This window comes from Capricornis sumatraensis, chromosome X, assembly GCF_032405125.1.
Source record: "Capricornis sumatraensis isolate serow.1 chromosome X, serow.2, whole genome shotgun sequence".
In the NCBI taxonomy this organism is placed as follows: Eukaryota; Metazoa; Chordata; class Mammalia; order Artiodactyla; family Bovidae; genus Capricornis; species Capricornis sumatraensis.
The window spans coordinates 92,543,729-92,615,817 of NC_091092.1; the positions used below are offsets into that span (position 1 = coordinate 92,543,729).

General features: G+C 42.5%; 1 protein-coding gene across 1 annotated transcript; it reads left to right on the forward strand.

Moving 5' to 3' along the window:
• The first annotated feature begins 3,119 nt into the window (after positions 1-3,119).
• On the forward strand, positions 3,120-31,320 carry GNL3L (G protein nucleolar 3 like). The gene is made up of 16 exons (XM_068962410.1): positions 3,120-3,284; positions 5,544-5,611; positions 12,890-12,930; positions 13,857-13,964; positions 15,110-15,226; positions 15,934-16,017; positions 16,180-16,315; positions 17,224-17,327; positions 19,125-19,269; positions 21,702-21,789; positions 22,290-22,464; positions 22,541-22,683; positions 23,326-23,462; positions 25,579-25,706; positions 29,233-29,452; positions 31,032-31,320. Exons 2-16 carry the CDS (start codon positions 5,593-5,595, stop codon positions 31,112-31,114), a joined length of 1,728 nt encoding a protein of 575 aa, XP_068818511.1. The 5' UTR covers positions 3,120-3,284; positions 5,544-5,592; the 3' UTR covers positions 31,115-31,320.
• The last annotated feature ends 40,769 nt before the right edge of the window (positions 31,321-72,089 follow it).

The following is a 72,089-nucleotide window of genomic DNA, read 5'->3' on the forward strand; positions in this document are numbered from 1 at the left end:
CGGGAGCAGAAGGGTACGACAGAGGATGAGATGGTTGGATGGCATGCTGACATGATGGACGTGAGTTTGAGTAGGCTCCAAGAGTTAGTGATGGACAGGGAGGCCTGGCATGCTGCAGTCCATGGGGTCACAAAGAGTTGGACACGACTGAGCGACTGAACTGAACTGAAGAACATTTTGGGCTTAACTGGAAAATCTGAATATAGGGTATCATTTATGATATTATGGAATTAGTAAGTTTTCTTAGGTGTGATAATGGTACTGCAGTTATGTAGGAAAATGTCCTTATTCTACAAGATATGTGCTGAAGTTTTTAGGGGTGAGGAGGTGTTATACTTCCTGCAAGAAAATGTACACATACACATATAAAGAAAAGTAGAGCAAATCTGGCAAAATATTAAGAGTATACTCTTTCATTGCACTACTTTTTCAACAGTTCTCAATTTTGAAAAATGGAAAAATGAAAACTTGGGGGAAATACATGCATGTAAAACAATATGCATTTTGCAAGAACACATAAAAAGAAAAAGATATGCATAAAAGACTTTAAAATGGTTGTCTATATGAGGGAAATAAGAGTGGGAAGTAGAGATGAAAAATAATGTAAAAAACAACAAAACCTCTCCCTAAAGTAACATATACTCATTGAATACATGGAAAACACAGAAAAGCACAATGAAGAAAACTAAATTCATTGATAACTTCATTTCCCCTGTCAGTTTTCAAAATGTGGTACCTGGGTTTGCAGCAGCAGCTCCATCATCATCATCATCATTGAGAACTTGTTAGAAATGTAAATTCCTGGGCTCTACTACAGACTTAACTAAAACACAATTCTGGGTGTGGGGCCCACCAACTGGTATTTTAATAAGCTTTCCCAAGTGATTCTGCTGCTGGCCAAATTTGAGAACCATTTAGACATCATTAATTTTGTTACAGATACAGTCTTTCTTAAAAAATATGAACTACTTCAGGCATACAAAGAAGTATGAAGAATAACACAACCCACACCCACGTACCTAGTACTCAGATAAAATATTAGAGAAACAGTTGCTAAGTCCCTGTCAATTTCTCTCTCATGTTTTTCCCTTGTTTTCTTCCCCAGAGGTAATCTCAGGGCTACTGAGATGCTGCCGCCTGGGCTGGGAGTACTAAACATCCTTACCAAATAAAACACTCTCTACTTTCAGGTTGTGACAAATTTTTTAGTCAACATAATCACCATTCTGCATTTGATGTTTAATTCCTTTGTTTTAAAAATATTGTTTATGTATCTATATAATAGATAATATAGTGAATTGTTTTCTAGCTTAAAAAATCCATATAAATGGTCTCAGACTTCATGCATCCTTTCACAACTTGCATTTTATCACAGCATTATGTTTTTGAGATTTATGTGTATTGGTATACCCAACTTTGCTTTGATTTTTTTCACTGCTGTATATAGTACTCTGTTGTGTGGCTGTACAACTATTTACTTATCCTCCTCTTGGTGAACTTTTAGATTGTTCAGTTTTTTTCTCTATTACTAACAGTTCTGCAATGAATACTCTTTTTTCTTTTTTACTGCTTAAAAATTTTTATTTTGCAATGAATATTCTTGCACATGCCTCCTTGTGTATATGTGTAAGAATTTCTCTAGGACTTAATGTATATATGTGCACATCTCTAACAGAATTGCTGGGTTCCAGGGCCATCTTCAACTATTTGGATTACTTCTTTTATTTTTTTCTGATTACTTGTTTTCTAAAGTAGTAGTACCAATTTTCATTCCTATCAAAGACTTCATACAGTTTTTCCCCATGGTTTGTGCATTTAGGACTTTGTTTAAAAAGTCCTCCCACCGTCCTAGGTCACAAAGATATTCTCTACCATCTCATGTGGAAATAAATAGGGATCCAGTTTACTCTTTCTTGTTACGATAAGCGAAATTTTCCAGTGCTATCTACTAAAATGTCCATTTCTCATTGATCTGTGGTATAGGCCTGTAAACTTACCCATTTAACAAATATTTGCTGAAGCCTGCCTTGTCTTGTGCTGGGTCTTGCAGAGGGCTCAAAGATATAGGCCTCTAGTCTCAGAGAATTTGCTCTCCTGTGGAGATACAGCAACATCAATGATTACCGTACTGAGATAAATGCAACAAGGTGCTCTGAGTTTTTAACCAAGCTGGGAAAGTTCAAAGAAGCGACAAGAGTTAAGTCTTAAAGAATTTGCTAATGCAAAGGGGAAGGTGAAAGTGGCCAGGGCTGGTTTGGGGTCCAGAGTTGTGTTTCTCTAGGGAAAAGAGTTTAGATGCCGTCCATGGATGTAGTGGCAATGAGTCCTGTGTATGTAAGGGGTAAAAATAGGCAGAGGGAGTCCAGGAACGTATCCTTGGGATAGAGAAGCTTGGCCTCACCCCAAAGTTTAGGCTAGAGGAAGAGCCGTCACTAGAACTAAATTATCAGGCAAAAGACATTTTCATACATAATTTTTTTTTTTTACAGGGAGACTTTATTCTCCAGCCAGGTCAGGAGTTCCTCGAGATGGTTTCTTAAGAAACCCTCACTTGCCATTACTCCAAAGATAAATCCATTCCCTCCAGCAGATGCCGCTCTGGAACCTGAGGGAAGGAGGGAGGAGGAGGAGGAAAAGAAAGCAAATGGATGGGAGAGACTTCCAGTTGTCCGGGTTCCCGGGCCTGGCCGTAGATCTTTGCTAATGCAGAAAGAGCTCCGAGTGGGTCCCTCAGGGTTTGTCTGGTACCCTGCATGCCGGGATGGTTGCTGGGAGTAGCTAGTCATTTCAGGTGGGTATACGCTGCAAAACATGTGACCCAGGCAGCCATTTTCTCACACCCTGCCCGTCGCCATCTTCCATTGTAGACAAAGACACCGACCCAAGACCCTTGTCTGATGCTGCCCTGGAGAAAGCTTGGTCACTAACATTCGAGAACACACGTATTTAGGCACAGGCTGAGGCCCGCAGACAAGAACTTGGCTTACAAGTAGGTTATATGGCCACACCAGCTGATGAACCGCTACCCCTCCCTCTTCCCCACCTCCCCCTCAGCTATAACCTTACCTTACTGCGCAGCCGGGAGGAGGAGCCAGCGGGGCCGCGGGGAAGGGACGGGCGGACGCGAACGGTCAATCCGAAGCTCCACCCCCGGGGACGCTCAAAGTACTGAACCGGCTCGGCGAGACCTGGATCCGGAAGTCGAAGACTAGCGGCGCGAGCGCAGTCCCTGGGCCAACAGTGTTGTGCTGTCTTCTTTTCTCAGAGCTCCGCCGGAAGTGGAGGTAAGAAACTACTCTCTTTTTTGTGTGATGAGAGCTCACTTAGCCGGCCGCGCGGAAAGGATCAACTGTTTGAGGTGAAACCAAAGGCTCCCTCAGCCCCGGAACAGAGAAGTAAAGAGTCAGATTACTTTCTGGGTAGAAGGGCCTGGATGAGAGACAGGGATTGCTCGGCACGTGGACATACGCCCAAACTCATTCTTGCGAGTAGAGGGGCATGGACCACCTTATCTAGATAGGCATAGACCCCTGTGTGTGTGTTAGTCGCTCAGTCGTGTCCGACTCTTTGCAATCCCATGGACTGTAGCCCACCAGGTTCCTCTGTCCATGGAATTTTCCAGGCAAGAAGACTGGAGTGGGTTGCTATTCCCTTCTCCAGTAGACCCCTGGACACCCATTATGGAGAGTTACAGACCCCGCTTATGTGGAGAAGCGTGGAGTGCCCTCCCCCTTTAGGGTAGTGAGGCTCCATTTCGCACTTTCCCAGTGTAGATGGGCGTGGGCACCCCAAAGGTGTGGCAACATCGACACTCCCCCATAAAGAGATATAGCTTCCCTTCTCACGAGGCTGAACCGCGCAGATTTCTACTGGCAGGTCCACTTCGGCTCACCTTTTCCCTTATGACAGAGGCTTTGATGTATTTACCCCCACCCCCGCCCGACCACTAGAACGGAAGAGCTAATAAACAGTTGAGTGAACCTCTTTCCCTTAGCGTCAAGACCTAGAGACCTCCCTGCCTTGCCCCTGTGTAAACTAATTGACTGATGCCCTGCGACCATTCCTGCAGAAGTGCTAGACCACCCCTCCCTAAGTGTTTCGAGGCACAAGCCTCAGCCCACAGAGAACCTGATCTTCCCAGGCGCTGGCTTACTGAATTTGTTAAGGCTTGACCCACCAAAAATGCCCTGCAGCAAACAGCAGCAGGCCTTGACCAATGAAGAGAGAGAACTGCCTCTTCTGGGTCCCCCGGGGAAGAGGGACACAGATTTATTCTTCTTTTTAGGTAGACGCAGATCATTCCTTCTCCCCTGCCCTTCCAAGGATTTAGAATCACCAACTGTAGGAAAGGAGAGACCCCAAAGGAGCAGAGAGGTGCCTTGCAATATTGAGCGGCACTGACATCACTGATCACCCCACAGTGCAGTGCATATGGGCTCCCCCTTATCCAAGGTAGAGGATTTCAGACCTTTTACTCTCCATCCAGGGGGGAAAAAAAACCCATAGGAAACCATCCCTCCCCACCCCCATGTAGAGAACCAGAGGTCCTTTTCCTTCAGTGTTACCACACTAAAGACTCAATAGGTATGCAAGATAAGCAGATGATGCCCCTCCCACCTCCCTGCAAAGGTCTAGAATAGTCCATTGCAGGCAGGGTGCAGGCCCTGTTCATGGAAAGCTGAATAATTCCCCCCTTTGTTAGCATGGCACTAATGAACTAATGTCATCTTGTAATGGAGGTAGGCATATCAGTCCCATCCCATGGCCCTCCCTAGGGTAAAGAGACTCAAGACACCCCCCCCCCCCCACACACACACAAATGTACAGACCTGTGCTCCTCTTGCATGCAACAGAGATGCACACAGCCACTGTGCCAATTTTTCCAGTTCCTCTGTATCCTGGAGTAGACTGACAAAAGGCATCTTGCTCTCCCTGCAATCAAGGAATCTGCCAAGGAACAGACCCCAGCTATATATACAGGCACAGATTATTTCCCCCCCCTCCACCAAGATTTTGCACTGATCTCAGTCCACATAGACATACAGAAAAAAAGCTCTATTCAGAGGTCCCTTATACCCTAGGATATGTCTCCCCCCTCACCTCACTCCCAGGATAGATGAGACATAGAACTCCCTATTTGGGGAAAAGAGATGTAGTAAGTACTGTGTGTAGAAGCAGATTGTCCTTGCATACCCCTCTGCCCTTAGAGTAGAGAAGTTTAGAGCTAGTCCCTTACCTAAGGTATATAACACTACAGGGTGGAGGATTGAGGACCCAGGATCCCATCTGATGCATTGAGGCACTGACTCCACCCAGGAAGAGAGGTTTATACCTACCTTCCCTATATTATTATTAATAATTATATTCAGCCATACCAGACACCAGCTCCAGTATAACCCCTTCACTCAAATTCCCCTAATTGTTAGGGCTTCCTTATCATGTTCTTTAACGTTTTATTTTGCCTTCAGGGGGCTTAGAAGGGAGCTTGTGGCATTGTGGTTCCCCGCTTTGTCTTCAAATTGGTTCTTCTCCCATTCCGACAGGAAACAAAAGCCTGCAGATTTGAATCTACCTGCTTTCAAGTTAGTCATCATGATGAAACTTAGACACAGTGAGTTTCTTTTACTGCTCCTTCCCAGTCCTAAGCTTTAATAAATATAGTATTTCAAGGCAGCTTTAAAAAATTGCCCAGTGTAAGCCAGATCATTCAGTCTGTCTTTTATGTATGGTATTATTGTTGTTTTCCCTCATGTTATCCCCCATACCCATTTTACAGATAAGGAAACCAAAGCTCAGCAAGGTTAAGTGACTTGATCAAGAGACTGTGGGTGAATAGTGGTAAATACCATATTACACTGTCTGTAACCCTAACACAGCTTAGCATTTTTCTTTATTATAAGTTGTACCTATAAGTTGGTATCATAGATTGTGCCAGTGGTTAAGAGCATGGACTGTGGAGCCAGACTGAGTTTGAATCTCAGTTCTTCCACTTGCATGTGTGTGGCCTTGGGCAAGTTACTTAACTTCATTCTCCTTATCTACAAAATGGGTGGGAGTGGGGTGGGGGAAGAGGAGAATAATAATAGTTCCTACTTAAGAAAGAAATAAAAATAAATAGTATTTGCCAAATAGTGTTGTGAAGATTTCAATCCAGTTCATTCGCTCATTCATGTCCAACTCTTTGTGACCCCATGGACTGCAGCATGCCAGGCCTCCCTGTCCATCACCAACTCCCAGAGTTTACTCAAACTCATGTCCATTGAGTCAGTGATGCCATCCAACCATCTCATCCTCTGTCATATCCTTCTCCTCCCGCCTTCAATCTTTCCCAGCATCAGGGTCTTTTCAAATGAGTCAGTTCTTCACATCAGGTAGCCAAAGTATTGGAGTTTCACCTTCAACATCAGTCCTTCCAATGAACACCCAGGACTGATCTCCCCCAGGATGGACTGGTTGTATCTCCTTGCAGTCCAAGGAACTCTCAAGAGTCTTCTTCAACACCGCAGTTCAAAAGCATAAATTCTTCAGTGCTCAGCTTTCTTTATACTCCAACTCTTGCATCCATACATGACTACTGCAGAAACCATAGCTTTGACTAGACGGACCTTTGTTGGCAAAGTAATGTCTCTGCTTTTTAATATGCTGTCTGCTGCTGCTGCTAAGTCTCTTCAGTCATGTCCAACTCTGTGCGACCCCATAGATGGCAGCCCACCAGGCTCCACCGTCCCTGGGATTCTCCAGGCAAGAACACTGGAGTGGGTTGCCATTTCCTCCTCCAATGCATGAAAGTGAAAGGTGAAAGTGAAGTCGCTCAGTCATGTCCGACTCGTAGCGACCCCATGGACTGTAGCCTACCAGGCTCCTCCATCCATGGGATTTTCCAAGCAAGAGTACTGGAGTGGAGTGCAATTGCCTTCTCCGAATATGCTGTCTAGGTTGGTCATAACTTTTCTTCCAAGGAGCAAGCATCTTTTAATTTCATGGCTCAGTCACCATCTGCAGTGATTTTGGAGCCCCCCAAAATAAAGTCTGTCACTGTTTCTGCTGTTTCCCCATCTATTTACCATGAAGCAATGGGACCAGATGCCATGATCTTAGTTTTCTGACTATTGAGCTTTAAGCCAACTTTTTCACTCTTCTCTTTCACTTTCATCAAGAGCCTCTTTAGTTCTTCTTCACTTTCTGCCATAAGGGTGGTGTCATCTGCATATCTGAGGTTATTGATATTTCTCCCAGCAATCTTGATTCCAGCCTGTGCTTCCTCCAGCCCAGCATTTCCCATGATGAACTCTGCATATAAGTTAAATAAGCAGGGTGACAATATACAGCCTTGATGTACTCCTTTTCCTATTTGGAACCAGTCTGTTGTTCCATGTCCAGTTCTGACTGTTGATTCCTGAGCTGCATACATGTTTCTCAAGAGGCAGGTCAGGTGGTCTGGTATTCCCTCTCTTTTAAGAATTTTCCAGAGTTTGCTGTGGTCCACACAATCAAAGGCTTTGGCATAGTCAGTAAAGCAGAGGTAGTTGTTTTTCTGGAACTCTCTTGCTTTTTTAATCATCCAGTGGATGTTGGCAATTTGACCTCTGGTTCCTCTGCCTTTTCTAAATCCCGCTTGAACATCTGGAAGTTCTTGGTTCATGTACTGTTGAAGCCTGGCTTGGAGAATTTTGAGCATTACTTTATTAGCGTGTGAGATGAGTGCAATTGTGCAGTAGTTTGAGCATTCTTTGGCATTGCCTTTCTTTGAGATTGGAATGAAAACTGACCTTTTCCAGTCCTGTGGCCACTGCTGAGTTTTCCAGATTTGCTGGCATATTGAGTGCAGCACTTTCACAGCATCATCTTTTAGGATCTGAAATAGCTCAACTGCAATTCCATCACCTCCACTAGCTTTGTTCGTAGTGATGCTTCCTAAGGCCCACTTGACTTTGTATTCCAGTATGTCTGGCTCTAGGGGAGTGATCATACCGTAGAGATTATCTGAGTTGTTATCTGGGTCGTGAAGATCTTTTTTGTGGGAATTTAATGCATTAAAATAGGAAGAACACTTAGAAGAGTGCCTGGCACATAATAAGCACTCTATTAAAAGATTCAGCCTTCATTTCTCTTTGGAATTTAACCCTTCAGAGGATGCATACAGTGTTCTGCCACTGAATTGTTGTCTGATATCTCTTGAGCTATGGATAACACAGTGTGGGTAAATTGCTATTGTTTTTGCCTTCAGGACTCCTTTTCCTTCTCATCCTTTAAGAGGATAACTCTTGCCTGTTTTTCAGATTTTAACTTATACATCACTTCCTCTGGAAATTCATCCTGTGTATCACTTTCTCTGGAAATTGCTGTTGTTAACCACCTCCGTTGGTTTCCACCTGTCTGTCCACCCATACGAACCAGGGCTATTAATTCTGTAGGTTAGGTCTGTCTCTTCTGCTGCTGCTAAGTCATTTCAGTCGTGTCCAACCCTTTGCAACCCCATGGACTATAGCCCACCAGGCTCCTCTCTCCATGGGATTCTCCAGGCAAGAATATTGGAGTGGGTTGCCATGCCCTCCTCCAGGGGATCTTCTGGACTCAGGGATCAAACCCTTGTCTCCTGTGGCTCCTGTATTGCAGGCAGATTCTTTACCACTGAGCCACCAGGGAAGTCCCTGTCTTTTCTACCATGCTGTTAACTTCTCACTGACGCCTGGTTTATGTTTTTGTCCCAAGGGCGCAGCATGACCAGGCATAGCTATTGGACACTTACTGTGTGTCAGGCACTAGAATGTCTCAGTAATGCTAACTTAATTCCCTCTCCTTCCACCATGATGTTTATAGTCTAGAAGGAGAAGACAAATGTGATACATGGACTCTTCCTTATAAGAGATAAGGCAAGAGTGGTAGGATAGATTTTGTGCTCCTCTGCCTTTATCCTGCCATAGCCCAAGGAGAAAATAGCATGTGGATAGCACACTGGATAGACTGGATGAAAATTGTGCAACCCAGTGGCCTTGTATTCTGTGTGAATGGTGGCCCTGTCTATGTAGGGCTTGGTTAAAGAAATTCACTTACTTTATATAGTGATAAAAATTTCATCAAGAGTCGGGCTTTGGTTATGTCAGTACCAAAAACAAATAATCATTTCTTCAAGCAACACAAGAAGAATGAACAAAATTAGTTTGTACTGTAAGAACATCAAATACAAGATAATAATAGAATTTCTATTTTTAAAATTAATTTTTATTGGTAACAATTATTGATAGTGATGAAAAAGACAATAATTAGCTGGTTAAATAGAGTATATGCATACAAAGGAACCCTGGCAATTAAAAGAAGTGAAGTAGTATGGAAAAACAGTTAAATGGAAAGATCTCCAGGATTTAAGTGAAAAAAGCAAGTTACTGACAGGAGTACATAGTATATTACCTTCCTTGGGAGAAAATGGGAAAATCAGAATATATATTTATATTTGCACAAAGAAACTGAATGATGTGTGACAAACTAATAAAGTGGTTTCTTGTGGTGAGAGGACTGCAGGGACTAGGGACAAGTATGGGAGGGAGACCTCTGAGAATACACGTTTTTATTTATTTTTCATAATTTTTATTAGAGTATAGTTGATTTACAATGTGTTAATTTCAGGTGTATAGCAAAGTGAATCAGTTATACATATATCTACTCTTTTTTAGATTCTTTTCTGATGTTACTACTGTTGTTGAGTAGCTCAGTCATGTCCAACTCTTGCGACCCCATAGAATGTAGCCCGCCAGGCTCCTCTGCCCATGGGATTTCCCAGGCAAAAATACTGCAGTGAGTTGCCATTTCTTTTTCCAGGGGATCTTCCCCACTCGGGGATCAAACCTGGGTCTCCTGCATTGCAGATAGATTCTTTACTGTCTGAGCCACCAGAGAAACCCCATTTTTTATAGTAGTGTGTATATGTCAGTCCCAATCTCCCAGTTTATCCCCCCACTTTCCTGCACTGGTGACTGTAAGTTTGTTTTCTACATCTGACATGGTTTTATTTTGGAACTGTATGACTGTATTACTTGTTAAAGACATTTAAAAGATTTACAGCCATCAGTGATTGGTTGCACAGCTGTGTAATCCATCATAATGGCAGACTGTGCAAGCTGCACAGGGAGGGAAATGGGGTGGCCACTGAATGAAGAACCAAGTGGCATCAGTGTTTTGGAAGTCTCTGGGAGGTTGAACAAATGTGCTTGAAGATGGTTGAGAGGAATGTCTGAGACTATTTTTCTTTCAAATAATAAAACACACTCTCCTTTTTAATGGCCATTCAAAAATGTACAACAGTTGAAATTGTATTTGAACACTCTTTCTAGGACTTCTGAGTAACCTTCCTAGATTTAATCATTATCATTACCATTTGGGTCCAGGGTATCTCTAGCCCAGGATATGGAGAGCTGTACCATGAAGCATCTCTCCTACCTTCTGCTGCTGAATATCAGTGAGAGTTGATAGATGGCGATATTGGTGCTCAGATTTAAGAAAATTCTTCAAGGTCATATAGGTAGGTAGTTATTGAACCAGAACAGAAGCCTAGCTCTGGCTGGCTAAAAAATGGTAGCTGTTTTCTCTCTGAAGCTATTAAAGAACAATAACAGGGGCTCCTGGGTGTTGCATTGTTGTGAGTGGTGAATGCACCCCTACCTTCTTCCCTGTTTCTCTTCCCCTTCCTTCTCTCTGAAGCAGATGTTTTTTTTCCCCTCAAAGTGATGTATTTTCTTTCATTGTGGCGCTCATTTTGCAGGGAAGTTAGGTTAATGAAAATTGTTGAGTAAAATGGCCAGACCTGGTTAATTCGAAGCCTCACATTCTTTTCATTGCAACGTGAATATTGTGGAAGAAAAGACTTGGGATCTGATTTTTTTGTTACAGGGAAATTCAGTCCATTTACTTTAGTTATGATAACTAATATGTTCGGTCTGATTTCTACTATCTTATTTTATATTTTTTGTTTGTTTCTTCTTATTCCCTTATTACTTCTAAAAAGTTTAACAAGTTAAATCCTCCACCAGTACTTAAAATTATGTTGGTAATTGCATTCATATTTAAATCAAGTGTAACTAAATTTCTGTATCACTTTATCATGTAACTAAATTTCTGTATAAGTTTATCAAAGTTAAATAATAACTATTTTTATCCTACTTCTCCAAAGTGAGACCTTTAGCATGGTTTTATGCTTATTTTTGCTGATATACTTCCTCAAGTCATTTTACCAGAAGGCGAATGCAGGTGGTAATCTTTCTACATCTGAAAATTTCCTTTACCTTCACATAAGAGTGATCTTATTGGTCAGTTGTAGAAATTTAACTTGGAATACTGTCCCTTGTCTCATTACTTTGTAATGATTATTCTTCTGTCTTAAGTGTTCAGAATTGTGGCTTTGAGAAGGCTGTCTGTTTCTCCTTTGCTGGGAATGCCTTCTATTTGGAAGTTTACAAGATTTTCTCTTTGTCTTTGGGGCTCGGAAATTTCATCAGTATATGTCCAGGGCATCATCTCAAGACTCATGAAGTCACTCAGTCGTGTCTGACTCTTTGCGACCCTGTGGACTGTAGCCCACCAGGCTCTTCTATCCATGGGATTCTCCAGGCAAGAATACTGGAGTGGGTTGCCATTTCCTTCTCCAGGGAATCGTCCCAACCCAGGGATTGAACCCAGGTCTCCCGCATTGCAGGCAGATGCTTTAACCTCTGAGCCATATGTGTCTTCTTTTGTTAATCTTGATGCGCCTGAATCCTGTTTTCAATTTAGAAAATGTTTATATAGTATTTTAAAAAAATAATTGCTTCTCCATTTGTATCCTTTCTCTTTCTGGAACTCTTCTTAATTTAGATACTAGCTCTCTTGAGTCCATTCTCCATTTTCTATATTATACTTTTCTTTGTATTTTTGTTCTGTTTTAAAGAAGCTTTTCCCTTGACCTTCTAGCTTATTAATTTGGTTGTTAGTGATATTCCTTCTGTTTTTCACTACATTGATTGAATTTTTATTCAATATCAAGTTTTGGGAATCTTTTTCTTATACAGTTCCTTTGAAGTATCTTCTTGAATCTCCTTAAGAATAAGTAGTATTTAAATCCTCTGTTTCCTACAGTAACGCTGCTTTGATGTGAACCACCTGATGTGATTGGAGCCTGTCCTCTGTCTGATAATCTCAAGCTGATCCTATATTTGTTTGTATATCCTGACCTTCTAGAACCTCTTCCTGTAGGAATTCCTTTAGCCCCTTTGCGAATGGTGAGAATTATGGGATGCCATTTTTTTCTGAGAGGCCAGTTGTGAAGGAGGTGACAGAAGGGACTTCTCATTGAAGTGGGGAGAGGCCTTTTACTTTCCTAGGCTTTGTTAAGGTGTGATTGTAGAAGGTGAGCTCTCTGCTCCTTAAATCAAAGGGAGACTGCAGTTTGGCTGAGTAGTGTAATTCCCTTGGGAGGCAATGGCATGAACAGGGTCAGCAGAAAAGGACAGTTCTCTCTCCAAGGGCTGAGGGCATCTACTCTGGTTTAGCTGGGTGGGACTCCTCAGATCACTTTTCATGCTGCCAGCCCTCCACTTCAGCCTGGTGCCAAAATTGTTGAGCTGCCTCAGCTAGAAGTTGTAAGAGAGAAGTTATAAGTGCATGTTCCTATTGCTCTCTTCACAGGATTCCCTTAAGAATTGTTTCAGTTTGCACTGGATATAATGTTTCAGGTATTCACTGAAACATTACATCCAGTACCTCTTCTGACACTGTAGCTGCCAGCTCTGTCTGTCTTGTGTGCTTAGAGAGACATGGTCTCTGAGGCTTCCTTAGATTCCCAGTATTGCTTGACTTCCATTAAGGTTCAAAGAATGTTGGGTAGGTGGATGATGGCTTTTTTTTTGTTCTTTTTTTTTAGAAAATAAAAAGCCAGGTAAAGGTTCCAAAGGCTGCAAGAAGGTAAGTTGGTACCACTCTCAGGTAAGGTATATCCATTGTTGGGGACAAGGTTGGGAACAGGTTGCCCACCCCAGAAGAGGCCCACAAAACCAAATAGATATTGGGTGACTCCAAATAGAGCACCACATTGGAATCAGCAGATTTGGCTTTCCCAAAAGCCATTTGGGTGGCTTCAGCAGAGAAGCAGCAACATTTATTAAGTTCCCACCACAAGCCATATACTGCTTTGTGCTTAGTTTACCTTGATAGGGATTGTCATAATCTCATTTTTTTTAGATGAAGAAACTGACCCTCAATGAGAAAGTTCCTAGGTTCAAGGTAGCTCAGCTGGGACTTGAGTCTTAATTCCCAAGTCTCTATTGCTCATGGAGAGGCAGGACTCAAACAGTCTTTGGCCCAGCTCCTGAATCTCCTGGTCAGGCTGGGAAAGTTGTGGACAAATAGGACTTGCATCAGAGCAGCAGTTCTTAAATTTTAGCATGGTTAAAGTTCTCAGACTTTAGCCCTCCAGAATCACCTGGAGTGTTGGTTAAAACACAGATTGCTTGAGTTTCTGATTTAGTGGGTCTGTCTCAGCATCTGATAAGTGCCCAGATGATGCTACTGCTGTTCCAAGGGCTGCACTTGGAGAGCTATTTAGTATTCCCTTGGCCTCTACTTGGGAAACCTTTCTACTTACTGCCCACCCCCCTCCCCCACCTTTCCTGATATTTCTTTACTTAGTCCCTGCCTAGCTAGGGGAAGAAGGGTCTCTCTGGTCATATGGACAGACTTCTGAGGACAGAGCCCTTTTTGTTTGCTTCTCTCCTCTTTCATCCCACAAATCTACTTATGAGCAGCTTTAAACCACCCCCCCCCCACCCTGGAACGGTGATTTCTATGGGTTCATTAACTCTTCATTTTTTTTTCTCTTGTTTGGTAATCAGCCTGCAAAGCAGAATGGGAAGAAAGCAGCCACCAAAGTGGCCTCCTTTCCCCAGTTTGTCCACTCCAATGATCATGCCAGTCGGGAGGCTGAGTTAAAGAAGAAGAGGGTAAGCCCTTTCCCTTGGGGGAGAGAGAGGACCTGACTTGACTGCCAGGTCCATGGAAATGTTGAAAGGCAAAGGCCAGAATTGTTAGGGTTGTTAAGGCTGTTTGTGGAAAGGAAAGAAAGGGCAGTTGCTTTGATACTTGATTTAGTGTCTCCATTTGCTCACCTCCCAGTTCATGGCTATCTGGGTTTTTGTTCTCACTGCTCCACTGGAATGACCCTGCCAGTCTCACCAGCATGTTCTCTGACATCAGACTCATGGATTGCTTTCTTCCCTCATCTTATTCAATTCTCAGCATTTGAGACCATGCTTTTTAAAAAAATTTATTTGTAATTGAAGGATAATTGCTTTACAGTATTGTGTTGGTTTCTGCCCACACATCAGCATGAATTAGCCATAGGTATACACATATCCCCTCTCTCTTGAACTTCCCTGCCACCTTCCTCCCCATCCCACCCCTCTAGAGCCCTGGTTTGAGTTCCTGAGTCAAACAGCAAATTCCCATTGGCTATCTATTTTACATATGCAGGCTTTTTTTTTTTTTTTTTTGAAACACTGTCACTTTGGTTTTCCTGTCATCTCTCTCTCCTGGATGTCCTTCTTCCTTTTCTCTAGTTTCTTTTGCTGTTCTTTATAGGACGGAATATCCCAGTCAATTCAGTTCAGTTCAGTTCAGTCACTCAATCGTGTCTGACTCTTTGCAACCCCATGGACTGCAGTATACCAGGCTTCCCTGTCCATCACCAACTCCTGGAGCTTGCTCAAGCTCATGTCCATCGAGTCGGTGATGCCATCCAACCATCTCATCCTCTGTCGTCCCAGGGCCTATTTTTCCCCGCCTCTCTGGTCCTAAGTGGTTCCCACTGCCTGGGACATGATCTCTCTCAGCTTTATATACTTTCCTTGTATTAGTGTCTGCCGTGCTTTCCCCTCCTTCATCTCTTTGTCTTTCTTTCCCTCAAACCCCTTATCTCTTTATCTCTTGCTGTCACGTCCTCTCCCTCCCCGTATCCCTGCTCCTACCACCTGTGCCAAGTCACACTGTTTTCTTTCTCTGTCACCTGCTCCCTATTACTCTTGATCTTCCATCCCTCTTAGATTGCAGACCTCATCAGCTTCAGCCCTTTTGTATGGTCACTTGTTAGGTTGGGGAGATGAGGGAGAAGCAGCAGGCTGCCCGGGAGCAAGAGAGACACCGACGCAGGACCATTGAAAGCTACTGCCAGGATGTCCTGCGACGCCAAGAGGAGTTTGAGCGCAAGGTGAGAGAGCAGTTTTTGCTCCTCAGTAGGACTGGTGTGGGCTTGCTCAAAAGCATCTTTTGCCATTGCTCTGTGAAAAGGGAAGAGGAAGGGTGTGAGATTTTTGGAGGGGGAGTAGGGAACCAGTTCAGAGAGGATGGGAAATGGTAGGGACATGGAGGGAGGGTGAGAAGGAGGTGAAGAGCTGTATCTGTGATTGGAGAGCCCTGATTAGGTTCTTTCTCCCAAGCTGAAACACAGACTGGGGATTGGGAGTGGGGAGGACTGGGGCACAGGGGAGAGAAAGATTGAAAGTGTGAAGTGAAAGTTAAGAGAGGAGTTGACTTCTTTCTAGGACTTCTTACTGTATTTCTGGCATATAATCTCATCTCACAGAATATACGCTTTCCAGTTCAAAGTTTCTTTTCTAGTATAAAGTACACATTTTACTTCCTCCATCGCATGTTCCCCATAGATTGTTTTTCTCACTTACACCTCCCTCTTAAATTCCTCCCTTATACACTCAGGTGCATACCTGGTCCTCTAGCTGGTACTCAAACACAAACTTACAAATAGGCACACACATGGACCATGTGGGTCTGTCCTTTCCTCTTCTTGATTTTGTTGCTCATGGTGGGCTGGGACTCACATGACTCTCCCAGCCTCCCATGGTTGCCAAAGACGGCTCTCACTCTCCTCCCTGGACCATCCTCTTTTTTTCCCTTTAGGGGGAAGTTTTGCAAGAATTAAATATGTTTCCTCAACTGGATGATGAGGCTACAAGGAAGGCTTATTACAAGGAGTTCCATAAGGTATGGGGGCCCATTTCTTAAGGCCCTTTAGGGAGGGCATCAATCCAGTCTTGTATCTTCTCTATTTCTGTTTTTCCTAAGAGGAAGACCTCTTCTTTCATGGGCCTTTTGATTCCTGCCCAGTTCTTTCCTTGCTTTCTTACCCTCTTCCCTGCCCTGCAGGTGGTGGAATACTCTGATGTGATTCTGGAAGTCCTGGATTCCAGGGACCCATTGGGTTGCCGCTGCTTCCAAATGGAGGAAACTGTCCTACAGGCAGAAGGGAACAAGAAGCTGGTCCTGGTCTTGAACAAGATTGGTAGGTGTTGGACAGGACTGGGTAAGGCAGGGCAGGGGCCAAGCCTTCTTAAAAGACTAGCTTGGACCAGGCCCTGAGACACAACAACTCAGTGGTATTCATAATAGTTGTGCAAGGTAGGAATTCTTGTTTGAGTTTTTAAAGCTAGGGATTTGAGAGGTAAAGTCACTTGTTGAAACATTCACACACACACCACACAGTATAACAGAAGTTGAGAATGGAGTTATAGCCTGTCTGCCTTTCAATTCCCTGTTTTTGCCATTTGGAGCTTTATTTGTGCCTGGCCAGTGCTAGTGAGTTCCTCTTCTCCCTCATGCTGGATTCCAGATGGGGCATAAGAGCACATGGATGCACTCAAGAGTCACTCTGGTCTGGGTTTCATCCCAGTTTTGATGTCTATTTTCTCTGGAATCTTGGACAAGTGATGTCACCGGAGAGCTTCCATTTTTCTAGGTGTAAAATGGGCTGTGATTGTCCCAATCTCATAGGATCATTGTGAGAATTAATGATAAAGTGCTTGGTACATACATGGTCAGTACTTCATAAATGGTAGCCATTCTTTTCAAGGTTATTTTTGACATTTGGCCCAACCTAGAATAATCCAGGGAGGGAATGGAAAGTCTTTGGGAGGCCTCTGGTACGAGGCCCCAGGTCTGGAAGGAAGGCATCTAGGAATATAGCTGGTTACCCATTGTCCTTGAGGAAACACGTCTACTTAGAGAGGGCCAACTTGTCCCCTAGACTAGACTGTCCTTTCTGACTAACCTGGGGACTGGACAGGAACTGGCAGGCTAGGGAGATATCTGTTGGCAGAAAGTGGGCCAAGCCTGGGTTGTGGGTGGCTGCATCTTTGGAGTGAGCCATGAGGTGATGTTCTTACCAGTCCTATCCATTCTTATTTTTCCTAGACCTGGTCCCTAAGGAGGTTGTGGAGAAGTGGCTGGAATACCTTCGGAATGAGCTGCCAACTGTGGCTTTCAAGGCCAGTACCCAGCATCAGGTCAAAAACCTGGTAAGCTGGGGCCAGAAACATCTAGCCTCTTACATAGTAGCCTGGGGCTACACTCTTTTCTAATTCTATTATTAACATAGAAATATGTTTTCAATGTCAGACTAAATTAAAGTGTACAGAAACATTTGTTGCTTCTAAGGAGAGAAAATGGGTCCTGGGGGACATTTTTTTCAGTTTTGTACGAAGTGTAAAACTTACTTATTAAAAAATAAAGTAGAAAAAGTAAAAACAATTACAGTTGACCCTTGAACTAAACAAGGGTTACGAACATCCACCTTCTGCACAGTGGAAAATCCATGTATAACTTCTAGTTGGACCTCAGTATCTGCGGTTCTGCATTTACAGATTCACCCAACTGCAAATCATGTAGTACTGTAGTATTTATTAGTGAAAAAAATTTGCATGTAAGTGGACCTGCACCATTCAAACCTATGTTGTTCAAGGGTCAACTGTATAGATGAGACTTGAATATCCTTTCACTATTACCCATTCAAGGGTCAACTGTATAGATGAGACTTGAATATCATTTCAGTGTTACCCCTAATCCCAATCTCCTTTATCCATATACCAGATTAACCACCATTGTTAGTTTGATGTGTATCCTTCTGGATGTTTTTCTGTGCTTTATATTATATGTGGATTTGTATATAGAGAAAATAGTTCTTGGGTGTATCATATATGTCATCCTGCGGTGTACTTTTGTTCCCTTGAAGATCTTTCTATAGAGTTCTACCTTTTTTACACTAAATAAAGATAGTTTTCAATTTTTTTTATCATTATAAGCAGTACTATAATGCATACCCTTACACGTCTTCTTGGCTAGTCAGCAAGTGATTGTGTAGGTTGGGTACTGAGAGGTAGAGTGGCTGGGTCATGGTTATTTTGCATTTTAGATTTTCCTAGGTACTGAAAAATTGCTCCCCAGCCCCACCTCCCTCCTCTACCCCAACTCAAGTGGCTATACCAATTTATCTTCCCACTACTGGGACAGATGAATGTGTGAGAGGGCCTATTTCCCTCCACCCTTGCCAATATTTGATATCATTAAACATGTAAATCTCTGTTCATCTGGGAGAAACATGGTAGTTCCTTTATAATTTTTTGCCTTTTAGATATCAAAAATGTGATAAGCATCCTTTTATAACAGGTTTTTCTTTGATCTGTATTCCACTTTAAGGATATAGCTCCTTAACCTATTTCTTATTAATGGATATTTAAGTCAATTTCTATTTTGCAGTACTATGGTAGGTAAGTAAGGACAGAGGAAGAGATGAAAGGGCATTCTGGGCAGAGGAGGTGGCAACAGTAATAAAGAGATGGAGGCTGAAATGGCCTTGTCTTGTGTGAGGAATCAAGGGAAGGTAGGCTCTATGTGGGCTGGACAGTATCTCTTCTTTCTCTGGACAGGGAGGCAAATGTTCTCATTGTGTAGACAGGGTTCACTGAAGCCCAGAGAATGGAATTAGAATTTGCTGGCCACATACCTGTGAGAAGCAGATTTGGAACTCAAACCTGGCCTGCTTAGAGGTGAGGAGGCTGTCTTGCTCCTATTGAGGGAGGCAAGCGATGTGTGTCTAGGCAGAGACTGAGACAGAGGACTGGAGATGGAAAAACTGGAAACAATAGGCCTTGTGGAAGCAGGGAAATGGCACGTGTTTGTTCAGGGCCTGTGTAAGAAGCCCTTCGCTTCATGCTGGGGATCTCGGTGATAACGGAGGCAGCCCTGAAATTTGGAAATCTTTGCTCAGACCACATCTCTCATCTGATGCCTTTTCTGTAATACCCCTCATTTTCCAGAATCGCTGCAGTGTGCCAGTGGATAAAGCCTCTGAGTCACTGCTGAAAAGCAAAGCCTGCTTTGGAGCTGAAAACCTCATGAGGGTTCTGGGGAACTATTGCCGCCTTGGTGAAGTGCGCACCCATATCCGTGTGGGCGTTGTGGGTAAGGCCTCAGGGAAGGTTATGGGGCCCAGGCTTCTTCCTTGTGTAGGGGCTTCACTGGGGGAAAGGATTCTGGGAACTTCATGTTACTTTTGGCTAGGGAGGAGAGGAGCTATTCAGGAAGGGTCCTTCTTTTTTTTTTTAAGGTATTTATTTATTTTGGCAGCACTGGGTTTTTGTTGCTGCATGGGCTTTCTCTTGTTGCTTCAAGTGGGGGCTACTCACTAGTTGCAGTGCTTGGGTTTCTCATTATGGTGGGTTCTCTTATTGTGGAGTATGGGCTCTAGGGTGCACAGGCTTCAGTAGTTGCAGCTCGCATGGGCTGAGTTGCCCTGAGGCATGTGGAATCTTCCTGGATCAGGGATTGAACCCCTGTCCCCTGCATTGGCAGGCAGATTCTTACCTGCTGTGCCACCAAGGAAGTCCCAGGAAGGCTCTTGTGATTTGTAATTTGGATTGGTGGACATGGGGAGGCAGACTCAGAATCACCACTGTAGTTGGAGTATTAAAACCATGGACTACATATGTGGGGCTGGGCTTAGAGTTGACCCATGTCATCTGACCACTCTGGGGAAGGGAATGGTTGCCTCATCCAGTATTCTTGCCTGGGAGAGCCCATGGACAGAGGACCCTGGTGGGCTACATTCCATGGGGTTGCAAAGAGTCAGACATGACTGAGCACGTATGTATGCATCCCACCAGAGCTGTGGGAGAGAGGGGTAAACATCTCCCTTTCATAGATAAGAATACTAGGGCTCAGAGAAAGGAAAGGGACTTGTAGGGTTCACCCCTGTGTTAGACAAAACAGAGCTGAGGCTCAAACCTGGAGCTCAGGGCACTGAAAGAAAGCTGTTGGGAAAGGAACCAGGAAGTTGAGAGAGGCAGAGATAAACCAGCAGGGAAAAGAAATGAAGCCAAGAGAAAAAAAACATTGGAGAAACAGCTGGAAACAGAAAAAGGTAAAATACCTGAATAGATACAGAAATATATCTGGAAAACCAAATGTGGGATTGGTGGGGAGTAGAGAAGGAAGACAGAGTTGAATGACAGAGGCATGTAGACAGAGGGAGATATGATCACAAAAATGTGTGCAGAGGCCTACAGAGAGAGATATGAGAGGGCCAGAGACCCTCTCATGTGAGTAGGGAGGGAGACATGTATACCCAAGGAAAGAATGAGTGAGTCAAACTCAGGGATAAAGAGATTCAGAGGGAGATGCACATAGAAAGAAGCAGGAACAAAGATGCAGACAGACACTGAAGAATATACACCCAGACCTATACACACATATGGATCCACAGACACATGTACAGATCCACACATATGAAGACACATACAGATCCAGAGCCAAGATACATGGAGACCAAGCCCTTCCCACACACTTAGCCAACTCCCCTCCAAGCAAACAGAGCCATAGAGAGACACGTGTGCCCAGATGCATTTGACCCTCAGACACAATCATGTTAGAGACACAGACACACATCTATGATAAGACAGATGTATATGTATATATAGAGAAATAGAGGCAGAGAGAGGACTAGGGAGACACAGAAAAAGAGACACAGTGATTCATGTAGAGAGACAAGCCCATTGAGAGAAGGACCAGGTACAGAAAGAGCTGAGAGGAGTTGGCATAGAGGGAATTAACAAAGAGGCAAAATTGCTGGGGTGGGGAGAATTTGAGAGAAAGGACAATGGCCATAAAGAGAGAAAGTGAGACAAACTGGCAGAGAAAGAGTTGCTTAGATACGCAGAGAGAAAGACAGAAATGGGAAAAGCAATGGTATTTAGAATGAGAACAGCCAAGAGAAGATACACAGAGACTTCTACACACAAGGGATATACACACAGGCACATCTATTGGAATAAATAGTACACATGTAAGTTCTAGCACACAGAGAAAGGGAATGGTAGGAATGAGAGACCCAATGAGTGAGAAATAGACAAGGACATCCATAGACCGAGAGGTGCTTACAGATGCCCAAACAGAAAAACATACCACAGACAGAAAGCTCAAAGACTGACATCTCAGAGAGGAGCCCCACCTCCCACTCCCTACCCCCTGCCAGGTGAATTATATACCACGATGGATGGTTCTGTTTTATGACACTTCCCAGTGCCCACCATCCATTGGATTGTGTCACAGAGGCCTTGCATCCAGTACCTTTCCCAGGCTGGTTGTAAGTGGGAGGTGAGTGTCATATCTAGTGAGAGGAACACATCTAGCCAGAGTGCTCACATGTAGAGGAAAGGGATAGAAAGGCCATGGAGGGGCTTGGTCAGGGCCTTGGACAGGAAGGCAGGAGGCCAGGCTCTGTTTTTGGCTTCCCATGGCCTGGTCACACTGCCCCTGCCTGGGCCTCCCACACACAGGCTGTCTCAAATAGTTCTGAGGACCCTTCCTGCCCTGAGCTATCTGCTGCTCCTTTGTAGGCCTTCCCAATGTTGGGAAGAGCAGCCTGATCAATAGTCTGAAGCGCAGCCGTGCGTGTAGTGTGGGAGCTGTTCCTGGGGTCACCAAGTAAGTACCTGCTTGCTCTCCTACTTCACAGGTCCTTCACCCTACCATTTCCCAACTCCCATGCCTTCAATCCCTGTCCCTTATGTTGGACCAGCTTCTGATACTGCCGTAAGCATGGGAGTTTCATTAATAGCCCTCATTTACCTGGCACATTCTGGGTTTGGGCCAGGCACCCAGCTGGGTGTCCACCCCCCGACCACCACCCACAGCTCCTTGAAGCCTCCTGACAATCATGCAAGATTGGGCTCTGAGTAAGCAGGTCTGCTTCCTTGATGAAGCAACAGGCTCAGAGAGTCAGAGGCTTGCCTGTGGTCCTGCAGCTTAGTCCCTGGTGGTGGAAGTGAATCAGACTAGAATCAGACCCCACATCTCTCCACCTTCATCTGTGTGCCATTTGTCACATTCCTTCTCTCCACTGGGTGCTTGGCTTAGAGGATGCCAGACACATCTGGGCTCATCACTGTCCTACGTCCTCTCTTATCTCCCCTCTCCTGACCCAGGTTCATGCAGGAGGTCTACCTGGACAAGTTCATCAGGCTGCTGGATGCTCCGGGCATCGTCCCAGGACCCAACTCAGAGGTGGGCACTATCCTGCGCAATTGCATTCACGTGCAGAAGCTGGCGGACCCTGTGACCCCGGTGGAGACCATCCTGCAACGCTGCAACCTGGAGGAGGTATGCAGGGCTCTGCTACCTGCCTTGCTGTAAGGGCCCTTCTTTCTTACTCATGATTTCTTCCTCTCTTTACCAGATTTCCAGCTATTATGGTGTCTCTGGGTTTCAGACCACTGAGCACTTTCTGACTGCAGTGGCCCACCGCTTGGGGAAGAAGAAGAAGGGGGGTGTATACAGTCAGGAGCAGGCAGCCAAAGCTGTCCTGGCTGACTGGGTGAGGTAAGTAGGGGTAAGGGTGAGGCCTTCTGGGAGTCAGGCTCCACAAGGGGGTTCATCTGTTTTCACTGCAGCAGCGGGGCAGCCTGACTTCCTGCATAGGGAAGGCCAAGGCATCAGGTCATATCCTGCTCGGCAACTCATGCCAGTGATTATCTAGCAATTCAGCCTCTTGTTCAGAAGTTACTGTCTGGACTTTCTAGTTGACCCTCACTGTTTCTGACTTGAAAACTCATCCTTTCTTTGACTGGTCATTAGCTTTTTTTAACAAACAATTAAAATTTTTATTTATTCATTTATTTATGTTTGGCCATGCTGGGTCTTTGTTGCTATGTGTGGGCTTTCTCTAGTTGTGGTGAGTGGGGGCTACTCTCTAGTTGCAGTGTGTGGGCTTCTCATTTCAGTATTTTATTGTGGAGCGCAGGCTCTAGAGTATATGGGCTTCAGTAGTTGCAGTGTGTGGGGCTCAGCAGGTGTGGCAATGAGCTTAGTTGCCCTGTGGCGTGTGGAATCTTCCTGGACCACGGATCGAACCCATGTCTGCTGAATTAGCAGGTGGATTCTTAACCACTGGATCACCAGCAAAGTCCTCATTTGTCATTTGTTGTCTTAATAACGTCAGTTTCTTCCCAACTCCCAATGCAGCGGGAAGATCAGCTTCTATACACTGCCACCCTCCACCCACACTCTGCCTACCCATCTCAGTGCTGAGATCGTTAAGGAGATGACTGAGGTCTTTGACATTGAGGATACCGAGCAAGCCAATGAAGACACCATGGAATGTAAGTAGGGTTGAGTGGGTTGGCCTGCCCAGCAACTGGTCCTGTCCTAGTGGAGCCACATACACCTGACAGCAGGTCCCATATTTGACCTCCCCATGCTCTGGCCCTAGTCTGGTTTGGGGAGAACTATTATAAACATCTTTAATGTATTTTCCCACAAAGTGAAGAATTGTAATTTGGGTCACAGGAAGATAGGGTGGTGGTGGAGTGGAGTGGAGGGGTGGCTGGCTGTGGGCTCTTAGTAGATAAAATCAACAAAGTACCTGGAACATGATAAGGTGTTTAGGAAGCGTGAGTTTCCTTTCCCCATCTCTTGAGGCCTGGAGTGGACTGAGATACTTCTTTCAAAAACCCTTTCTCTCCACAGACATAGAGAACAGACTGGTGGACATAATGGAGGGAAGGAGAGAGTGGGATGAATAGAGAGAGTAACACTGAAACATATACATTACCATATGTAAAATAGATAGCCAGTGGGAATTTGCTGTATGACACAGGGAGCTGAATCTGGTTGTCTGGGACAATCTAGAGGGGTGGGATGGGATGGGAAGTGGGAGGGAGATTCAAGAGGGAGGGGCATATATATATTCCTATGACTGATTCACATTGATGTATGGCAGAAACCATCACAACATTGTAAAGCAATTATCCTCAAATTAAGAAAGGAGACAAAAAAGAAAACCCTTCTCATTGCCCTAGGTTTTGTCACAGCCATTGACGTGGATATTGCATGTCCATTTCTGCATTTTTACCCTTGTCCCCATTGGTGGGTGAGGCATCTGAGACACAGAAAGGTGATATTTGCTAAATGGTACATGGTCAGTGACAGGCAGATGTGGCATTCAAACTAGCTCTCTTGTCCTATTGTTGAAGACTCTTCTAGCTCAGTGTATCTGAGTGGTTAGAAGAATGAACTGCCTGGATTAAAATCTGAGTTTTGTTAGCTGTGTAGTGCTGCACAAGTTTCTTAACCTCTCCATGACTGATGACATCATCTGTACAATGGGATGATAGCACGTACCTGATAAGATAGTTGTGGAGACTTATTTAATATGTAAAACCTAGTGCCTGGCATATAGCACATGCTTAGTAAATATTAGCTGTTATTAAGATGGTTATTTGTTGGAGTACAAAGGTATGACTTCCAGAAACTCCTGTGGGAAGTTTATTCTCTTCAGCTATTCTACCATCTGCAGCTCCTTCCTTTTCTACCCCACCCAAGAAAGGTGCCCGGTGCTCTCTGAGCCTGTCTGTGGACACTCTGGGGTAGTGGAGAAAGTCTTGGCTGGCCTGGCTTCCAGTTACTCTCTTTCTCTTGAGGGCCAGCTTTCCTTCTCTGGGCATTATAGTGTGCTTGGATTACAAATGAGGACAAGAGGCTTGCCTGCTTCAGAATATATTCCCCTTGAAGCTTTGGGCAAGTCAGCCCTCTTTCTGAACTTTACTTTTCTGTCAAGTGGGCATTTGGGAGGAATTAGAGCTCACATTTTTAGGGCTGTATGTGAGGGCAAGTTGGACTCTGGCAGTGAGAATGCACTTTAGCAAATGATTGAGGTCCCGGAAGTTGAGAAGAAGGAGTGGTTAATAATCAAGAGTTTCCTAGTTGCCCTAGTGTTGAATCTTAAAGCGTGATTAGTAATTAGAGGCCCAGGGAAGGAGATGGGGCAAAGTTTAGAAGAGGTGGCGAGGGTAGTATGGGCCCAGGGCAATGTGCACTTTTGTGGTCTGCAGTAGAGGCCAGCTCCAGACAAGGCACCAGCGAAATAGGGAGAGAGGCCTGGTCCTGGGGAGGGAATCCCAATAGCTGCCATTTATAGAGCAGTGTCTCAGGCCAGTGCATTTCAGGCACCCATTGCTGTGATTCACAGCAGCCCTGTGTTACAGGGCTTGTGGCTTTCTGCTTTTCAGATGAGGAAGCTGAGGTTTCAAGACTGGCAGGCGAGTGGAAAACCTACACCTTTAATCCTTTGTTATATGGCCTCCCAGCAGGAATAAAAGAGCCTTCCTTCTTTACTCCCCTGGGCAGTGTCCACATATCCTCTCCACTGAGGCCTGACCAGGGGGCTGGTAGCAGAAAGGAGCCAAGGCCCTGACACTGGTATTGATTGTGTTAAAGGCTTGGCCACTGGAGAATCGGATGAGCTGTTGGGTGACATGGACCCGCTCGAAATGGAGATCAAGTGGCTCCATTCTCCGATGGTGAAAATAGCAGATGCCATGGAAAATAAAACCACCGTGTATAAGGTATCTGTCTCTTTCTTTATGGCAACCCTCTCCTCTACCCAAGGGCTCTGGGAAATGGTCAATCCCTTCCACCTGGCTCCCATGAGGTCCACCTATAATAGTGGGGAGGTACGGGTCATTCATTCACTCCCTGTGGGCACCCTGGCTGTAGGCAGGGTATATCCTTTGCAAACCAATGGCAGATCCAAGGAGGAGATATGCTCTCAGGCAGCTTTCCCAGCCCAGCTTTAGCCCTAGAGAACAGGATCCCCATCTATCCACCCAGCTGTTCAAGTTACAAACCTGGACATCCCTGACTTGTCCTTCCCACTAACTGGTATCTTGGATCCTAAACATAGTCACCAAGTGTGTCTTCTCTCTCCTAAATCTTAATAGATGCTCTTGGTGTCTTTCTGGCCTACCATTCCTGTAACCCTAGCGTAATCTTCCAGTTGTCTTTGACCTGGACATATGTCTCATATCAGTTCAGTTCAGTTCAGTTGCTCAGTCGTGTCCAACTCTTTGCGACCCCATGAATCGCAGCACCCCAGGCCTCCTTGTCCATCACCAACTCCCGGAGTTCACTCAGACTCACGTCCATCGAGTCAGTGATGCCATCCAGCCATCTCATCCTCTGTAGTCCTCTTCTCCTCCTGCCCCCAATCCCTCCCAGCATCAGAGTCTTTTCCAATGAGTCAACTCTTCGCATGAGGTGGCCAAAGTATTGGAGTTTCAGCTTTAGCATCATTCCCTCCAAAGAAATCCCAGGGCTGATCTCCTTCAGAATGGACTGGTTGGATCTCCTTGCAGTCCAAGGGACTCTCGAGTCTTCTCCAACACCACAGTTCAAAAGCATCAATTCTTCGGTGCTCAGCTTTCTTCACAGTCCAACTCTCACATCCATACATGACCACTGGAAAAACCATAGCCTTGACTAGATGGACCTTTGTTGGCAAAGTAATGTCTCTGCTTTTGAATATGCTGTCTAGGTTGGTCATAACTTTGTTTCCAAGGAGTAAACGTCTTTTAATTTCATGGCTGCAATCACCATCTGCAGTGATTTTGGAGCCCCAAATATAAAGTCTGACACTGTTTCCACTGTTTCCCCATCTATATGGCAGGTCCCAAAGGTCACTTGCCCTTTCATGGCTCCCCAGCACCTACTGGATCAAGTTGATATGCTGTGCTGTACTGTGATCTCTGGAGGCTTTTTTAGCCTCTTCATCTGCCAGTCCCCCCTGTCTCTGCCCTTCGAGAGGTCACAGTTTAATGGTTTAAGCCATAGATATCTACACTGATGAGAGACACACAGGGATTCAGGGCAGAGGGTGGGAAAGCTTGAATCTGAGGGCCATAACCTATACTGCTGTGAGCCAGGGAAGTCTTCCCTCGGGACTCTGATACTTCTGCCACATCTTGAAATTTGAGGAATTTTCTGGGCAGGAGGGGCAGCAGCCCTGGGGCAGGGGCTCAGCCTGTGCATGTGCCAAGAACTGAAAGGGTGAGAGCATGGTATTTTGCAGAAATCACTAGTGGTCTGGGGTGGCTGGAGTCAGGTTAGAGGCAGGGAAGGGTGAATCTGGTGTCAGATCCCTGAAGGCCTTGAGTTTGACTTTAAACCATGGGTAATAGGTAAACACTGAAAGTTGGCTGTTTTGTGTGGGAGGAGGAAAGGCAAAGGGTTTAAATTTTTTCCCATTTTGTTTATTTAAGATATTTTGACTAGGTACATGGTAAAAAAACTGAAAAGGTAGGAAATTCCCTGGCAGTCCAGTGGTTAGGACTCTATGCTTTCACTGCCAAGGTCTGGATTCAATCCCTGGGGAACTAAGATCCCACAAGCCATGCAGGGTGCCCCCCATCCCCCCGCCGCCAAAAAAAGGTAAAGGGTATACAGTAAAAGTAAATCTCTCCTGCTTCTTTATTCCAGCCACCCTGCCCTCTCCTTGGAGGCAATCACTATTAGACTTGAATGTCCTTTCAGAGCTATTGCATCTTCACGCACATACCCATAAAAGCAGATAGCGAATCTATTTTAATCCATATAGTCATATGCTGTTTGTATTGTTCTACACATTCCTTATTTCACTTACAAATTCACAGTGTAGATTGTTCCATAAAATTACTTAACTGCCCTTCGTTTTTGATGGCTACATAATATCTGGAAGGGTTCCTTAGGCAGGGAAGTGACATGGTCAAGTTTATATAATAGAACTATCACTCCAGTGACTGCAGTAAGAATCAAGTTGGAAAGAAAGGAGCCAAAATAGAGGTAGGGAGTCTATGAAGGAAACTCTTGCCTGTGCTCTGTAAGAGATAAGACCTGCCTTAGGGTAGTGGTAGGAATTATGCCCATTCCCATTTTCACATAGTTTCAGAACTCTCCCTAGTGCTTACAGGAAAATCAGTTTAAAGTTGTGAGTTTAAGGCCATCCCCCAGTATTTCTTACTGAGCCCACAGGCACCTGGAACATACCATTTTTCTTCATGGACCAGCAGTAGTTCCCTACTCTGTATTATAAGTTCCAGGCTCAGGTTCAGGGCCATGAGTAGGGCCACTCCATTGTCCAACTCTGGGAGATACCATTAGGTGTGCTGTGTTGTAAATGGTGCCCACTCCCTGCAACCCCAGAGTTGTAGGGTTTATAGCATTGCTTTTCCCCTGCTGTAGTGTAGTAGGTAGTCATACATATAGAATTCTGATTGCTTGGGTTCTGATTTATTTCATTGCTTACTAGCTGTGTGACCTTAATTACCTTGTTTGTCAAAGACATTGTTGCCAGCATTAAATGAGTTAATATGTACATGTATGTGAGTACATGTATACATATTCATATGTATGTATATGACACACATACATGTATATGCTTAGAAATGTACCTGGCACATAGTGAGCTTTCTGTCAATATTATGTTTTACTGACCCTGTGTACCTTCTACTCCAGCCCAGTAGATACCCTTTCAGGTGCCCAGGTATGCGCTGTGCTTTCCAGTGTTCAGTCAGGAATGACCCTTCCACCAGCAGTATGTTGACCACCACCATGCCCTCAGCCTCTGTCACTTAGGTGGCATATCTTTGGTGGGCACTTACTATATTCTAACTTGTGGTGTGGTTGGGTTTTTTCCTCTTTAGCCTGGTTGCTTCCCAAAAATGGGTGTACATGCGAATCATTTCTCCAGCATTTCCCCATACAGAACTGGGCACAAGATAGATGTTGGAACATATTTATTAAATTGAGTAAGACCTTAAAAGGTCATTTGAACAAAGAATCATTGTAATGTCAATTGTCATTGACAAGTAGTTCTACTTTTTCATTTTATTCTTGTAAAAACCAGGCAAGCTACCCACTGCCCACCCTTATTTGACAGATGATCAAATTGTGGCTGAAAGAATAACTGAGCACCTGCCAATCTGTGGTAGAGCCAGACTTAGTTCTGTGTAACTCCAGACTCCTGTTCTTAATGCAAGCTTGTCCCTGCCTCCTTTGCAGAAGTCTTTGGAGTTATTTTGGGGGCCCAGACCTCACTGTTGTCCTCACTTTCCCCAGATTGGAGATCTTACTGGGTATTGCACCAATCCAAACCGTCATCAGATGGGATGGGCTAAGCGCAATGTGGACCTTCACCTTAGGAACAATAGCATGGTGGATGTTTGCCCAGTGGACCGCCGCCCAGTGCTTCAGAGGATCGTGGAGACAGACCCCCTGCAGCAGGGCCAGGCTCTGGCATCTGCCCTGAAGAAGAAGAAGAAGATCCAAAAGCGTGCAGGTGGGAGGACCTGACCACCCTCCTGTGCTCCAAAAAGGAACCACCTGAGGCCTTAATTAAGGGTCCCTAAATGAGCATCTCCATGTGTCCAGTCCTCTTCCAGGATTAGGGGGCAGAGATGGGTTAGGAATATCACCTGCTAGCAGAGTGGTCCTCAAACTTAAGTAGCTTATTTTAGAATTGCCTGGGAGGTTTATTAAAACACAGGATTCTGGGACCCACCCCCAGAGTTTCTAGTTGAGTAGGTTGGCCGTTGGCGGGGGCTGAGAATTTGTGTTTCTAACTGGTTCCTAGTCAGTGCTGATGTTGCTCCTCTGGGGGCCACACTTGGAGAACCACTGGCCTAGTCTTATGTATCAAATACCACCAGTTATTTATCATTGCTTTCTATGTGTTAAGAAGCTTTCAAGCTACATACATATGTTTACTTTATCTATAGATAAAACACTCAAAATCCAAAGCATACAAAAGGATATACATTAAAGTCTCCTCCAGTCCCCTAGTTCCAGGCTTCCCCCCAGAGGCAACCAGTTAATTTCTTGTATCTCATTCCTGGGGTAGGTATACAGGCAAATATCTATATATTCCTTGTTCTCTTTTTTAGACAAATGTTAGTCTCCTGAACGTACAATTTGCCACATCATTTTTCCATTCAACATATATTACAGATATTTCCCCATCAATTCACAAAAGAAGTCCCTTTACTTTAATGGTGGTCCATTGTGTGGCTGGTCCACTTAAGTCTTCATGCTATACTAATTTTCACTAACTCGTTGCAAAAGTCTTATTCTCATTCGGTAAGTGAAGAAACTGGGTCCCAGATACTCCAGGTATTTGGGCCAAAACGTGAACCTAGGATCAGTTGATCCTATAAGCCCTGTTCTTTGAACTAGACTATGTTCAGAGCCATTTTCTCTTGGCCTGATTGTACACTGAGTCCTGGGAATACAGAGATTAATTGCTCTTTAACTGCTGGTCTTACTGGAGTGAGGAGGAGATAAGAAAACAGACATTGGGAACACAAAGTGATCACTATGAAGACATAGAAAACAAAATGAGGGAACTTAACCCAGCCTGAAGGTTGTGGTGGGATAGAGGTGATCAGAGAAGGCTTCCTGAAGGAGGTTATGTCTGAGGAAAATCCCAAGGAATAATAGGGTGTGGCTGAAAGCTGGAGGTGAGCATTCAGGTTCAAAGACCCTACTGCCATCCTGCCGGTTTGCTGTAAGAGCTTTGGGGGTCTTAAAAAGCACTGCTGATGGCAGAGTGCTAAGTTCAACATAGTAAAAGAAAAGAGCTGTTTTGATACTAGGAAGAGATAAATACACTTGAAGCTCAGTAGTGTGACTGAGATACAAGCTATTTTGGGGTGATCATTTCACAGGTAGACAAATGGGTCTTTCTCTGAGATTCAGTAGTGGTCTGCCAGTAGCCCACCAGTTGTTTCGTTTAGTGTTGATGGTGGGCGGTTAGGGAGCCAGTTTGGGAGTTTGGTGCAGACAAAGATAAATGTAGCCTAGCTCCTGCAAGCCTCCTGTTGGCCTCCACCAAATGACTTCCTGTTTTTCTCCATCTGCAGACAAACTTGCCAGCAAGCTGTCTGATTCCATGATGTCCGCTCTTGATCTCTCTGGCAATGCTGATGACAGTGCTGGTGACTGATCCTCTGATCTCACCTCCCTCTCCAACTCCAGTTCCAATGGAAATAACAGATGAAATGGTTTGCTTCTCCCTGAAGCACCTGCATATTAAAAGAACCCCTCACCCACTTCCCTTCATTCTCCAGGAAAAAAAAAGGTCCCAAGTGTCTAAAGCTGACAAACCCAATACCTTTATTTAACCCCTACTCTGTTTACAAGAGAAATAAAATAATCAGAAGATCCCTTATGCCAACAATTTATCCCCCACCTTATAGGCTGGACTGATTGGAGGGCTGACCCCTCACAAAACCCTCTTAGAGACTGCAACTAGAGGCTAGACTGCTGTATATCTGGGGATTCCTTGTGAGGGGGTGTGGATGTGTGTGAGTGATTTTTCTTAGCAGTAAGACATCCCTGCAGTGGGCTGTAGGCCACACATCTTCCTCTCACCCAAGTCCACAGATCCTTGCTGTGGCAATGGGAGTAAAGGGAACAGTGATGAGCATTCTGAGAGTCTGGAAGGATCTAGGGATAGGATAGAGGAAAGAAGACAACGCACAAGCCTGGCTGGTTTGAGGTGTGGTAAGCACTGTTTGTTCACACAGGGAAAATAAGGCACCTGTTGGTAGGTGCTTGTTATGGGGCATTTCTGGGCAGACTGAGTTGGGAATCCCTTGAACTGATTGATGTGCTCTGGCTGGGCCCCATCCTTGTGTCACCATGTCTCACCCAGTACCAGCATTTGATTCAAAAGAGTTTTGGTGTCATTTGTTCATAGGCTGCATCCTCGAGAGCTACCAACTCCTTTCCCAGTGTTTTCTAAACATTATACCCCTTAAAACTATTAGCTGCCTCTTCTGGAGGAGCCTGCCCTATCAGACAAAGGCCCAGGAAGTGTCAACATTCCTCAGTAAGGAATTTGGGTAAATTATGGCAACAGAAACACAAATCTTACTTTACCAGAGCTTGTTTGAGTCATGCTGAGGACCTCAGTTCCCAGCAGTCTCCCAGAGACTGGACACATTTGAAGGGAATGGGTCTTAGACTGCAGTCTGCCCCTCACCCCAAACTTCCACATCCTCATCTTTGGAACCACATTGACAGCTTAGCCTTGCCTCTTGCTGTTACCCCCTAATTTACCTATTCAAATCCTAAGACTAGAACCCTGTAATGGACTGATGAGCCCTTGGCTGCAGGATGATTGGCAGGGAAGTGCAGACCAGTTCTGCATTCTGGCACAGCCAGAGGAGAGAATTACTGCTTGAGTGCACAATACCCTGATACCTCCCTTAACATTCAGTGCAATTCTGCCAGTAAGAGGTTAGCCTCTCCAAATGTAAGATGTAGGCTCAAAGTTGTCAGGAAGTAGGCAAGATAACATACATGTATATTGGGACCTAGGTGTGATCAAAACTATGCCAGGCCCTTTACTCTGCTTTGTACAGCCTTCTTAACATTGATTAAGTACCTATGGTGTGCCAGCCTCTGTTAATCAAAATTTTAATACATTCTTTTTTGGCTTTAAAAATAGAGTCTTGCTAAAATTCTGCTCCAAATATCCTTTAATGGGGGCCAACTTCACGTTACCTTAGGAAACTCCTGGAAGATAATAGTGCTACAGTGAAAAATTGGGTACCACGACAGCTAAGACCATTTAAAAACCATATGACAATACATAATTTAACTTCATAAATCTTTTATAGTGCTTCTGAGAGATAAAGTACTAGAAATAGGTATCTTGATAAGGAAGAAACAGTAAGGGAACAAAATTTGGTACAAGTCAAACAGAAGAACTAAGGTACTCATGTCAGGATAAAAATTTGGGATTCCAGATTTTCTACAGCATATCACAATTCTTTAAATAATTTCTAACTTTAAAAAATACAATTTTTGGCTGCACTGGGTCTTCATTGCTCTGCTCATGCTTTCTCTAGTTGTGGCCAGTGAGGTGTATTCTTCATTGCAGTGGCTTCTCAGGCTCTAGGCATGTGGGCTTTAGTAGTTGAAGAACACAGTCTCAGTGGTTGTGGTGCACAGGCTTAGTTGCTCCTGTGACATGTGGAATCTTACTAGACCAGGGATCAAACCCATGTTCCCTGAATTGCTAGGCAGATTTCTAGCCACTGTACTACCAAGGAGATCCCCACAGGTTTTTAAAAATGTTTCTTGAGTCTTTTCCCTCTTGCCTTAATAGTATAATTTATATACAATAAAGTTTACCCTTTATAGTGTAAGTACTGTGAGTTTGCACAAAAATAAACAGTAGTGAACTACCATCGCTATCAAGATATGTGATAGTTTGCATCACCTCCAAACTCTCGGGACCCTTTGTAGTCAACCCCTACCCCCACCCTCAGTTCCACTGATCTTTTTTTTTCTGCTCCTATGGTTTTGCCTTAATATGGATGTCATGTAAAAAGAATCATACAACATGCAGGCTTACTTTATGCCACTGCCACAGTGTGTGTGTGCTCAATCATGTTCAATTGTTTTTGACTCTCTGGACTGTAGCTTGCCAGACTCCTCTCTTAATGGGATTATCCAGGCAGGAATACTGGAGTGGGTAGCCACTTCCTTTTCCAGGGGATATTCCCGACCCAGGGATCAAACCCATGTCTTCTGCATCTCCTGCATTGGTAGGCAGGGTCTTTACCATTAAGTCACCTGGGAACCTCTTTTATGTTTTAAAATTTTTTATTAAAAAATTTACATAGAATAAAATAACTAATGTCTGGTGTACAGTTCAATAAGCATTGACAAATGCATAGAGTTGTGTAACCAACACAGTTAAGGTACAGAACTGTTTCATTACCCTTTGCCCTCCCCTGTCAAATTCATACTGGCTACTTTATAGTAAAAACGTTCCTACTTCTGACTCATGGCAAACCTGATTTGTTCTTTCTCCTTATAGTTTTGGAGAATGTCATATAAATGGAATTATACAATATGGAGCCTTTGGAGACAGGATTCTTTCACTGAGCATAATTCATTTGAGATTCACCTACATTGTTGGGTTTAATAGTCCCTTACCCGAGATATACTCCATTGTATGAATGTACCATCATTAGCTTATCCGTTCCCCAGTTGAAGGGACATTGGGTTGATCCCAGGTTTGATCAATTACAAATAAAACTGGAGAACAATTATACCAAAGAAGTTCTTACACTGTTGTGAAAGTTCTAGGCCCCACAACAGACTTTCCAACCTAGGGATCCAGCAAACGGACTGAGAATTCCCAGGGAATCTAACTTTGAAGGTCAGCAGGATTTGATTACAGAACTTCCACAGGACTAGGGAAACAGAGATTCTTGGAGGGCACAAACAAAACTTTGCACACAGTCAGGACCCAGGGGAAAGGAGCAGTGATGCTACAAGAGACTGAGCAAGACTTGTCTGTGAGTGTTTGGGAGCACTGACAGCAGCAGTCCTGGGAGGCACAGAGTGCTAGCATAAGTCCCTTTGGAGGAGGTCACCATTACCCCTACCATGGTTTGCCATCAAGGCCAAACTACAGGGAGGGAACACAATCCCACCCATCAGCAGAAAGTTGGATTAAAGATTTAATGAACATGGCCTTGCCCACCAAAGCAAGACCCCGTTTTCTGCACACCCAGTCTCTCGCATCAGGAAGCTTGCACAAGCCTGTTATCCTTAGAGGGCAGACAGAATGAAAACCACAATCACAGAAAACTAACCAAAATGATCATATGGATCACAGCTTTGTTTAACTTAATAAATTGTGAGCAATGCTATGTAGGGCCACCCAAGACAGATGGGTCATGGTGGAAAGTTCTGACAAGACATTGTCTATTGAAGAAGGGAATAGCAAACCACTGCAGTATTCTTGCCTTGAGAACCCTATGAACAGGATGAAGAGGCAAAAAGATATGACACTGAAAGATGAATCCCCTCCAGGTTGGTAGGTGTCCAATATGCTACTGGAGAAGAGCAGAGAAATAGCTCCAGGAGGAAGGAAGAGGCTGAGCCAATCAGAAACGACGCCCAGTTGTGGATGTGTCTAGTGTTGAAAGTAAAGTTTGATGCTATAAAGAACAATATTGCATAGGAACCTGGAATGTTAGGTCCATTAATCAAGGTAAATTGGAAGTGGTCAGACAGGAGATGGCAAGAGTGAACATAGACATTTTAGGAATCAGTGAACTAAAATGGACTTGAATGGGTGAATTTTAATTCAGATGACCATATATCTACTACTATGGGCAAGAATTATTTAGAAGAAATGAAGTAACCCTCATGGTCATCAAGAGTCTGAACTGCAGTACTTAGATGCAATCTCAAAAACAACAGAATTACTTCAATTCGTTACCAAGGCAAACTATTAAAAATCACAGCAGTCCAAGTCTATGCCCCAACCATTAACGCTGAAGAAACTGAATGGTTCTATGCAGACCTCTAGAAGGTCTAAAGACCTTCTAGAACTTGCACCAAAAAAAGATGTCTTTCTCATCAGTGTTGTATTTCAGTCATTCAGTCATGTCCAACTCTTTGTGACCTGATGGACTGCAGCACGCCAGGCCTCCCTGTCCTTCACCATCTCCTAGAGTTTGCTCAAACTCATGTCTGCTGAGTTGATGATGCCATCCAACCATCTCATCCTCTGCCGTCCCCTTCTCCTCTGCCTTCAATCTTTCCCAGCATCAGGGTGTTTTCTAATGAGTCAACTCTGCATCAGGTGGCCAAAGTATTGGAGCTTCAGCTTCAGCATCAGTTCTTCTAATGAATATTCAGAATTCCTTTCCTTTAGGATTGATTGGTTTGATCTCCTTGCTGTCAAAGGAACTCTCAAGAGTCTTCTCCAGCATCACAGATTGAAAGCATCAACTCATTGGCACTCAGCCTTCCTTATGGTCCAACTCTCACATCCATACATGACTACTGGAAGAACCATAGCTTTGACGTTATGGACCTTTGTCAGCAAAATAATGTCTGCTGACATTTATTTATTTACCAAATTTTTGGCTGTACCAGGTCTTAGTTGGGGCATGCGAACTCTTAGTTGTGGCATGTGAGATCTAGTTCCCTGACCAGGGATCGAACCCAGGCACCCTGCATTGGGAGCTTGGAGTCTCAGCCACTGGACCACCAGGGAAGTCCCCTCTCCCAGCAATCTTGATTCAAGCTTGTGCTTCATCCAACCCAGCCTTTTATGTGATATACTCTGCATATAAGTTAAATAAACAAGGTGACAATATACAGCTTGGTCATACTCCTTTCCCAATTTTGATCCAGTCAGTTGTTCCATGTCCAGTTCTAACTGTTAGCTTCTTGACCTGCATACACATTTTTCAGGAGGCATGTAAGGGGGTCTGGTATCCCTATCTCTTTAAGAATTTTCCACAGTTTGTTGTGATCCACACAGTCAAAGGCTTTAGCATAATCAATGAAGCAGAAATAGATGTTTTTTGGAATTCCCTTGCTTTTTCCATGGTCTGACAGATGTTGGCAATTTGATTTCTGGTTCCTCTCCTTTTCTAAATCCAGCTTGTACATCTGGAAGATCTTGGTTCACATAATATTGAAGCCTGGCTTGAAAGATTTTGAGCATTGCCTTGCTAGCGTGTGAAATGAGTGCAGTTGTGCAGTGATTGGAGCAACCTTTGGCATTGTCTTTATTTGGGTTTGGAATGAAAACTGACCTTTGCCAGTCCTGTGGCTACTGCTGATTTTTCCAAATTTGCTGGCGTATTAAGTGCAGCACTTTAACAGCATCATCTTTTAGGATTTGAAATAGCTCAGCTGGAATCCCATAACCTCCAGTAGTTTTGTTTGTAGTGATGCTTTTCCTAAGGCCCACTTGACTTCGCACTCCAGGATGTCTGGCTCTAGGTGAGTCATCACACCATCATGGTTATCTAGGTCATTAAGACTTTTTTTCTATAGTTCTTCTGTGTATTGTTACCACCTCTTCTTAATATCTTCTGCTTCTGTTAGGTTCTTACCATTTCTGTCCTTTATTGTGCCCATCTTTGCATTAAATGTTCCCTTGGTATCTCTAGTTTTCTTGAGATCTCTAGTCTTTCCCATTCTATTGTTTTGGTCTATTTCTTTGCCTTATCCACTTAGAAAGGCTTTCTTATCTCTCCTTTTTATTCTTTGGAACTCTGAATTCAGATGCAAATATCTTGGAATGTTCTATGTAGATTACTTTGCCTTCTGCAAATTTTAACAGTTTAATTTCTACATTTTCAATAGATAGGATTTTTATTTTGTTTTCTTTCTCATTGTACTGGTGAGAACTTCCAGTATAGTGTTTAATTGAAGTGATGAAAGTGGAATTCTTGCTGAATACATTGTCTTTCACCATTTTGTATAATATTAGTTGTAGTTTCTTTTTTAGATGCTGTTGGTCAAATCAAGAAAATTTCTATCATTATTATTCTGAGTATTTTTTTAAATTTATTTTTCAATTTGGCCCATGCTGCGTCTTCATTGAGGTGTGGGCTTTTCTCTAGTTGTGGCGAGTGGTGGCTACTCTCTAGTTGAGGTATAGGGCTTCTCATTGCAGAAGCTTCTCTTGTTACAGAGCACAGGCTCTAGGATGTGTGGGCTTCAGTAGTTGTGGCACATGGGCTCAATAGTTAAAATTCCTGGGCTCTAGAGCACAGGCTCAATAGTTATGGTATACAGGTTTAGTTACTCCCTGGCATCTTCCCAGATGAGGGATTGAACCTGTGGCTCTTGCATTGGCAGGCAGATTCTTTAACTCTGAGCCACTAGGGAAGCCTGAGCATTACTATTATTATTATTTAAATATATATCATCAATGGATGTTGCAATTTTGTCAAATGCTTTTCTGTATCAGTTGATATATGTTATTTCTTTCTCAGTCTGTTGATGTGATGAATTACATTGGTAGATTACAAATGTGGAACCATTCATGTTAGCACTGCTTTAGCTTTGTTCCTCAAATTTTCATATGATTTATTTTCATTTCCTTCCAATTGAACCCAATTCAATGTATTAAAATTTTTTAAAAATTATTGAGATACAGTACCATATCTTCTTTATTCATTCATCTGTTGACGGACCCTTAGGTTGCTTTACTATCTTGGGTATTGCAAATAATGGTACAGTAAACATTGAAGTGCACATATCTTTTCAAATTAGTGTCTTCATTTTCATTGGATAAATACTCTGAAGTGGAGTTGCTGAATCTTATGACAGTTATATTTTTAAATTTGGGGGAACTTCCATACTGTTTTCCATACTGGCTGCACCAATTTGCATCCCCACCAACAGTGCTGGAGTGTTCACTTTTCTCCATATCCTCACCAACATTTGTGTTTTGTAGTCTTTTTGATAATAATCATTCTGACAGATGTAAGGTGATATCTCATTGTGGTTTTTACTTGCATTTCCCTGATGATTAGCGATGTTTTTGTGCCAGTAACATACTGTTTTGATTAGTGTAACTTTTTAGTATAGTATGATATCAGGGTGTGTGATACTTCCAGCTTCTTTCTCAGACTGTTTTAAATACTCAAGCTTGTATGTGTTTCTGTGATGCCATAGAAAATTTAGGATTCTTTGTTCCAGTTTAGTGAAATATGCTATTGGTACTTCAATAAGGATTGCATCAGATCTTTAGATCATCTTGAGTAATATGGTCATTTTCACAATATTAATTATTCCAATCCATGAACATGTATATCTTTTCATCTGTTTGTCATCTTCAATTTCTTTCATCAATTTATTCAGTTTCCAAGTATGAATCTTTTACTTTCTTGATTAGGTTCATTCCCAGGTAATTTAATTCTGTTTGATGCAACTTGTAAATAGAATTGTTTTATTAATTTCCAGAAAAACATCTATTTCTGCTTTATTGACTATGCCAAATCCTTTGACTGTGTGGATCACAACAAACTGGAAAATTCTTAAAGAGATGGGAATTCCAGACCACCTGACCTGCCTCCTAAGAAATCTGGATGCAGGTCAGGAAGCAACAGTCAGAACTGGACATGGAACAACAGACTGGTTCCAAATAGGAAAAGGAGTACGTCAAGGCTGCATATTGTCACCTTGCTTATTTAACTTATATGCAGAGTACATCATGAGAAATGCTGGGTTGGATGAAGCACAAGCTGGAATCAAGATTGCTGGGAGAACTATCAATAACCTCAGATATGCAGATGACACCACCCTTATGGCTGAAAGTGAAGAACCAAAGAGCCTCTTGATAAAAGTGAAAGAGGAGAGTGGAAAAAGTTGGCTTAAAACTCAACATTCAGAAAACTAAGATCATGGGATCTGGTCCCATCACTTCAAGGGAAATAGATGGGGAAACAATGAAAACAGTGACAGACTTTATTTTGGGGGGCTCCAAAAATCACTGCAGATGGTGACTGCAGCCATGAAATTAAAAGACACTTAGTCCTTGGAAGAAAAGTTATGATCAACCTAGACAGCATATTAAAAAGCAGAGACATTACTTTGCCAACAAAGGTCCATCTAGTCAAAGCTATGGTTTTTCCAGCAGTCATGTATGGATGTGAGAGTTGAACTATAAAGAAAGCTGAGTGCCGAAGAATGGATGCTTTTGAACTGTGGTGTTGAAGAAGACCCTTGAGAGTCCCTTGCACAGCAAGGAGATCCAACCAGTCCCTCCTAAAGGAAATCAATCCTGAATATTCATTGGAAAGACTGATGCTGAAGCTGAAACTCCGAAACTTTGGCCCCCTGATGCGAAGAACTGACTCATGGGAAAAGACCCTGATGCTGGGAAAGATTTAAGGCAGGAGGAGAAGGGGATGACAGAGGATGAGATGGTTGGATGGCATCACCGACTCAATAGACATGCTGCTGCTGCTGCTGCTGCTGAGTCACTTCAGTCATGTCCGACTCTGTGCGACCCCATAGATGGCAGCCCACCAGGCTCTGCCGTCCCTGGGATTCTCCAGGCAAGAACACTGGAGTGGGTTGCCATTTCCTTCTCCAATGCATGAAAGTGAAAACTGAAAGTGAAGTCACTGAGTAGTGTCCAACTCTCAGTGACCCCATGGACTGCAGCCCACTAGACTCCTCTGTCCATGGGATTTTCCAGGCAAGAGTACTGGAGTGGGGTGCCATTGCCTTCTCCCCAGTAGACATGAGTTTGAGTAAAGTCTGGGAGTTGGTGATGGACAGGGAGGCCTGGTGTGCTGTAGTCCATGTGGTTGCAAAGGTTTGGACATGACTGAGTGACTGAACTGAACTGAACTTTCAAATAATATATTATTAGTGTATACAAAGGCAACTGACTTTTAAAATTAATTTACTTTTAATTGAAGGATTGGTTCACAATATTATGCTGGTTTCTGTCATACATCAACATGAATTAGCCAAAGGTACACATATATCCCCTCCCTTTTGAACCTTCCTCCCACCTCCCACCCCATGCCACCCCTCTAGGTTGTCAGAGAGGCCTGGTTTGAGTTCCCTGAATCATACAGAAATTCCCACTGGCTATCTATTTTGCTGTCTATATGATAGTGTATATGGTTCCATACCACTCTCTCCATTTGTCCCACACTCTCCTTCCCCAACTTGTGTCCACAAGGTTTTTCTCTGTGTCTGCCTTTCCATTGGTTCCCTGCAAATAGGTTCATCACTACCATCTTTCTAGATTCCATATATGTATACATTAATATACAGTACTTGTTTTTCTCTTTCTGAATTACTTCACTCTGTATAATATGCTCTAGGTTCATCTACCTCATTAGAACTGAATCAAATGCATTCCTTTTTATGGCTGAGTAGTATTCCATTGTCAGAAAAGACAATGACACCCCATTCCAGTACTCTTGCCTGGAAAATCCCATGGACGGAGGAGCCTGGGAGGCTGCAGTCCGTGGGGTCACTGAGGGTCGGACATGACTGAGCAACTTCACTTTCACTTTTTACTTTCATGCATTGGGGAAGGAAATGGCAACCCACTCCAGTGTTCTTGCCTAGAGAATCCCAGGGATGGGGGAGCCTGGTGGCCTGCTGTCTATGGGGTTGCACAGAGTTGGACACAACTGAAGCGACTTAGCAGCAGCAGCAGCAGCAGCAGTATTCCATTGGTACCACAGCTTTTTTCCATTCATCTGTCAGTGGACATCTAGGGTGCTTCCATGATATAGCTATTGCAAATAGTGCTGCAATGAGCATTGGGGGAACATTGGCCATTTTCAATTTTGGTTTCCTTGGGGTATATGCCTAGGAGTGGGATTTCTGGGTCATATATGGTGGTTTTATTCCTAGTTTTTAAAGCAATCTCCATACTGTCTTCCATAGTGGCTGTATCAATTTAAATTCCCACCAATAGTGCGAGAGCATTTCCTTTTCTCCACACCCTCTCCAGGATTTATTGTTTGTAGACTTTTTGATGAGGGCCATTCTGACCAGTGTGAGGTGATATCTCATTGTGGTTTTGATTTGCATTTCTCTAAGGAGATCTGACCAGTCCATTCTGAAGGAGATCAGACCTGGGATTTCTTTGGAAGGAATGATGCTAAAGCTGAAACTCCAGTACTTTGGCCACCTCATACGAAGAGTTGACTCATTGGAAAAGACTTTGATTATGGGAGGGATTGGGGGCAGGAGGAGAAGGGGACGACAGAGGATGAGATGGCTGGATGGCATCACTGACTCGATGGACGTGAATCTGAGTGAACTCCGGGAGTTGTTGATGGACAGGGAGGCCTGGCATGCTGTGATTCATGGGGTCACAAAGAGTTGGACACAACTGAGCAACTGAACTGAACTGAACTGAATAATGAGAAATGTTGAGCATATTTTCATGTGTTTATTAGCCATTTGCATGTCTTCTTTGGAGAAATGTCTGTTTAGGTCTCCTACCCACTTTTGATTGTTGTTCAGCTGCTCACTTGTGTCCAAATCTTTGCAATCCCATGTACTGTAGCCTGCCAGGCTCCACTGTTCATGGGATTTCCCCAGCAAGAATACTGGAGTGGGTTGCCATTTCCTTCTCCAGGGCCTCTTTCTAACCCAGGGATTCAACCTGCATCTCTTTAATCTTCTGAATTGGCTGGTGGGTTCTTTACCAGCTGAGCCACTGGTATGCACTGGTAAGCCCCATATATGCAATAATGTATTAATTAATGCATTATAATGTGTTAATATACAATATTTATTTCTCTCTTTCTGACGTATTTTACTCTGTATAATATTCTTTAGATTCATTCACCTTATTAGCAATGACTCAAAAGGGTTCCTTTTAATGGTTGAGTAATAGTCTATTGTATATTTACACTATAGCTTCTTTATCCATTCATCTGTTGATGGACATCTAGGTTGCTTCCATGTCCTAGCTATTGTAAATAGTGCTGCATTGAACATTGGGGTGCATGTGTGCCTGCTAACTTCAGTCATGTCTAACTCTTTGTGACCCAAAGAGTATGGCCCACCATGTTCCTCTGTCCATGGGATTCTCCAGGCAAGAATACTGGAGTGGGTTGCCATGCACTAGGGGTTCTTCCCAACCTAGGGATCAAACCCAGGTGTTCTGAAACTTCAGCATTGCAGGTGAATTCTTTACCACAGAGTCACCAGGGAAGCCTGAACCCTGGAGTACATATATCTTTTTCTATTTTTAAAAAACAATTAATTTATTTTTTATTGAAAGATAATTCCTTTCCAGAATTTTGCTGTTTTCTGTCAAACCTGAACATGAATCAGCCATAGGTATACATATACCCCCTCCTTTTTGAACCTCCCTCCCATCCTCCTCCCCATCCCACTCCTCTAGGTTGATACAGAGCCCCTGTTTCAGTTTCCTGAGCCATACAGTAAATTCCTCTTGGCTATCTATTTTATATATAGTAGTTTAAGTTTCCATGTTACTCTTTCCATACATCACAACTTCTCCTCTCTCCCGATGTCCATATGGAATTCAATCCTTTGTTATTTTCTACTTTGTAGCAAATTAATCATTTGCTATTATTTTCTCCCATTCTGAGGGTTGTCTTTTCACCTTGCTTATGGTTTCCTTTGCCGTGCAAAAGATTTAAGTTTAATCAGGTCTCACTTGTATACTTTTGTTTTTATTTCCATTACTCTAGGAAGTGAGTCAGAGTATCTTGCTTTCCAATGTATACAAGCAGCTCATACAACTCAATACCAGAAAAACAAAAAGCCAACCAAAAAGTGGGAAAAAGACCTCAGCAGACATTTCTCCAAAGAAGACATATAGATGGCTAACACATGTGGCTAACACATGAAAAGATGCTTTGACATATGTCATTGAGTGTTCTGCCTATGTTTTCCTCTAAGAATTTTATATTTTCTGGTCTTATATTTAGGTCTTTAATCCATTTTGAGTTTATCTTTGTGTATGGTGTTAGGAAGTGTTCTAATTACATTCTTTTACATATAGCTATCCAATTTCCCCAGCACCATTTATTGAAGAGGCTTTTTTTTGCCCCATTGTATATTCTTGCCTCCTTTGTCAAAAATAAGGTACCTATAGGTGCCTGGGTTTATTTCTGGGCTCTCTATCTTGTTTCATTGGCCTATATTTCTGCTTTTGTGCAAGTACCATACTGTCTTGATGACTGTAGCTTTGTAGTATAATATGAAGTCAGGAAGGTTGATTCCTCCAGCTGAATTCTTCTTTCTCAAGACTGCTTTGGCTATTCAGGGTCTTTTGTGTTTCCATATGAACTGTGAAATTTTTTGTTCTAGTTCTATGAAAAATGCCATTGGTAATTCGATAGGGATTGCAATGAATCTGTAGATTGCATTTGGTAGTATAGTCATTTTCACAATATTGATTCTTCCTACCCAGGAACATGGAATATCTCTCCATCTGTTTATGTCATCTTTTGTTTCTTTCATTAGTGTCTTATAATTTTCTGTGTGCAGTACTTTTGTCTCCTTAGGTAAGTTTATTCCTAAATATTTAATTCGTTTTTTTTTTTTTACAATGGTGCATGGGATTGATTCCTTAATTTCTCTTTCTGATTTTTCCTTGTTAGTATGTAGAAATGCAAGTGATTTCTGTGTCTTGATTTTGTATCCTGCAGCTTTACTAAATTCACTGATTAGCTCTAGTTATTTTCTAATATTATCTTTAGGGTTTTCTATGTACAGTATCATGTCATCTGCAAGCAGTGGCAGCTTTACTTCTTTTCTAATCTGGCTTCCTTTTATTTCTTTTTCTTCTCTAATTGCTGTAGCTGGTGTGGGCGGCTGTGACTGGTGCACATAGCTGGGTGGCTGCAACCAGCGCACATAGTGCGGCCGAGAGGAGCTACCCCATGTCCAATGTCAGGGGCAGAGGCCAGGAGGACCCTATGCCCGAGGGGCGGGAGCCAAGAGGAGTTACCCCGTGTCTGAGATCAGGGGTGGTGGCTGAGAGTGCCAGGCTGTGACAGCACAGGAATGGCTGAGAGATACCCCACATCTGAGGTCAGGGGTGGCAGCCAAGAGGAGCTACCCCATGTCTGAGGTCAGGGGTGGTGGCTGAGAGTACCAGGCTGTGACGGCGCAGGAATGGCCAAGAGGTACCCCACGTCCGAGGTCAGGGGTGGCAGCCGAGAGGAGCTACCCTGTGTCTGAGGTCAGGGGCGACGGCTGAGGGTGCCAGGCTGCGACAGCACAGGAACAGCCAAGAGGAGCAACCCCACGTCCAAGGAGCGGTAGCTGTGTGGGCGCAGGAGGGCCTAGAGGAGCTATTCCATGTTCAAGGTCAGGAGGGGCGGCGGTGAGGAGATACCCCTCATCCAAGGTAAGGAGCAGCAGCTGCGCTTTGCTGGATCAGCCATGAAGAGATACCCCATTTCCAAGGTAAGAGAAACCCAAGTAAGACGGTAGGTGTTGCAAAAGGGCATCAGAGGGCAGACACACTGAAATCATAATCACAGAAAACTAGTCAATCTAATCACACTAGGACCACAGGCTTGTCTAACTCAATGAAACTAAGCCATGCCCACGGGGCAACCCAAGATGGGTGGGTCATGGTGGAGAGGTCTGACAGAATGTGGTCCACTGGAGAAGGGAATGGCAAACCACTTCAGTATTCTTGCCTTGAGAACCCCATGAACAGTATGAAAAGGCAAAATGATAGGATACTGAAAGAGGACCTCCCCAGGTCAGTAGGTGCCCAATATGCTACTGGAGATCAGTGGAGAAATAACTCCAGAAAGAATGAAGGGATGGAGCCAAAGCAAAAACAATACCCAGCTGTGGATATGACTGGTGATAGAAGCAAGGTCCGATGCTGTAAAGAGCAATATTGCATAGGAACCTGGAATGTCAGGTCCCTGAATCAAGGCAAATTGGAAGTGGTCAAACAAGAGATGGCAAGAGTGAATGTCAACATTCTAGGAATCAGCGAACTAAAATGGACTGGAATGGATGAATTTAACTCAGATGACCATTATATCTACTACTGCGGACAGGAATCCCTTAGAAGAAATGGAGTGGCCATCATGGTCAACAAAAGAGTCTGAAATGCAGTACTTGGATGCAATCTCAAAAATGACAGAATGATCTCTGTTCGTTTCCAAGGCAAACCATTCAATATCACAGTAATCCAAGTCTATGCCCCAACCAGTAACACTGAAGAAGCTGAAGTTGAATGGTTCTATGAAGACCTCCAAGACCTTTTAGAATTAACACCCAAAAAAGATGTCCTTTTCATTATAGGGGATTGGAATGCAAAAGTAGGAAGTCAAGAAACACCTGGAGTAATGGATAAATTTGGCCTTGGAATATGGAATGAAGCAGGGCAAAGATTAATAGAGTTTTGCCAAGAAAATGCACTGGTCATAGCAAACACCCTCTTCCAACAACACAAGAGAAGACTCTACACATGGACATCACCAGATGGTCAACACCGAAATCAGACTGATTATATTCTTTGCAGCCAAAGATGGAGAAGCTCTATATAGTCAACAAAAACAAGACCAGGAGCTGACTGGCTCAGATCATGAACTCCTTATTGCCAAATTCAGACTTAAATTTAAGAAAGTAAGGAAAACCGCTAGACCATTCAGGTATGACCTAAATCAAATCCCTTATGAGTATACAGTGGAAGTGAGAAATCGATTTAAGGGTCTAGATCTGATAGATAGAGTGCCTGATGAACTATGGAATGAGGTTCATGATGTTGTACAGGAGACAGGTGTCAAGATCATCCCCATGGAAAAGAAATGCAAAAAAGAAAAATGGCTGTCTGGGGAGGCCTTACAAATAGCTGTGAAAAGAAGAGAAGTGAAAAGCAAAGGAGAAAAGGAAAGATAAAAGCATCTGAATGCAAAGTTCCAAAGAATAGCAAGAAGAGATAAGAAAGCCTTCCTCAGCAATCAATGCAAAGAAATAGAGGATAAGAACAGAATGGGAAAGACTAGAGATCTCTTCAAGAAAATTAGTGATACCAAGGGAACATTTCATGCAAAGATGGGCTCGATAAAGGACAGAAATGGTATGGACTTAACAGAAGCAGAAGATATTAAGAAGAGATGGCAAGAATACACAGAAGAAGTGTACAGAAAAGATCTTCATGACCCAGATAATCACGATGGTGTGATCACTCACCTAGAGCCAGACATCCTGGAATGTGAAGTCAAGTGGGCCTTAGAAAGCGTCACTACGAACAAAGCTAGTGGAGGTGATGGAATTCCAGTGGAGCTATTTCAAATCCTGAAAGATGGTGCTGTGAAAGTGCTGCACTCAATATGCCAGCAAATTTGGAAAACTCAGCAGTGGCCACAGGACTGGAAAAGATCAGTTTTCATTCCAATCCCAAAGAAAGGCAATGCCAAAGAATGCTCAAAGTACCGCACAATGGCACTCATCTCACATGCTAGTAAAGTAATGCTCAAAATTCTCCAAGCCAGACTTCAGCAATATGTGAACCGTGAACTTCCAGATTATCAAGCTGGTTTTAGAAAAGGCAGAGGAACCAGAGATCAAATTGCCAGCATCTGCTGGATCATGGAAAAAGCAAGAGAGTTCCAGAAAAACATCTATTTCTACTTTATTGACTATGCCAAAGCCTTTGATTGTGTGGATCACAATAAACTGTGGAAAATTCTGAAAGAGATGAGAATACCAGACCACCTGACCTGCCTCTTGAGAAACCTATATGCAGGTCAGGATGCAACAGTTAGAACTGGACATGGAACAACAGACTGGTTCCAAATAGGAAAAGGAGTACATCAAGGCTGTATATTGTCACCCTACTTATTTAACTTATATGCAGAGTACATCATGAGAATCGCTGGACTGGAAGAAGCACAAGCTGGAATCAAGATTGCCGGGAGAACTATCAAGAACCTCAGATATGCAGATGACATCTCCCTTATGGCAGAAAGTGAAGAGGAACTAAAAAGCCTCTTGATGAAAGTGAAAGAGGAGAGTGAAGAAGTTGGATTAAAGCTCAACATTCAGAAAAAGAAGATCATGGCATCTGGTCCCATCACTTCATGGGAAATAGATGGGGAAACAGTGGAAACAGTGTCAGACTTTATTTTTTTTGGCTCCAAAATCACTGCAGATGGTGATTGCAGCCATGAAATTAAAAGACGCTTACTCCTTGGAAGAAAAGTTATGACCAACCTAGACAGCATATTTAGAGAAGGTGATGGCACCCCACTCCAGTACTCTTGCCTGGAAAATCCCATGGACGGAGGAGCCTGGTAGGCTGCAGTCCATGGGGTTGCTAGGAGTCAGACACGACTGAACGACTTCACTTTTTCACTTTTCACTTTCATGCATTGGAGAAGGAAATGGCAACCCACTCCAGTGTTCTTGCCTGGAGAATCCCAGGGACGGGGGAGCCTGGTGGGCTGCCGTCCGTCTATGGGGTCGCACAAAGTCGGAGACGACTGAAGCGACTTAGCAGCATCAGCAGCTGCAGCAGACAGCATATTAAAAAGCAGAGACATTACTTTGAGAACAAATGTCCATCTAGTCAAAGCTATGGTTTTTCCAGTAGTCATATATGGATGTAAGAGATGGAGTATAAAGAAAGCTGAGTGCCAAAGAATTGATGCTGTTGAATTGTGGTGTTGGAGAAGACCCTTGAGAGCCCCTTGTACAGTAAGGAGATCCAACCAGTTAATCCTAAAGGAAATCAGCCCTGAATATTCATTGGAAGGACTGATGCTGAAGTTCCAGTACTTTGGTCCCCTGATGCAACTTTACCCTGACTCATGGGTAAAGACCCTCATGCTGGGAAAGATTGAATTTGGGAGGAGAAGTGGATGACAGAGGATGAGATGGTTGGATGGCATCACTGACTCAATGGACATGAGTTTGAGTAAACTCCATGAGTTGGTGATGGACAGGGAAGCCTGGTGTGCTGCAGTCTATGGGGTCGCAAAGAGTTGGACATGACTGACTGACCGAACTGAACTGAAATTGGTTGGCAAATATTTTGTTGAGGATTTTTTATTCTATGTAAATCAGGAGTGTTTCATGTAAGTATTTTTTCTTTGTGTCTTTGACTAATTTTGAGATTAGGTAATGCTGGTTTCATAAAATGCATTTACATGTATGCTTTCCCCCCAATCTTCTATATTTTGTAAGAATTTGAGAAGTATTTATTCTTTAAATGATAGGATTCACTATTGAAACCATCTTATCCTGGGCTTTTATTTATTTATTAAAAGTATTTATTCATTTATTTGGCTGCACCTAGTCTTAGTTGTTACACGTGGGACCTTTGATTTTCATTGGAGCATGTAGGTTCTTTAGTTGTAGCATCTGAACTCTTAATACAGTATGTAGGATCTAGTCCCCTGAGCATGGATCAAACCTGGCATCCTGCTTTGTGTGTGAGAAGCCTTAGCCACTGGATGACCAGGGATGTTTCCTCTGGGCTTTTATTTTTGGGAGGCTTTTGATTACTGGTTTGATCTTTCTGCTAGTGGCTGGTCTATTTAAATTTTTTGTTTCTTCCTCATTCAATCTTGGTAGGCTGTATATTTCTATCAGTTTCTTATAGGTTGTCCAATTTTGTGGTAGACTCTTATGCTTTGTATTTCTGTGGTATCAATTGTAACATCTCTATAATTTCTGATTTTATTTATATGAGACTTGATTTTTTTTTCTTGGTTAGTGCAGCTGAAGTTTTGTCAACTTTGTTTATCTTTTCAAGGAAACAACTCTCAGTTTTACTGATTTTTTTCTATTGTCCTTTTGGTCTCTATTTCACTTATTTTCACTCTGACATTTTATTATTTCCTTCATTCTACTGACTTTGGGCTTCATTTTTTCTTTCAATTTTTCTAGTTCCTTAAAATGTAAATCTGGGCTTCCCTAGTGGCTCAGATGGTAAGGAATCCACCTGCAGTGTGGGATATCTTGGTTTTATCTCTGAGTTGGAAAGATCCCCTGGAGGAGGGCATGGCAACCCACTCAAGTATTCTTACCTGGAGAATTCCATGGACAGAGGAGCCTGGCGGTCTACAGTCCATGGGGTTGTGAAGAGTTGGACACAACTGAGCGACTAAACACAGCACAAAAGCACAGCAAACTGTAAAGTTAGGTTGTTGATTTGAGCTCCTTATTGTTTTATGATGTAGGCGTTTATCTCTATGAACTTCCCTCTAATAACTCTTTTTGCTGTAGCTCATATGCTTTGGTATGTTGTATTTCCATTTTCATTGACTCAAGGTTTTTTTTTTTAAATATCTCTATTGATTTTTCTTTGATCCATTAGCTTTGCAGTAACATGTTTAATCACCACTTATTTGTGAATTTTCCAGTTTTCTTCTTTTAAATGATTTATAATTTCATACTTAGTTCAGTTCAGCTCAGTCGCTCAGTCGTGTCTGACTCTTTGTGACCCCATGAATTGCAGCACGCCAGGCCTCCCTGTCCATCACCAACTCCTGGAGTTCACTCAGACTCACGTCCATCGAGTCAGTGATGCCATCCAGCCATCTCATCCGCGGTCGTCCCCTTCTCCTCCTGCCCCAAATCCCTCCCAGCATCAGAGTCTTTTCCAATGACTCAACTCTTCTCATGAGGTGGCCAAAGTACTGGAGTTTCAGCTTCAGCATCATTCCTTTCAAAGAAACCCCAGGGCTGATCTCCTTCAGAATGGACTGGTTGGATCTCCTTGCAGTCCAAGGGACTCTCAAGAGTCTTCTCCAACACCACAGTTCAAACGCATCAATTCTTCAGCACTCAGCCTTCTTCTACTATAGTCCAAAAAGATGCTTGATACGACTTCAACTTTCTTAAGTTAAAGACCTGTTTTGTGCCCTAACGTATGATGTAACTTGGAGAATAGTCCATGTGTGCTTGAGAAGAATGTGTCTTCTGTTTCTTTTGGATGGAATGTTGTGTATACATTTGTTAAGTTCATCTGGTCTAACTGTCATTTATTTAAAAAAAATAATAAATAACTGTCATTTAAAGTCAAGGTTTCCTTAATGATTTTTTTTCTGTCTGGATGATTCATCCATTAATAAAAGTGGGGTATTAAAGTCCTCTACCATTATATATTGGTTTTTGTTCTCTCTTTAGGTTGATCAGTATTTCTTTATATATAAGTGTTCCTATGTTGGGTACATAAGTATCTAAAGTTATCATAGGCATACCTTGGAAATATTATGAGCTTGGGTTCAGACCACTTCAGTAAAATAGATATTGCAATAAAGTGAGTCACATGAACTTTTTGGTTTTCCAGTGTGTATAAATGGTGTGTTTACCCTACACTATAGCACTGTAGTCTGTTGTGTGCAACAGCATTATAGCTAAGAAAAATAATGCATTTTAAAAATTTGCTAAAAATGCTGACCATTACCTGACATTGCAAGTTTGCCACAAATCTTTGATTTGTAAAAAATGAGTAATCTGTAAAGCACAATAAAGCAAAAGGCAATAAAATGAGCTATGACTGTGTATCCTGTTGGACTGACTCCTTTAATATTATCTAATGACCTAATTTGTCTCTTTGGTACTGCAAGGAGATCAAACCAGTCAATCTTAAAGGAAGTCAACCACGAATATTCACTGGAAAGACTGTTGCTGATGCTGAAGCTCCAATACTTTGGCTACCTGATGTGAAGAGCTGACTTACTGGAAAAGGCTCTGATGCTGGGAAATAATGAAGGCAGGAGGAGAAGGGGGATACAGAAGATGAAATGGTTGGATAGCATTACAGAATCAAAGGACATGAACTTGAGCAAATGCTTGGATATAGTGGAGGACAGAGTAGCCTGGCATGCTACAGTCCATGAGGTCACAGAGTCAGACACGACTTAGTGACTGAACAACAGCAACAATTTTTCTCTTATTGCAGTCTTTGTTGTAAAGTCTACTTTGATATAAAAAAGCTATTCCAGTTTTCTTTTGGTTTCCATTTAAATGGAAGTCCTTTTAAAGTCCTTAAACTTTCATTTCTGTATGTGTCCTTACATCTGGAGTAAGTCTGTTGTAGGCAATATGTGTATGGGTCTTGTTTTTTAACCCATTTAGCCACTCCATGTTTTTTGATTGGATAATTTAGTACATTTACATTTAAGGTCAATTTTGAGAGATAAGCACTTTTTGCCATTTTGTTAATATTTTTCTGGTTGTTTTTGCAGTTCTTCTCTGTTCTTTTCTATTTCTCTTTTCCTCTTCATTGTGGTTTAGTGATTTTTCTTTAGTGTTGTATTTAGATTCCTTTCTCTTTATCTTTTGTGTACATATTACAGGTTTTGGTTACTATGAGGTTCATATATCACAATCTGTATATAAAGCAGATTATTTCAAGTTAATATTGCTTAAATTCAAATGCAGTCTAAAAGCACTATATTTTAATTTGTTCTTAATATTTATTCTAATATTCTTAATACTTATTTTCATTACTTTTGACATTTTATTTTACCTCTTTTTATTTTGGGTATCCTTCAATTACTTATTGTACTTTTAGCTGATTTTACTACTTTGTGTTTCAACCTTCATGCTAGCTTCATAAGTGGCTTCATTATATACTGTTTTTACCGATAAGAGTTTTCTTTCATATGTTTTCTTATTTCTATTTGAAATCTTATATTCTGCTTAAATAAGTCCCTTTATCATTTCTTACAAGGCTGCTTAGTGATGATGAACTCCTTTAGTTTGCTTATCTAGTAAACTATTTCTCCTGTAATTCTGAATGATAACCTAGCAGGATAGATTAGTTTTGGTATAAATTTTGTCCTTTCAACACTTTGAATATATCATGCCACTTTCTTCTGGCTCGCAAAGTTTCTGCTGAACAATTCACTGATAATCTTATCATATATGTAGCTAGTTGTTTTATGTTTGTTGCTTTAAAAGTTCTCTTTTATCTTCAACTTTTGACATTTTAATTGTAATATGTCTTGGTGTGGATTTCTTTGGGTTCATTTTGATTGGGAGTCACCATATTTGGATGTCTGTTTCTTTCCTTAGGTTAGGGAAGTTTTCAGCCATTATTTCTTCAAATAAGTTTTTTTAAAATTAATTTAATTGGAGGCTGATTACTTTACAATATTGTAGTGGTCTTTGCCATACATTGACATGAATCAGCCATGGGTGTACATGTGTTCCCAATCCTGAACCCCCTTCCCACCTCCTTCCCCATCCCATCCCTCTGGGTCACCTCAGTGCACCAGTCCTGAGCACCCTGTCTCATGCATTGAACATGGACTGGCGATCTGTTTCACATATGATAATATCCATGTTTCAATGCTATTCTCTCAAATCATCTCACCCTCACCTTCTCCCACAGAGTCCAATAGACTGTTCTATACATCTGTGTCTCTTTTGCTGTCTCGCATATAGGGTCATCATTACCATCTTTCTAAATTCCATATATATGTGTTAATATACTGTATTGGTGTTTTTCTTTCTGATTTACTTCACTCTGTATGATAAGCTCCAGTTTCATCCACCTCATTAGAACTGATTTAAATGTATTCTTTTTAATGGCTGAGTAATACTCCATTGTGTATATGTACCACAGCTTTCTTATCCATTTGTCTGCTGATGGACATCGAGGTTGTTTCCATGTACTGGCTATTACAAAGAGTGCTGCGATGAACATTGGGGTACATGTGTCTCTTTCAATTCTGGTTTCCTCAGTGTGTATGCCCAGCAGTGGGATTGCTGGGTCATATGGCAGTTCTATTTCCAGTTTTTTAAGGAATCTCCACACTGTTCTCCAGAGTGGATGTACTAGTTTGCATTCCCACCAACAGTGTAAGAGGGTTCCCTTTTCTCCACACCCTCTCCAGCATTTATTGTTTGTAGATTTTTGGAGAGCAGCCATTCTGACCAGTGTGAGATGGTACCTCATTGTGGTTTTGATTTGCATTTCTCTGATAATGAGTGATGTTGAGCATCTTTTCATATGTTTGTTAGCCATCTGTATGTCTTCTTTGGAGAAATGTCTGTTTAGTTCTTTGGCCCATTTTTTGATTGGGTCATTTATTTTTCTGGAATTGAGCTGCAGGAGCTGCTTGTATATTTTTGAGATGAACTCTTTGTCAGGTGCTTCGTTTGCTATTATTTTCTCCCATTCTGAAGGCTGTCTTTTCACTTTGCTTATAGTTTCCTTCATTGTGCAAAAGCTTTTAAGCTTAATTAGGTCCTATTTCTTTATTTTGCTTTTATTTCCATTACGCTGGGAGGTAGGTGGGTCATTAAGGATTCTGCTGTGCTTTATGTCAGAGAGTATTTTGGCTATGTTTTCCTCTAGGAGTTTTATAGTTTCTGGTCTTACATTTAGATCTTTAATCCATTTTGAGTTTATTTTTGTGTATGGTGTTAGAAAGTGTTCTAGTTTCATTCTTTTACAAGTGGTTGACCAGTTTTCCAAGCACCACTTGTTAAAGATGTTTATCTTTTCTCCATTGTATATTCTTGCCTCCTTTGCCAAAGATAAGGTGTCCATAGGTGCATGGATTTATCTCTGGGCTTTCTGTTTTGTTCCATTGATCTATGTTTCTGTCTTTGTGCCAGTACCATACTGTCTTGATGACTGTGGCTTTGTAGTAGAGCCTGAAGTCAGGCAGGTTGATTCCTCCAGTTCCATTCTTCTTTCTCAAGATTGCTTTGGCTATTCGAGTTTTTGGTGTTTTTTTTTGTATTTCCATACAAATTGTGAAATTATTTGTTCTAGCTCTGTGAAAAATACCTTTGGTAGCTTGATAGGGATTGCTTTGAATGTATAGATTGTTTTGGGTAGTATACCCATTTTCACTATATTGATTCTGCCAATCCATGAACGTAGTATATTTCTCCATTTATTTGTGTCCTCATTGATTTCTTTCATCAGTGTTTTATAGTCTTCTATATATAGGTCTTTTGTTTCTTTAGGTAGATATATTCCTAAGTATTTTATTCTTTTCATTGCAATGGTGATTGGAATTGTTTCCTTAATTTCTCTTTCTGTTTTCTCATTGTTAGTGTATAGGAATGCAAGGGATTTCTGTGTATTAATTTTATATCCTGAAACGTTACTATATTCACTGACTAGCTCCAGTAATTTTCTGGTGGAACCTTTAGGGTTTTCTATGTAGAGGATCATGTCATCTGCAAACAGTGAGAGTTTTACTTCTTTTCCGATCTGGATTCCTTTTATTCCTGTTTCTTCTCTGATTGCTGTGGCCAAAACTTCCAAAACTATGTTGAATAGTAGTGGTGAGAGTGGGCACCCTTGTCTTGTTCCTGACTTTAGGGGAAATGCTTTTAATTTTTCACCATTGAGGATAATGTTGGCTGTGGGTTTGTCATATATAGCTTTTATTATGTTGAGGTATGTTCCCTCTAGTCCTGCTTTCTGGAGGGTTTTTATCATAAATGGATGTTGAATTTGTCAAAGGCTTTCTCTGCATCTATTGAGATAATCATATGGTTTTTATTTTTCAATTTGTTAATGTGGTGTATTATATTGATTAATTTGAGGATATTAAAGAATCCTTGCAACTCTGGGATAAAGCCCACTTGGTCATAATGTATGATCTTTTAAATGTGTTATTGGATTCTGTTTTGCTAGAATTTTGTTAAGGATTTTTGCATCTATGTTCATCAGTGATATTGGCCTGTAGTTTTCTTTTTTTGTGGCATCTTTGTCAGGTTTTGCTATTAGGGTGATGGTGGCCTCATAAAATATGTTTGGAAATTTCAGTTCAGTTCAGCCACTCAGTCATGTCCAACTCTTTGCGACCCCATCAATCACAGCACGCCAGGCCTCCCTGTCCATCACCAACTCCCGGAGTTCACCCAAACTCATGTCCATCGAGTCAGTGATGCCATCCAGCCATCTCATCCTCTGTCATCCCCTTCTCCTCCTGCCCTCAATCCCTCCAAGCATCACAGTCTTTTCCAATGACTCAACTCTTTGCATGAGGTGGCCAAAGTACTAGAGTTTCAGCTTTAGCATCATTCCTTCCAAAGAACACCCAGAACTGATCTTCTTTAGAATGGACTGGTTGGATCTCCTTGCAGTCCAAGGGACTCTCAAGAGTCTTCTCCAACACCACAGTTCAAAAGCATCAATTCTGCAGTTCTCAGCTTTCTTCACAGTCCAAATTTCACATGGATACATGACCACAGGAAAAACCATAGCCTTGACTAGACAGACCTTTGTTGGCAAAGTAATGTCTCTGCTTTTGAATATATCTAGGTTGGTAATAACTTTTCTTCCAAGGAGTAAGAGTCTTTTAATTTCATGGCTGCAGTCACCATCTGCAGTGATTTTGGAGCCCCCAAAAAGAAAGTCTGACACTATTTCCACTGTTTCCCCATCTATTTCCCATGAAGTGATGGGACCAGATGCCATGATCTTTGTTTTCTGAATGTTGAGCTTTAATCCAACTTCTTCACTCTCCTCTTTCACTTTCATCAAGAGGCCTTTTAGTTCCTCTTCACTTTCTGCCAAAAGGGTGGTGTCATCTGCATATCTGAGTTATTGATATTTCTCCTGGCAATCTTGATTTCAGCTTGTGCTTCTTCCAGTCCAGCATTTCTCATGATGTACTCTGCATATAAGTTAAATAAGCAGGGTGACAACATACAGCCTTGATGTACTCCTTTTCCTATTTGGAACCAGTCTGTTGTTTCATGTCCAGTTCTAACTGTTGCTTCCTGACCTGCATATGGGTTTCTCAGGAGGCAGGTCAGGTGGTCTGGTATTCCCATCTCTCTCAGAATTTTCCACAGTTTATTGTGATCCACACAGGCTAGGCTTTGTCACAGTCAAAGAAGCAGAAATAGATGTTTTTCTGGAACTTTCTTGCTTTTTCCATGATCCAGCAGATGTTGGCAATTTGATCTCTGGTTCCTCTGCCTTTTCTAAAACCAGCTTGAACATCTGGAAGTTCATGGTTCACATATTGCTGAAGCCTGGCTTGGAGAATTTTGAACATTCCTTTACTAGCATGTGAGATGAGTGCAATTGTGCGGTGTTTTGAGCATTCTTTGTCATTGCCTTTCTTTGGGATTGGAAGTTTACCTTCCTCTAAGTTTTTCTGGAAGGGTTTGTGTAAGATAGGTGTTAGCTCTCTACATTTTTGGTAGAATTCAGCTATGAAGCCATCTGGTCCTGGGCTTTTGTTTGCTGGAAGATTTCTGATTATAGGTACAATTTCCATGCTTGTGATGGGTCTGTTAAGATTTTCTATTTCTTCCTGGTTCAGGTTTGGGAAATTATACTTTTCTAAGAATTTGTCCATTTCTTCCAAGTCGTCCATTTTATTGGCATATAGTTGCTGATAGAAGTCTCTTATGATCCTTTGTAGTTCTGTGTTGTCTGTTGTGATTTCTCCATTTTCATTTCTAATTTTGTTGATTTGAATCTTCTCCCTTTGTTTCTTGATGAGTCTGGCTAATGGTTTGTCAATTTTAGGAGGAGAAAAGTGGGAATCAAAAGGAGAGAGACGGATCTAGGCAGTAGTCTCTTCCTTAAGTGTTCTCCACAGCCAGAGATTCACAGAACACACAGAGATTCACAGATTTGGGTAGAGAAGAGAAGGGGGAGGGAGGAGATAGAGGTGACCTGAGGGAGAAAAAGGAGAGTCAAAAGGGGGAGAGAGTAATCAAACCAGTAATCACACTCCTAAATAAAAATGGGTACTGAAGATTGGATTCTTAAAGGTACTAAATTTATAACAAATACCAGAAAGCAAAGATTAAAAATCTAGAGTAGTGGTTAGACTCTCAAAAATTCAATGTTAAAAAACCAAAACAAAATCGCAAAAATTAGAAAAAATATATATCATGTTTGTTTTAAAAATAGGGTCTTTTTTTGCAAGATAATGCTGCTGCTGCTTCTAAGTTGCTTCAGTCGTGTCTGACTCTGTGCGACCCTATAGATGGCAGCCCACCAGGCTCCCCCATCCCTGGGATTCTCCAGGCAAGAACACTGGAGTGGGTTGCCATTTCCTTCTCCAATGTATGAAAGTGAATAGTGAAAGTGAAGTCACTGAGTCATGCCCGACTCTTAGCAACCCCATGGACTGTAGCCTACCAGGCTCTTCCATCCATGGGATTTTCCAGGCAAGAGTACTGGAGTGGGTTACTATTGCCTTCTCCTTTGCAAGGTAATAGTACATTATAAAATGAAAATTAAAGGACTTAGTAGAAGACTCAAAAAAAATTAATTAAAAAAAATGATAGTAATAAAAATATATCTAGGAATTTCACTGGAGCTCTTACGGGCAGTGTCAGGTCAGTTGAGTTTCAGATAATTCCTTGTTCCAGCTTATACTTCTCGAGATCTATAGGCTCCTTCCAATGTAGTCGGTGTTAACTCCAAGATTTTTATCTTTTGCACCTGTCACTTCCAAAGCAGTTCCCTCTGTTTATTTTGGCTTCTTTGTTTGCAGGTCTTGTCAGTGTCTAATTTCCACACTGACACAAGGGGGCGAAGGTGGTCACTTATTTAGGCTCACTTGTTCAGTAGTGCTGTGGGGAGGGAGAAACACTGCAAACAAATATCACTGGCGTGTGTGGAGAGTGCTTGCAGTGTCTTGGCCACACTGGCTTTGCCCCCCGTCAAGGCGTGTGTGCTTTCCCAATGTACACTGCTCTGGCTCCAGGTTGCTCTGCAGGGGAATTGTCTTAAGTGGGCCCTGGGTTGCATACACTTCCCAGGTCTAAGCCACTCAGGTTCAGGTTCTTGGGTAATGCACAAATGTACAGACTTGGTTGGGCCTGCGTTTTGTGCCCTTCCCAGGTCTGAGCAGTTCAGGTGACCAGGTGCTTGGCAAGCACACTCTCCCCAGCTGGGGGTGTGTGTCTTATTACCTCCCCAGTCCCAAACGGGTGCACCTTCTCAGGTGTACTGTGTGTCTCTTCTGGGGAACTGATCTCTCGCTGCAATCCTCCTGGCAGATGTCAACCATCCAGAATCCCAGGAAGTCTTGGCTAGCAACTGGAAGCCTGCTCACAGTTTGGTAGGGGATGCCATCTCTGGGGCCGAGTTTGCCCCTTTCCAGCTCTTGCTGCCCGCCTGCCTGCCTCCCTGCCTCCGGCGGGGCATGGGCTTGTTCTTAGCTGGCCAGCTCTCCTCTGGTATTCACTCAGTCCTTTGCTCTGTGAGCAGGCCCGGCAGTACCTTCAGTTCAGTTCAGTTCAATCACTCAGTCGCGTCCGACTCTGTGACCCCATGAATCACAGCACGCCAGGCCTCCCTGTCCATCAACAACTCCTGGAGTTCACTCAGACTCACGTCCATCGAGTCAGTGATGCCATCCAGCCATCTCATCCTCTGTCGTCCCCTTCTCCTCCTGCCCCCAGTCCCTCCCAGCATCAAAGTCTTTTCCAATGAGTCAGCTCTTCCCATGAGGTGGCCAAAGTACTGGAGTTTCAGCTTTAGCATCATTCCTTCCAAAGAAATCCCAGGGCTGATCTTCAGAATGGACTGGTTGAATCTCCTTGCAGTCCAAGGGACTCTCAAGAGTCTTCTCCAAAACCACAGTTCAAAAGCATCAATTCTTCAGCGCTCAGCCTTCTTCACAGTCCAACTCTCACATCCATACATGACTACTGGAAAAACCATAGCCCTGACTAGACAGACCTTAGTCGGCAAAGTAATGTCTCTGTTTTTGAATATGCTATCTAGGATGGTCATACTTTTATTCCAAGGAGTAAGCGTTTTTTAATTTCATGGCTGCAATCACCATCTGCAGTGATTTTGGAGCCCCCCCAAAATAAAGTCTGACACTGTTTCCACTGTTTCTCCATTTATTTCCCATGGAGTGATGGGACCGGATGCCATGATCTTTGTTTTCTGAATGTTGAGCTTTAAGCCAACTTTTTCACTCTCCTTTTACACTTTCATCAAGAGGCTTTTTAGTTCCTCTTCACTTTCTGCCATAAAGGTGGTGTCATCTGCATATCTGAGGTTATTGATATTTCTACCGGCCTTAGGTTAGGGCTTTTTGTGGCATAGTTCTCTCTCTCTCTCTGTTCCCTCCGCGCCACATGCCTTCCCCCCCCCCCCGCCCCCACTATTCCACAGTTTGGGTTGCTGTCTCAGGTTAGCTCCCTCAGATTGCCCTCAGGGCATTCAGGCCTGGTCCTTCCCCTAAGCAATGCAGCCCGCTCCTCCCTGTTCAGCCCCCAGTTGCTGGTGGAGGATGCGAGTGTCTGGGCTACTTCTCTGTTGGGCGTTGCCGTTAGGCATGTAATCTGTGGGTTTTATTTATTTATTTATTTTTCCTCCAGGTTATGTTTCCGTCTGAGATTCCAAAACTCCCCACAAACCCGCTGGTGAGAGGGTTTCCTGGTGTTTGGAGACTTCTCCTCTTTTAACACTCCCTTCCCGGGATGGGTCTCCATCCCTACCTCTTTTGTCTCTCTTTTTATCATTTATATTTTGTCCAACCTCCTTTCAAAGACAATGGGCTGTCTTTCTGGGTGCCTGATGTCCTCTGCCAGCGTTCAGAAGTTGTTTTGTGGAATTTGCTCAGCATTCAAATGTTATTTTGATTAATTTGTGGGGGAGAAAGTGGTCTCCCTTTCCTATTCCCCACCATCTTAGGACTGCCCCCCTTCAGGAAATTTTCTTCCCCTTTCTCTCTTTTTTTTTCCTTCTGGGATTCCTATAAAGCAAATATTAGTATGGCCAATGTTGCCCAGAGTTCCCTTAATATATCCTCATTTCAAAGAATTCTGTTTTGCTTTTGCTGTCATTTTTGGGTGATTTCCACTACCTTGTCTTCTGGATCATTGATCTGTTCTTCTTTATTATCTAACCTGTTATTGATAACCTCTAGTGTATTTTCACTTCAGTTATATATATATTTTTAAACCTCTGATTGGTTTTTATATTTTATAAACATTTGTGAAGCTCTCACTGTGTTCATCCTTTCTTCTCCAAGTTAAATGAGAATCTTTATGACCATTAGTTTGAATTCTTTATACATTATATTACTTATCACAACATTGTGTATGCATGTGTGTTAAGTCACTTTAGTTGTGTCAGACTCTTTGTGACCCTATGATCTTTAGAGCCCCAGGCTCCTCTTTCCACGGGATTGGGTACTGGTGAGTTCAACGGGGTGGAGTAGAAGGGTGGAGTACTCATCTCTGCCTGCAAGACCCCCAAAATTGCAACTAACTTTTGAACAACCATTGACAGGAGGACAGTGGAACCCACCAAAAAGACAGCCCTCATCCAAAGACAAAGAAGAAGCCACAATGAAATCGTAGGAAGGGCGCAATCATGATAAAGTTAAATCCCATACCTGCCAGGAGGGTGACTCACAAACTGGAGAACAATACCAAAGAAGTTCTCCCACTGTTGTGATGGTTCTGAGCCCCATGTCAGGCTTCCCACCTGGGTTCCAACAGAGGGACAGGGAATCCCTAGGGAATCTGACTTTGAAGGCCAATGAGATTTGATTACAGGATTTCCACAGGAGTAGAAGAAACAGATTTCACTCTTGGAGAGCACATCAGGAGATGGCAAGAGTGAACGATGACATTTTAAGAATCAGTGAAATAAAATGGACTGGAATGGGTGAATTTTACTCAGATGACCATTATATCTACTACTGTGGGCAAGAACGCCTTAGAAGAAATGGAGTAGCCCTCATAGTGAACAAAAGAGTCCGAAATGCAGTACTTGGATGCAATCTCAAAAATGACAGAATGATTTCTGTTCATTTCCAAGGCAAACCATTCAATATCATGGTAATCCAAGTCTATACCCCAACCAGTAATGCTGAAGAAGCTGAAGTTGAATGGTTCTATTAAGACCTACAAGACCTTCTAGAACTAATACCCAAAAAAGATATCCTTTTCACTGTAGGTGACTGGAATGCAAAAGGAGGAAGTCAAGAAATACCTGGAGTAACAGGCAAGTTTGTCCTTGGAGTACAGAATGAAGCAGGACAAAGGCTAATAGAGTTTTGCCAAAAGAATGCACTGGTCATAACAAACACCCTCTTCCAACAACACAAGAGAAAACTCTACACATGGACATCACCAGATGGTCAATACCAAAATCATATTGATTATATTATTTGCAGTCAAAGATGGAGAAGCTCTTTACAGTCATCAAAAAGAAGACCAGGAGCTGACTGTTGCTCAGAACATGAAGTCCTTATTGTCAGACTTAAATTGAAGAAAGTAGGAAAAACACTAGACCATTCTGGTATGACCTAAATCAAATCCCTTATGATTATACAGTGGAAGTGACAAATAGACGCAAGAGATTAGATGTTATAGACAAAATGCCTGAAGAATTATGGATGGAGATTCATGACATTGTACAGGAGGCAGGGATCAAGACCATCCCTAAGAAAAAGAAATGCAGAAGGCAAAATGGTTGTCTGATGAGGCCTTACAAATAGCTGTGCAAAGAAGAGAAGTGAAAGGCAAAGAAGAAAAGGAAAGATATACCCATTGGAATGCATAGTTCCAAAGAATAGCAAGGAGAGATAAGGAAGCTTTCCTCAGTGATCAGTGCAAAGAAATAGAGGGAAACAATAGAATGGGAAAGACTAGAGATCTCTTCAAGAAAATTAGAGATGCCAAGGGAAATTTTCATGCAAAAATGGGGACAATAAAGGACAGAAATGTCATGGACTTAACAGAAACAGAAGATATTAAGAAGTGGCAAGAATACACAGAAAAACTATATAAAAACGATCTTCATGACCCAGATAACCAGGATGGTGTGTTCACTCACCTAGAGCCAGACATTCTGGAATGCAAAGTCAAGTGGGCCTTAGGAAGCATCACTACGAACAAGGCGAGTGAAGGTGATGGAATTCCAGTTGAGCTATTTCAAATCCTAAAAGATGATGCTATAAAAATGCTGCACTCAATATGCCAGCAAATTTTGAAAGCTTATCAGAGGACTGGAAAAGGTCAGTTTTCATTCCAATTCCAAAGAAAGGCAATGCCAGAGAACACTCAAACTACTGCCCAATTGCACTCATCTCACATGCTAGCAAAGTAATGCTCAAAATGCTCCAAGCCAGGCTTCAACAGTACGTGAAAGGTGAACTTGTAGATGTTCAAGCTGGGTTTAGAAAAGGCAGAGAAACCAGAGGTTAAATTGCCAACATCTGTTAGATCATTGAAAAAGCAAGAGAGTTGTAGAAAAACACCTACTTCTGCTTTATTGACTATGCCAAAGCTTTTGACTGTGTGGATCACAACAAGCTGTGGGAAATTCTGAAAGAGATGGGAATTCCAGACCACCTGACCTGCTTCCTGAGAAATCTGGATGCAGGTCAGGAAGCAATAGCTAGAACTGGACATGGAACAATAGACTGGTTCCAAATTGGCAAAGGAGTACGTCAAGTCTGTATATTGTCACCTTGCTTATTTAACTTATATGCAGAGTACATCATGAGAAATGCTGGGCTGGATGAAGCACAAGGTTTAATCAAGATTGCCGGGAGAACTATCAATAACCTCAGATATGCAGATGATGCCGCCCCTATGGCAGAAAGCAAAGAAGAACTAAAGAGCCTCTTGATGAAAGTGAAAGAGGAGAGTGAAAAAGCTGGCTTACAACTCAACTTTCAAAAAACTAAGATCATGGCATCCGGTCCTGTCACTTCATGGCAAATAGATGGGGAAACAACAGAAACAGTGACAGACTATTTTCTCTGGCTCCAAAATCACTGCAGATGGTGACTGCAGACATGAAATTAAAAGACACTTGCTCCTTGGAAGATAAACTATGATCCACTTAGACAGCATATTAAAAAGCAGAGACATTACTTTGTTGACAAACGTCTGTCTAGTCAAAGCTATGGTTTTTTACAGTAGTCATGTATGGATGTGAGAGTTGGACTATAAAGTAAGCTGCACACTGAAGAACTGGAGCTTTTGAACTGTGGTTTTGGAGAAGACTCTTGACAGTCCCTTGGACTGCAAGGAGATCAAACCAGTCCATCCTAAAGGAAATCAGTCCTGAATGTTCAGTTTCAGGACTGATGCTGAAACTGAATCTCCAATATTTTGGCAACTGATAGGAAGAACTGACTCAATGGAAAACACCCTGATGCCGAGAAAGATTGAAGGCAGGAGGAGAAGGGGACAACAGAGAATAAGATGGTTGGATGGCATCACCAACTCAATGTACATGAGTTTGAGCAAGCTCTAGCAGTTGGTGATGAACAGTGAGGCCTGGTATGTTGCAGTCCATGAGGTTGCAAAGAGTTGGACACGACTGAATGACTAAAGCGAGCGTAGAGATGCTTTCAGTGCAAACAAATATGTAAGGCTTATACTTGTTCACACATGGGTCCTTGAAAAGTATTTTTTCCTTTAAAGCAAAGGTTCTTGAAGTGTTGTTACTGAATCAGTTAGCATCACCATTACTCAGAACTTGTTAGAAATGCAAATTTCAGGCCCAATTCCAAACCTACTGAAGCAGAAACTCTGATATTGGGTGCATCTCAACAACCTGCATTTTATCAAGCCCAGTAGATGATTCTGATGCACTGCTCTAGAAGCCTTGGGTGAATAGATGGAAATGGAATTGCTGAGCCAATAGGATACATGCATTCAAAAAATTTAACAGACACTGTTAAAAGAAGACACCACCACAACAACAACCTAACTTCCACTTTAGAAGGCAGGAAGAGGTCTTTCCAATGCCAGCTCCCATGCCATCTCACCTGCCCAGGCTTGGGTCTCTTGCATCAGCCTCCTGTGATCCCCGTCCTGGCTACTACAGATTCAAGGGCAGTTGGAGTATCTCCCCCGCTTTGAGAAAGTAGGTGGAAGGAGTCAATAAGCCGCAGTATATATCTTGGGAGTGGGTGGGACAAAGGCAGAGTTAGGAGTAGTGAACTGTAGGGTTTGCAGATTTTCTTGGATCCCGCTCTTGGACCCACCAGTTTGCCTGCGCTTCTCTCATACGAATAGGGTGTTGCCACTTGTTAAAGCTTTGGAAAGGGGAAGAGAGAGAATTTAAGAGCCTGAAGTTCGACCCCATCTGCGGCAGCGGCCTGCCAATTGGCCAGTGGTGGGAGCTCATGCGAACCGGTGAGAATGACATCATCTTGCAGATCTTAGCAGAGCAAGGTTTTTGGGGAGGGATGAGCTCGGATGAGAGTAGCAGGGTGGGATAAGCCTGGGTCAGTGCCAAACTGAAGCGCCTACTAAGAGATCTAGAGCCCCAGAAGGGGGGAGAGGGAGGAGTCTTGGAGGCGCCACCGGCTAGGCTGGGGCTGGACTCCAGAGGGTGTAAGCCTCTGCCCTGGAAGAGGTTAGAACCACCCAAAGACAGGTAGTTTGGTGACCGCCAGAGGGTGACTGTGCCTGTGAAGTGAAAGTGAAGTCACTCAGTCGTGTCCGACTCTTTGCGACCCCGTGGACTGTAGCCCACCAGGCTTCTCCATCCATGGGGTTCTCCAGGCAAGAATACTGGAGTGGGTTGCCATTTCCTTCTCCAGGGGATCTTCCTGACCCAGGAATCAAACCCACGTCTCCCGCATTGCAGGCAGATGCTTATACATCCACAAATGGTTCTGCACAGACTGGCCGATATATTTTGAAACCATTTATTTTTATATCTCTTGCCTCTTCTACCCTAATCCCTGAGAGGAAGAACTGTGGGTGATTCATTAAATACCCAGTACCCAGTGGGAGGCCTTGGAGAAGGAAATGGCAGCCCACTCCAGTATTCTTGCCTGGAGAATTTCATGGGCAGAGGAGCCTGGTGGGCTACAGTCCCTGGGGTAGCAAAGAGTAGGACAGGACTGAGTGACTAACTCCCAATGGGAGGTCTGGTAACAAAAAAGGCACGTTATTAAGATGTTTGACTAATTGAATGAGAAGGGGGGAGAGAAAAAAAACTCAGAGGTTCATAATTTACATAAGGAAAACTGAGGACTTTTCCCCCTTTAGATGAGACATTTTAAATGTCTACCCGCAGAACCTCAGCCCACACAGCTTTTAAGTTGTCACAATCAAAGTGTACACATAACCCTATGTCCCAAGTTGCAGCATAATAATTTTCCCCCGTTGCTATAGAATCTCCACTGCCATCATCCCTCGGTAATGGTTATAGAATATTCCATCAGACAGCTGTGCCACGAATCACTTAACCCTTCCCCTCATGTTGGATGTTAACATTACTTCTCTGTTTGACCATAAGAAGATAGCCTTGTGAGGAATAGTATTGTGCTCAGAGCTTTTCCTGTTTTGGAGTAGGGTTGGGTAGATATTGAGGAGCAGAATTAGTGGGAAAATGGCATGAACTTTTTAGGCTCTTGTTGACCCACTTTCCTGAAATGGATTGTACGCACTGATGCCAGAGGTCAAATCCAAAATCAACCTTAGTGAATTTCAGGTCTTATCTGTCTCCCTGGTGGTTTAAAATTCTCCCTCCTGAAGCAGTGCTCAACTTTATTATTAGTTCTGACCTTTGGGACAAGACAAACACACACTAAGAGTTCAGGGACAACTTTAGCAACTACAACAGCTGATATTGTGAGAGGATGTAGCTCAGGTTTCAAGCCTGGGCAGCTGGTGTGGATGAGCTTGCCTCAGGGAAATGGAATCTGAGAAGAGGAACAGGTTTGGGAGGGGGCAGATAAGATCAGTTTTAAGTAAGCTTAATAGGAGGTGCCTTTGGGACGTCTAAGGGGATGCATCCAGGAGACATACATACATATGAATAAATAATCTTTTCTCTTCCTTGAACTCCCAGAACTCTGTATCTGTGGCTCTCTCATGGCTTAGGCTACCTTTTCTTTTACACTACCAAGGGAGCTCTTTGAGGCCAGGATAAGGGCCTGATTCATTTGTGTTTCCCTCCTCCCAGTGCTTTACACCTATGAGGCTTTAAAAGTCTGTCCTAGATGAAGAAGAAATTTCAGTGATTTCTTAATCGGACAATTTCTGCAGTAGGATTTCTGTTCTGGGGGAAAAGTTTGAGAAACTTGAAAGTTCTGGGTAGGCTTCCTGTAAGAGGTAGCATAATGTTACTGTTAATAATTGTGTCCCTTTGTTGAACACCTACCACATGCCAGTTACTCTGCTACACACATGCAACAGAAAAGCCACTTTTTGCCTGCCATCAATATACCCTTACTTCTGGGAGAATTTGTTCTACTTACATCTCCTAAAATCAGGCCTGTCTATGTACTATATCCTTTCTTCCCTTAAGGTACAGCTGATTGCACCTGGTCCAAGGCCAGCCGCACAAGCTGAGAGTTTTATGGCCCAGCTTGAAATGATGATGTGGGCCAATCAGATTGAATTTTTTAGAATGTGAAATAAGAGATCCAGAGGGGAGTTGCCAGTTAGTTGTTGAGGGGGCAGGTCTAGCAGACCACGATGCTGGTGGGGGGTGGTGGTGAACATTATGGATCAAGTTGAGTGTCAGGTGCATTTCTGAGTTGAGCAAGGAGCATGGGAGAAGTGTGCAAAGAGAAGCAGATATGTAGTGTAGAAGAGTCATGTTAGTAACAATGCTCTGGAGCAGAGACCAGGGCTTCCCAGGTGGCTCAGTGGTAAAGAATCCACCTGCCAAGCAGGAGACACCAGTTCAATCCCTGGGTCAGGAAGATCCCTCAGGGAAGGAAATGGCAACCCACTCTAGTATTCTTGCCTGGGAAATCCCATGGACAGAGGAGCCTGGTGGACTATAGTCCATGGGGTCGCAAAGAGTAGGACACAACTGAGTGACTAAACAAGAGCAGAGGACCATACCTCATCCAGAATTCTCCTATAGCTCCAGGCTTAATGAACTCTGTGCTCAACTTCCTGCCTTTGGATTTCTGATCCCTGATCTAGCTTGACTGAGTTTCTCTTCCTTGTGTCCACAAGAGCCCTAACTGAAACATCCCTTTACATAGGTTTGTATTTTGGCCCTCTGAGGTGAGTGTATTTTTCCTCACTACAAATGAAGAAACAGATTAACTTGACTAGGGTTAAGTCAGCCAAGAGGTGATGGATTCTCTTATTCTCTTTTAAAAGTGTTAATGTGTTACTATTATTTTAAAAATTACCACAAACTTGTTATAAAAAAGAAAAACAATCAATATAGACATGATGTATCTGACCCTCAGCCAGCTTCTCCACCTCTCCTGTACATTTACTGGCCTCTTTCTGGAACACATCAAGGTTGTTATTGTCTTTGGGCCTTTGCACTGAGTCATCTTTCTACTTGGAATGATTTTTTTTTTTTTTTTGGTTTTCTGGTGGCTGGCTCCTCTTATCATTTAGGTCTTAGCTCAATTGTCACTTCCTCAGAGAAGCCCTGCCAAGCCATGCAATGTGAGATAACCCACCCAACCCTTTCTGCCCACTTCTATCCATCATATCACCCCATTTTTTTCCCTGCATAGACCTTAATGTGTTGAAATTGTGTCTGAAATTGTGCTGTTCATTTATGTAATTTTTTTTATCATCTGCCTCTCCTTCAACACAGAGCAGAGGCCTCATTTGTATTCCCATGGCTGCCACATAGTAGAAGTTCAATCAGTATTTGCTGAATGAGTGAATGAATGTATAAACTAAAAAAGAAACCTTTATGCAACCCTCTTCTTTCCCAATACCAATTCTCAGAGACAGTAACTCAGTTTGTTCTACATCTTCCCAGACATCTTCTGTGCATATATAAACATTTACCTCTCTTATGTAAAAAATAAATGTGCATATATTCTTTCTTTCACAGCAATGAAAGTTCTGCAACCTGCTTTTCCACATAACAATTTGTTATTAACATATTTCCATGTCAATACTTAATTACTTCAATAAAAAAGCTCAAGTAAATTGCATTACATTGTATGGATGTACCAGAATTTATTTAACTAGGCCCCTGTTTTTAAAACAAATTTTATTTTATATTGTGTGGCATTGGCAGTCTGAGGTGCATCTGACTAAACCGATCCCAGCTTCAAGCCTGAGTGCTCACATGGAGATAATTCACTTAATTCACCTAATAAGGTGAATCCAGCTGGCCAGAGGTTCTTATTTTTTTTTAATTATTAGATTATAGTTGATTAACACATTGTGTTAGTTTCAGGTGTACAGCAAAGTGATTCAGTTATATGTATATATACATGTATCTATTCTTTTTCTCTTTTCCCATTTAGGTTGTTATATAATATTGAGCAGAGTTCCCTGTGCCAGTAGGTCCTTGCTGGTTTTTCATTTTATTTATATTTTTAACTTTTTATTTTATATTGGCATATAGCTGATTAACAGTGTTGTGATAGTTTCAGGTGAACAGCAAAGAGACTCAGCCATACATGTATCCACTCTCCCCCAAACTCCCCTCCCATTCAGACTGCCACATAACACTGAGAAGAGTTCTCCATGTTATACAGTAGGCCCTGGTTGGGTATTCAATTTAAATATATCAGTGTATACATGTCAGTCCCCAACTCCCTAACTATCCCTACCCTGCCTCACCCCCGGTTACCATAAATTCCTTTTCTAGGTCTGTGAGTCTGTTTCTGTTTTGTAAATTAGTTCATTTATATCATTTACTTTAGATTCTGCATATAAGCAATATCATAAGATACTTCTCTTTCTCTGACTTACTTCACTCAATATGACATTACTGCATTGTTTTTAAGGGCTGAGTTATATTCCATTATATATAGGTACCACATTTTCTTTATCCATTCCTCTGTTGATGGACATTTAGGTTGTTTCCATATCCTGGCTATTGTAAATAGTGCTTCAGTGAACACTGGGGTGCATGTGTCTTTTCAAATTATGTTTTTTTTTTTTCTGGGTATATGCCCAGTAGTGGGATTGCTTGGTCACATGGTTGTTCTACTTTTAATTTTTTAAGGAACCTCCATACTCTTCTCCACAGTGGCTCTATCAATTTATATTCCCACTAACAGTGTAAGAGGGTTCCTTTTCTACACAACTTCTTCAGTGTTTACTATGTACAGGTTTTTTTTTAAGATGGCCATTCTGACTGGTTTGAGGTGATACCTCATTGTAATTTTGATTTGCATTTCCCTAATAAAGAGTAGTGTTGAGCATCTTTTCATATTTGTCAGCCATCTGCTTGTATTCTTTGGAGAAATGTCTATTTAGGTCTTCTGCCCATGTCTTCTTGATTTTTTTTTTTTAATATTGAGCTGCTTATATATTTTGCTTCATTTGGATATGGGTATTGAATTTTCTTTGCTGTGCAAACACATTTAAGTTTAATTAAGCCCCATTTTTTATATTTGTTTTTATTTTCATTACCCTAGGAAGTGGATCAAAAAAGATCTTGCTGCTATTCATGTCAAAGAGTTTTCTGCCTATGTTTCCTCTAGAAGTTGTATAGCGTATGGCCTTACGTTTAGGTCCTTAATCCATTTTGAGTTTATTTTTGTGTTTGGTGTTAGGTAGGGGATTAGGAAAGGTAGTACTACCTTTCCCAGGTGGCGCTAGTGGTAAAGAACCTGCCTGCCAATGCAGGAGACATAAGAGGCTTGGGTTCAATCCCTGGATCAGGAAGATCCCCTGGAGGAGGAAATGGCAACCCACTCCAGTATTCTTGCCTGGAGAATCCCATGGATAGAGAAGCCTGGTGGACTACAGTCCATAGGGTTGCAAAGAGTCAGACACAACTGAAGTGACTTAGCATGCATGCATGCAAGGAGTGTTCTAATTTCATTCTTTCACATGTAGCTGTCCAGTTTTTCCAGCACTACTGATTGAAAAGACTGTTTTTTCTCCACTGTGTATTGTTCCCTGTGTATTGTGCTGTAGGTTAGGTGACCATAAGTGTGTGGGTTTATCTCTGGGCTTTCTCTCCTATTCCATTGATCTATATTTCTGTTTTTGTGCCAGTACCATACTGTCTTGATGATTGTAGCTTTGTAGTATAGTTTGAAGTCAGGGAGCTTGATTCCTTCAGCTCCCTTTTTTTCTTCTCAAGATTGCTTTGGCTATTTGGGGTGTTTTGTGTTTCCATGCAAATTGTAAATTTTTTTGTTCTACCTCTGTGAAAAATGCCATTGGTAATTTGATAGAGATTGTGTTGAATCTGTAGATTACTTTGGGTAGTATAGTCATTTGCACAATATTGATTCTTCCAATGAAATAATATATCTCTCCATCTGTTAGTGAGGTCTTTGATTTCTTTCACCAGTATCATACTTTTCTGTATACAAGTCTTTTGCCTCCTTAAGTAAGCTTATTCCTAGGTATTTTATTTATTTATTTATTTTTTGCTGAAATGGTAAATGGAATCGTTTCCTTAGTTTCTCTTTCTGATCTTTCATTGTTAGGATATAACGAGATTTCTGAGTATTAATTCTGTATTCTGAAACTTTACTAAATCCATTGATTAGATCTAGTAGTTTTCCTGTGGCAACTTTAGGATTCTTTATGTACAATATTGAGCTTCCCAGCTGGCACTAGTGGTAAAGAATCCACCTGCCAATGCAGGTGTTATAAGAGATTTGGTTTTGATCCCTGAGTCTGGTAGATCCCCTGGAGGAGGGCATGGTAATCCACTCCAGTATTCTTGCCTGGAGAATCCCATGAACAGAAGAACCTGGCAGGCTACAGTCCATAGGGTTACAAAGTATTAAAAAGAATACTATACATGTATAGTATCATGTCATCTGCAAAGAGTGACAGTTCTTCTTCTCCAATTTGGATTCCTTTTATTTTTTTTCCTTCTCTGATTGCCATGGCCAGGACTTACAAAAGTATGTTGAATAATAGTGGCAAGAGTGGACATGCTTATTTAGTTCCTGATCTTAGAGGATATGCTTTCAGTTTTTCATCATTAAGAATAATGTGTGCTGAGAGCTTGTCATATTTTCTCTCTAATACTTTGAGATAGTTTCCTTCTATGCCCACTTTATGGAGAGTTTTTTTTTTAAATCATAAATCAACATTGAAGTTTGTCAAAAGCATTTTCTCTATCTATTGAGATGACCATATGATCATCATTTATTCATCAGTTTGTTGATGTGATGTATCACACTGATTGATTTGTGTGTATTGAAAAATCCTTGCATCCCTGGGATAAATCACACTTGATGATGGTGTATGATCCTTTTAACAATTCAATTGTTGGATTCAGATCACTAGTATTTTATCAGATTGCTAGAATTTTTGCATCTATGTTCATCAGTGATATTGGCCTGTAATTGTCACTCCTTGTGTCAGGGTGATGATGCCCTCATAAAATGAGTTTGGGAGTGTTTCTTCCTCTGCAATTTTTTATAATAGTTTCAGAAAGATAGGGGTTAACTCTTTTCTAAAGGTTTGATAGAATGAGCCTGTGAAGCCATCTGCTCCTGGACTTTTGTTTGTTCAGAGTTTTAATTATTTGTTTTAATATTTATTTATTTGGGTGTACTAGGTCTTAGTTGTGGCACATGGAATCTTTTATTAAAATTTATTTTTTAATTGAAGGATAATTGCTTTACAAAATTTTGTTGTTTTCTGTCAAACCTCAACATGAATTAGCCACAGGAATACATATATCCCTGCCCTTTTGAACCTCCCTCCCATCTCCCTCCCCATCCCACCCCTCTAGGTTGATACAGAGCCTCTGTTTGAGTTTCCTGAGCCATACAGCAAAATCCAGTTGGCTATTCATTTTACATATGGTAATGTAAGTTTCCATGTTATTC

Coding starts and splice junctions, on each gene's coding strand:
- GNL3L (XM_068962410.1), top strand. Junction 17,328..19,124: donor AGCATCAGGTCAAAAACCTG/GTAAGCTGGGGC, acceptor CTCATTTTCCAG/AATCGCTGCAGTGTGCCAGT. Junction 25,707..29,232: donor ATAAAACCACCGTGTATAAG/GTATCTGTCTCT, acceptor CACTTTCCCCAG/ATTGGAGATCTTACTGGGTA.